Source organism: Rhinolophus hipposideros, assembly GCF_964194185.1.
Source record: "Rhinolophus hipposideros genome assembly, chromosome: 5".
NCBI classification, from domain to species: Eukaryota; Metazoa; Chordata; class Mammalia; order Chiroptera; family Rhinolophidae; genus Rhinolophus; species Rhinolophus hipposideros.
The window spans coordinates 11,161,608-11,233,696 of NC_138051.1; the positions used below are offsets into that span (position 1 = coordinate 11,161,608).

At 36.3% G+C, this 72,089-nt stretch overlaps 1 protein-coding gene and 1 pseudogene across 2 annotated transcripts; one reads left to right on the top strand and one right to left on the bottom strand.

Annotated features, from left to right (window-relative positions):
• Window positions 1–22,956: 22,956 nt before the first annotated feature.
• LOC308497381 (phosphorylated adapter RNA export protein-like) lies at window positions 22,957–24,154 on the top strand (the record flags this gene model as incomplete). The annotated part of the gene is given in 3 exon segments (XM_081048023.1): window positions 22,957–23,128; window positions 23,131–23,171; window positions 23,175–24,154. Coding segments are annotated over 3 exon segments (1,179 nt in total). The 3' UTR covers window positions 24,141–24,154.
• Window positions 24,155–32,129: 7,975 nt separating this feature from the next.
• LOC308497526 (fatty acid-binding protein 5-like) lies at window positions 32,130–32,537 on the bottom strand (annotated as a pseudogene). The gene has a single exon. The product of its transcript is annotated as a fatty acid-binding protein 5-like (transcript).
• Between the last annotated feature and the right edge of the window lie 39,552 nt (window positions 32,538–72,089).

Here is a 72,089-nt window from a genome sequence, read left to right on the forward strand (position 1 = left end):
TGAAGAGTTTGACAAGGATTGGTATCTATTCTTTAAATGTTTGGTAGAATTCACCAGTGAAACCACCAGTCCTCGGTTTATCTTTGTTCAGTGTTTTTACTTTTTATTTTTATTTTATTGGATATATTTAAAATGCAGCATTGTGTAAATTTAAGGTGTACAACATGTTACTTTGATACTTTTACATATTGTGATATAATTGCTATTGTAGTGATATCTATCACATTGCATAAACATATCACATTGCAGAACACTTCACGAATTTGCCTGTCATTGCGGTGCAGGGGCCTGGTGAATCTTCTCTGTATCATTCCAATTTTAGTATATGTGCTGCTGAAGCGAGCACAAGGAAGTTTTTGTTACAGCTTCAATATCCTTTGTTGTTTTGCTCAGTTTAGATTTTCCATTTCTTCATAATTCAGTCTTGGAAGGTTGTATATTTCTAGGAATTTATCCATTTCCTCAAGGTTATCCAATTTGTTGGCCTATAATTATTCATAGTAGTAGTCTCTTATGATCCTTGATATTTCTAGGTATTAGTTGTGATATCTCCTCTTTGATTTATGATATTATTTGGATTTTCTCTCTCTTTCCTTAGTCTAGCTAAAGGTTTGTTAATTTTTTTTTTATCTTTTAAAGAAAGCCAGCTCTTGCTTTTGTTACTCTCTTCTATTGTTTTTCTCATCTCTGTTTCATTTATTTCTATTTGGATCTTTATTTCCTTCCTTCTGCTAACGTTGGGATTAGTTTGTTCTTTTTGTAGTTTTCTGAGGTATAAAGTTAGATTGTTTATTTGAACTATTTCTTTTTCATAAATGTAGGTGTTAATTGCTAAAACTTCCCTCCTAGAACTGTTTTTGCTGCATCTCATAAGTTTTGGTATGTTGTGTTTCCATTTTTGCATGTTTCAAGATTTTTTTTGTATTTTGATTTCTTCTTTGATCCATTGGTTGTGTTCAGGAGTATATTCTTTAAATTTGCATATTTTTGAATTGTCTAGTTTTCTTCCTGTTATTATTTCTACTTTCATACTGTTATGATTAGAAAAGGTATTTGACATGATTTCAGTCTTTTTATATTTGCCAAGACTTGTTTTGTGACCTAAGATATGATCTATTTTGGATAATGTTCCACATGCACTTGAGAAAAATGTGTATGTATTCTTTTGCTGTTGATTGGAATGTTCTGTATATATCCGTTAGGTCCATTTGGTGTCAAGTGTACTTCACATCTAATTTTTCCTTATTGATTTTTCTGGCTGAATAATTTATCTATTGTTGAAAGTGAGGTATTGAAGTTGCTACTATTATTATATTGTTGTCTATTTCTCTCTTAGATTTGTTAGTGTTTGTTTAATATGTTTAGGTGCTCCAACGTTGGGTGCATATGTATTTACAATTGTTATATTCTTTTGATGACTTGATCCTTGTATTATTATATAATCATTTTCTTTGTCTCTTATTATAGTTTTGGACTGAAAGTCTATTTTGTCTGATTATAATTATAGCTACTCCCATTTTCTTTTGACTTCCATTGGCATGGAATATCTTTTTTATCCTTCACTTTGAGCTTATGGATATTCATCAAGCTGAATGAGTCACTTATAGGCAGCATATAGTTGGATTTTTTTTTTTATCCATTCAATAAGCTACTCTATGTCATTCAATGTAAAAATTTAATCCATTTACATTTAAAGTAATTATTGATAGGCAATGAAACTGAAGGTTCTTATGACTTTGACTAAATTTCATTTTAAATCCTATCTCTAGAAATCCTCTCTCTCATATGTATATATATATATATATATATATATATATATATATATATATATATATATATATATATATATATACATCCTGCAGAGACCCAGTCTTTCTCCCAGATAATCAGCAGCCCCCAAGGTAGCAGAAGACAGTAGCCCATACCTGACTTATGGTAACAAGGTCTGGACCTTTGGCAGGCAAAAGATAATATCTTGATGTAAGTTATGTTTCAGCTTCTGAGCCCTAAGTTGGAATGACCCCCTGGCTACTTTCCCATTACACCAGACAGAGGGATGCCAGAACAGACCTCAAAACTGTCCTCAAGATCTGAATAAATGATGTATAACCCTTACCTCCCATTATACCAATCAGATCCCAGTATTACCCTGAACCCCATAACCCGCAGTGTCTTGTGATTTTGTCCTGTGTAATCTATAACCTACATGACACATGGGAGTAGAGTCTTAAGCATTAACTCCCTGTCTCTGGATTGGCCAATTCAATATTAAAATATTTTTCTTTTTTTTTATGGTTGCGTTATATTTTATTGTATATATGTACAACATCTTCTTTATACAATCATCTATTTTTTAAAAATTTATTGGGGTGACAATTGTTAGTAAAATTACATGTAGATTTCAGGTGTACAATTCTGTATTACATCATCTGTAAATCCCATTGTGTGTTCACCACCCAGAGTCAGTTCTCCTTCCATCACCATGTATTTGATCCCCCTTACCCTCATCCCTGTTACTTTTTTTCTTTCTATACTGCAAAGTCTTGCTCATACATTTCTTTGGGCCTGTGCATACAGGCAGACAAAACCTTGGTAATAGTCAGGACTTACGAATACCACGTTATTAATTGTTTTCTGGCCATTTTGTAGTTCCCTTGTTCCTTTCACCCTCTCTTTCTGTATTCCTTTGTGAATTGATGATTTTCTTTAGTAGTATTCTTTGATTTCCTTCTCTTTATCTTTTGTGTATCTACTGTGTGTTTGTGCTTGTGGTTGCTGTGAGGTTTACATAAAACACAAATAACAGTCCATTTTTAAGTTGATAACAACCTAGATTGCATACAACTCTACTCCTCCCTCCCTCATTTATGTGCTGATGTAATAATGTACATCTTTTTATATTGTTATATTATTAACAAATTATTGTAGCTCTAGTTTTTTTTTTTTTTTAGCTCTAGTTATTTTTAATACTTTTGTCCTTTAACCTGTATACTAGCAGTAAGTGTTTAACATACCATCATATTACACTATTTGGGTATTCTGAATTTGACTATGTTCTTAACCTTTAGCAGTGTGTTTTATTTTCATATGTATTTATGTTACTAATCAGCTTCGTTTTATTTCAGCTAGAAGAACTTCTTTCAGCATTTCTTATAAGACGGGTCCAGTGGCGATTAACACCTTTAGCTGTGTTGATCTGGGAAAGTCTTGATCTCTCCTTTATTTCTGAAGGACAACGTTGCCAGATAAGTTATTAGTTGTCAGGTTTTTTCTTCTTTCAGCACTGTCTTTATATCTTATCATTCTCTCCCTGCCTGAAAGATTTACGCTGAGAATTCCACTTATAGCCTTATGAGAGTCCACTTGAATCTGAGAAAATTTTTTCTTCCCTTGCAGCTTTAAAAATTTTTTCTTTGATTTTAGAGTTTTATTGTAATGTGTCTCAGAGAGACTCTCTTTAAGTTTGTTTGGTGAGGTATGAGATTTATGAATTTGGATATCCAAATTTCTTCTCAGATATAGGAAGTTCTCAGCCATTATTTCTTTAAATAATCTTTCTGCCCTATTTCTCCCTCTCTTCTCTTTTTGGGACTCCAATAATTCATATATGGGTTCTGTTAATGGTCCCACATAGCTCACATAGGCTTTCATAATTCTTTCTTTCTTTTTTTTTTTTTTAGTTTTTAAATGTGTTTTTTTTAATTTATTGGGGTGACAATTTTTAGTGAAATTACATAGATTTCAAGTGTACAATTCTGTATTACATAACCTATAAATCCCATGTGTGTTCACCACCCAGAGTCAGTTCTCCTTCCATCACCATATATTTGATCCCCCTTACCCTCATCTCCCACCCCCCAACCCCCTTACCCTCAGGTAACCACTAAACTATTGTCTGTGTCTATGAGTTTTTGTTTCTCATTTGTTTGTCTTGTTCTTTGGTGTTTCTGGTTTATATACTACATATCAGTGAAATCATAGGGTTCTCTGCTTTTTCTGTCTGACTTATTTCGCTTAGCATTATACTCTCAAGATCCATTCATGTTGTCACAAATGGTACTATATCATCTTTTCTTAGTGCCGAATAGTATTCCATTGTGTATATATACCGGCTATCATCAACAAGACAAATAGTAACAAGTGTTGGAGAGGCTGTGGAGAAAAAGGAACCCTCATACACTGTTGGTGGGAATGCAGACTAGTGCAGCAGATGTGGAAGGCAGTGTGGAGGTTCCTCAAAAAATTACGAATAGAATTACCATATGACCCAGCAATCCCTCTCCTGGGTATCTACCCCAAAAATTTGAAAACATTTATACATAAAGACATGTGTGCTCCAATGTTCATTACAGCTTTGTTTATGGTGGCCAAGACATGGAAACAACCAAAATGTCCTCCGATAGAATTCTTTCTTTTTATTCTTTTTAATTTGTTTTCCTCTGACTGGATAATTTCAAATGACCTGTCTTCCACTTCATAGATTCTTTCTTCTGTTTAGATGAAATTTGATGTTGATTGTCTTTATAGTAGTTTTCATTTCATTCATTGTATTCTTCACCTCCAATATTTGGTTTTCTTTTTAAAATGACTTTTATCTCTCTATTAAGTTTCTAACTTTATGTATTGTTTTCCTAATTTAGTTGAATTGTTTTCTGTGTTTTCTTGTAACTTATGTAGCTTCCTTAAAACAACTGTTTTGAATTCTTTATTTGGCAAATCACAGATCTACTTTTATTTGCAAAATTATATTTCTTTGGTGGTGTCATGTTTCTTTGATTTTTGTTATATTCCTTGAAGTCTTGTATTGCTGTCTTTGCATTTGAAGAAGTCACCTCATCTCGTTTTTACTGAACTCTTCAATGTGTTCAATCTCAGATTCTTTTTCTATTTGCTCCAACTTCTCTGCTTGACTCTTAGACTTCCACAAAGGTACTCTTATCCATAGGTGATTGTCAAAATCATTGTTCTTTATGGGGAAAATCATAGAAAACTCCAATTTTGCCATTTTGCTGACATCACTGTCTGAGGTGCTTTGTTTTAATATCCCATTTCTTGTGGATCTAGCTCTTGTCATAAGAAATCTGAAAAATATGCCTTCCAGAAATGCCAGTCCTTCCTTAATTGCAAGCATTCCCTAACTATCAGAAAGTAAAGTTTAATAATAAGCAGAGAGCATTATCTTATTCCATTAATGACAACTATCCATTTCTTCCCTTTAGTATCTATTCTGATCTTTTCTTACCTGTATCTCTGCTTCAGGTGATGCCTTTGGATTGCATAGGTCTCTCTTTTGCTGCTGCACTCAGCTTGTGTGTCCACTTTCTGTATTCACTGTTGTCTTCCGATGTGAAACACCTGTGTCCTAGTCTGTCCTCACCTAGATTCTCTGGCTTTTAATAGGAAGGCACCTATATTTTCTATTCTGTATTCACGTAGAAATATTTTAAGTATTTTTGCAGTGTTTTATAGATACATATATATGTATCTATATCTATATCTACATAAAACAGCACATATGAGTGCATAGCTCACTGAATTTACATAAATTAAATGTATCCATTTAACCAGTAGCTAGTTCAAAAAAACACATTATTACCAGCCCGCAGAAATGTCTCTTATCTTAGTGACTAATTATCCCAATCACTGTTGCCTAAACCGAAGGTAACCATATCCTACCTTCTAACAGCATGCTTTAGTTTTGCTGTGTTTTTGTACTTTATAAAAATGTAATTATACAGTATGTATTCTTTTAGGATTGCTGCTTTTGCTTATCAAGTTCGTGAGATTCATCTGTGTTGTTGAAATGTAGAGTGTTCATTCTTACTGCTCTTTGAATTCCTTTGTGTGACTATATTATTTTATTCATTCAGTGGTCATAGCAAATTTGGAATTTCCATATTATCACTATTTTGAATAATGCTGCTTATTTAAAAAAAGAATTTAAAGCTTTTGCTATTAAAGTTGGGAAGTATATTCAGAAAGTGACAAAGTTGCTATTATAAGTTGTCTTATTGGTAGAGTAGCCTCAGGAAACAAAACATTATTCACTGTTCCAGCTTCAAAGTATAATCCACCTACATGTAGTATTTTAATACTGTGGAAAATAGTGATTTGAACGTACCCTGTGCAAGATTTCCTTTGGATTTCTTGCCATTCACTATTACTCAGAGTGTTTACTGGTGTTCATCAGAAGATGGTTCTTGACAGGAAATCAATAATTTGTTATATGATATTACCAAGAACAGGGAGTGGACATTGGTTTCAAATGGGAGTCAGAACTTTAACTGGTTACACAAATGTCTTGACAAATTTCAATTGAGATAACATAAGAGATAAAGGGGAGCAAGGAAGATATTTTAATATTCAAAATCCATTTTTTAAAAACATCTGAAAATTTACTATTTAATTAATCTTTATTCTAAGTTCTTCCCATGGGCTCTGCTGAGGGTATTGTGATAGATCACACATAAAGGTTACACACGTTATAAGTTTTTGAAGAGAATTCTGCATTATTGAGCCATGTTCAAAGTCATGCATGTCTGCATGCTAAACACGAGTTATCAATGATTAATGGACAACATGCTTGAACAATGTTCTTCTACTTGAGCTAATAAACTAAATAGTTTATTTCATGCCTCGTTTCCACAAATAAATGGCTGTAATACACAAAGCAATAATTCTTGATTTCTTTACAGTGCATTTTCTTGTCTATAATGAATATATACATTTTAAAAAAATCAAATTTCATCAGGCATTGCATTGTGATTTTATATTTTGGATAGATTATGAAATGTTGCTGAATTCAAAATGTTTACACCGAAAAGAAAAGAGTTGCTAAGATTAAGCAACAACTTAAATGAACACAATGAAGAGCTTTAAAAAAACATAATTGGCTTTTCTTTTATTTTCATTTCAATTATCTTCTTGCGTAAAATTGTAATTATTCTATAGGCTTATACAAGCTTATTAACAAATATCATTATTTTCTTAAACATTTTGATATGTTTCTATATAGCAGAATTAAGATTTAGCTTCCTATATCTAATATGCACATCTTTACCTTGGTTTTGTTTGCTTATCTTTCATAAGTTCTTGTATAGCCTTTATGTTGAACAAGAATAATCTGTGTTTTGGAATCCTCAGGCCACTTTATTTCTGACTTCTTTTGTCTTAACTACTCTTTAAATCTAAACTATGAAGTTAATGTTCACCCTCCCCCCAGTGAAAACTGGGGCAGACCTTTGACATCTCTAGTCTCTTAGGTAATATGAAAATTTAACAGTCACTGAATGTCACAAATAGTCTCAATTTAGCATTGGTGATTTTCTGTTCCTCATAATAATTAAATATCTAAACTTGCTTTCAAATTGAGGCTTCTCCTGATTAGCATTTCTACTCCTCCTTCCTCATTTTACAAATTCAATTTGTGGTCCTTCAGGAAGGGTGAAAGAAGAGTAGGAGGGTTCTCTTTTGTTGGCATTGTTATCTTGGCCTGGTTCTCTTGGGCTCAATAGATGTTTAAAAGTGTGTCTGTTTCTTGTAGGTGCTAGGGGTATCTCACCTGAGATATATTCCTTAAAGAGGACAGTGCATCTAATTGACACCTCTTTATTTACTTCTTTTTCAGCCCCAAGTAATCTAGAAGTAACTGTAGATTCTTTCTTCTGTGATCTATTTTGCTCTCCAGGTGGTTTTTGAACAGGGTCAAAAATAACTGAAGTCTAGCTCCTTTTCCCTGGTTTGTAAAGAGAAATGGTTATGCATTCTCTGGGAGGGCAAGTCATATGCAACTCAAAAATAAAGGTCTTCCAATGGCCGAGGATACATATTAAGTCCTTTGAGTTACCTCAACTGAAATCATTTTATTTAAGATGAAAGCTCATTTCCTCCTTGCAGAGAGTTAGAATTCATACCACTGTTTCAGCTCTCTTCTTATTTTATTTTTGTATCTTTTCTTTTTAAGATTATTATCAAAATATAGCTAACATACAATGTTATATTAATTTCAGGTGTACACAATAGTTATTCAACATTTATGTACCTAAAGAAGTGATCACTATGATAAGTCCAGCAACCATCTGACACTGTACAACTCTATCAGAATATTATTGACTATACTCCCCATGCTGTACATTACATCACCGTGACTTACTTGTTTTGTACGTGGAAATTTGGACCTCTTATTACCCTTCACCTTACCCCTTTTTAATTTTTCAATTACAGTTGATATTCCATATTATTTTATATTAAGTTCTAGTGTAGAGCAGAGTGGTTAGATATTTATATAATTTAAGAAGTGATCCTCTTAACTTGTCTAGTACCCACCTGGCACTATACATAGCTATTACCATATTATTGACTATATTCCCTATGCTTTACATCCCCAAGACTATTTTGTAACTACCAATTTGTACTTCTTAATCCCTTCACCTTTTTCACCCTGCCCCCAACCCCACTCCCATCCCAATAAATCTAATACAGTATTATTGATTATCTTCCTTATGTTATACCCAACATCACCATGATTATTAACAACCAATTTGTACTTCTTAATCCCTTCCCCTTTTTCACTCACCACCCTTAATCCCCCTTTCATCTGGCAACCATCAAAGTGTTCACTGTATCTACGAGTTTGTTTCTGTTTTGTTTTTTAGTTTCCGCATATAAGGAAAGTCACATTGCATCTGTCTTTGTCTGACATACTCTACTTAGCACAATATCCTCCAGGTCCATGCATGCCACTGAAGATGGGAAGAACCCATTCCCTTCCATGGCTGAGCAATATTCCTTTGTGTATATGTATCACTTCCTCTTTATCCATTCATTCATCAACAGGCACCCTGGCTGCCTCCACATTTTGGCCATTGTAAACAATGCTGCAGTGCACATATGGATGGATGTACACTTCCCCTTGAAGTAGCATTTTGGGTTTCTTTATAAATACCCAGAAGTAGGATTACTGGGTCCTTCTTTGTCTTTCATTATAGCCTTTGTTTTAAAGTCTATTTGGTCTGGTATAAGTATTGCTACCCAGCTTTTTTGTTTGTTTGTTTGTTTCCATTTTCATAAAATTTCTTCTATCCCTTTAAATTTCAGTCTGTGTGTGTGTGTCTTTCAATCTGAAGTAAGTTTCCTGTTGGCAGCATATGTAAGAGTCTTGTTTTCTTATCTGTTTAGCCTCCCTATCTTTTAATTGCAGCATTTAATCCATTTACATTGAAAGTAATTGCTGATAGATGCTGATAGATGCCATTTTATTATTCATATTTTTTTATCTTTATCTTTTTTTTCTTTTCCTCTTAAAGAAGTCTTTCTAAGGTTCCTTGCAATACTGCTTTGTTGGTGATGAACTTCTTTATCTTTTTCTTATCTGGGAATCTCTTTAGCTCTCCTTTGATTCTAAATGATAGCTTTTCTGGGTACGGTGATCTTGGTTGTAGGTTCTTGCTTTTTACCACATTTGATATTTTCTGTCAATACCTTCTGGCCTCCTAAATTTCTATTGAGAAATCAGCTTACAATCTTATGGGTGCTCCTTTGTAGTTAACTAACTGCTTTTTTCTTGCTGCTCTTAGGATTCTTTCTTTGTCTTTAACCTTTGGCATTTTAATTATGGTGTGTTTTGGTGTGGGTTTCCTTGGGTTTATTTTGTTTGGGACTCTCTGTGCTTCCTAGGTTTGCTTGTCTATTTTCTTTGCCAGATTAGGAAAATTATCTGTCATTATTTCTTCAGTTAGGTTTTCAATTCCTTGTTCTCTCTCTTCTCCTTGTGGTACTCCTATGATGAAAATGTTGGTAACCTTGATGTTGTCCCAGAAGCCCCTTAAATTCTCCTCAGTTTTTTTTCTTTTTTCTGTTCTGTTTGGGCTGTTTTCTGCTACATTACCTTCTAAATCATTGATTCGTTCCTGTTTCATCTAATCTACTATTGATTACCTCTAATATATTCATCATTTAAGTTATTGCATTCTTTATTTCTGACTGGTTCTTTTTTATTTTTTCTAGCTCTTTTTTTGTGTGTGTTTCCAATCTCTTTATTGAAGTTTTCCCTGAGATTATCGAACATCCTTATAACAAGTGATTGAAATTCTGCATCTGGTAGATTGATTGTCTGCATTTTATTTAGTTCTTTTACTGGAGCTTTGTTCTGTTCTTTTATTTGGGACATGTTTCTTTATGTCCACATTTTGACCTGCCTCCCTGTGTTTGTTTCTATGTATTAGGTAGGGCTGCTATGTGTCCTGGTTTTAGTAGAATGGGCTTATGTAGTAGCTGTGCTGTGGGGCTCAGTGGCCATCTATCTGGTCACCAGAACCAGGTGCTGCAGGTGTGTTGCTTGTGTGGGTGGTGTGTGTCCTCCTGCTGTAGTTGAGCCTTGGTTGCTATTTGCACATCAATGGGAAGGATTGATCTTTGGGCTGACTTGTTGTGAGGACTGGCCACAACTACAGTAGAGGAGCTGGGCTGACCCTACAGAGCAGAATTTGCTTTAGCAGGGTTCTGATGCCTGCCCAGTTTTCCCTTTCATTATATTATCCTAGGAGGTGGCTGGGCGATGCTCTGGCTCAATCTGAAGCTGGCTTCCAGGCTTGCCAGTATCCAAGGCCTCCTGGGAGGGCCCTGTTGCAAGGCGAAATCAGCCATAGCCTGTGCCCTACCCGGGGACACCTGACATGAACTACCAAGCAATCCATTGATGGCCACCACCTGTGCTGGTCTTGAACATGTCTCAGGTAGCCGAGCTGTGAACCAAGACTGGCTGTGGCTACTGCCGGGCTTAGAGCTGCTTAGCAAGAATTACCGGGCATGCCAAAGCCAGATGCTGCTTGTTTGGGTTTTATGAACCTTTGGGAAATTTTGGGAAAGTCTTTAGCATGAGCCAAGACAGGCTATTTGTACAAAAAAAAGCCACTGAAAGTGTCTTGGGTGTACCTGAAAGTTGGATGGGGCAGGATCTCTGGGAATCACCTAGCGCAGGGCAAATTACTGCTGTTAGCCAGGTTGATGGAGACTCAGATATGTTGGCCACCTTTACCTGCATGCTGGAAAAGGGGGAGGGCTCAAAGAAACAATGGCTTCTGTTAGCTTCTCTGTTTGGGAGAAAGCTTCCCCTCTAGCCCTCTCCCTGAAGTCAGACAACTCCGTTCCTTCCTGCTGCCTTTCAAGCTGCCGCCCCAGTGCTGGGACTCAGAGCAAGTAAGTCCATGGACCATAATGGTTGTTGTGTAGTTTAGTTGTAATTTTGATATAGTTATATGAGGAGTGAGCACAGAGTTTACCTATTTTATCCTCTTGACCAGAATCCCTCTTTAGCTCTCTATAAAGAAATGCTTTCTTCCATATCCTTCAAGTCTAAATCCTTTTATACTCTTAATATGAATGAGGGTGTTGAGAGCAGTGAAATTGTTTGTAAATCGTGTATGATCCACCATCTCTTTGGGATGTTTCTTATTTCTTATTAGAAATAAAATATTTCTTATTTCTTATTAACTTAGCCAAAAATTCTTTTTAGTATATCTTGTTACACTTATTTTCATAACATCTTTGGTAAAGCATAGAAGGTACTAAACGTAAAGACGAAAACAATTAACATATTCCGTAACATAAGTTTGATTCAAAGTTGGTTAAGTTTTTCATCTGTAAGGGAGTAAGACTTCTGCTTCTGTCATGATGGAGTAACAGGTACCAGATTTACCATTTTGACATAAACAACAAAAAACCCAGATGAAATACATAAAACAATTGTTTTCAGACATTGAACAATAGGCAACATAGGACAGTGACTCCTGAGAGAAGGGAAAAAACAAGGTGAGCTCTACAGTGACATTTGTGTACTGTCTTGAGAGGTTTCCAGCATGCAGCAAAAGCTGAAATAATTTATCATGAGGACATGAGCATTACAAAAAATGTTAAGGGACGTCCTTCACGCAGGACAGTGATATCAGATAGAAATATGGATCTAAAGAGAGGACTAAAGGGCACCAGAAATTGTAAGTACAGCAGAATTGAAAGTCATTTCCAAAGTGTCCACTTAAACAGGGACATACTAATTAACAAAGAAGGAAGGAATTATATTAACAACTCTTTTGTAAAACTGCCAGATTGTATTGTGCCAAAGTGGCCACAAGATCCAAGCCAAACTGAATGTCTACAGTCTTTTAAGACTATCCACATCTACCTGGAAGAATAAGATCAAAAGTAATGAAGTCTTTGAATTGAGATATTAATTACTTTTCAGCTGTGTTCTACCTCTTAAAGAATAAAAAAACACAGGAAAAATATGCTTTTTACATACTTTGAATACTTTGGTCAAGCATAGTGAATATTGCAAAAGCACGTTAAATATTTTAAATGACACTCAGCTTTAGGTAAAGTGTCTTTCCTATAGGCAACTGGGAGACAAGTGGAGTCAACTGGTTTGTCTGTTTGTTCTGTTTGGAACAAACAGAAGGCAGATTGGAGAGATGGAGTTAATCTCTGTGGTCTGGGACTCAGTATTGCGTGGAGGGAGTCAAGGACTTAATGCAGATGGACATTAGAGTTGCTCCTCAGGGCTTCTGGGAGCCTTCCAGAAACATGTGTTCTCTTTCATAATGCAACAAAGCCAGTAACGTCATCCTTAAAACACTAAAATTTCAGATGATCATGTAAAGCAAGCAATTTTCTTTCCAGTATACTTTAAATTATATTTATATAGGAGGAAAATATAAACTCTTTAGATCTTATATACATTAATGAACTATGGCTGTTTTCTAATATACAAATTTTTCAGTTGTATGATATTTGATCATAACAACTTACAAGTTTCCTAGACACTAGAAAAAGGCTCAGGAATCCAGGAAAATACTTCATGGAACTTAAGTTCAAGCATCTTGCCTCCCGTGTGTTTAAAATTGTTCTAAACATTGCTTATGTTAGACTGTCAGACAGCACCATTGATAATATCTCACTAATATTGCTTTTGGAAAATTAGGAATTTCAAAACTAGAAATAGTTCAAAACTAAGCAGTAGGCATTACAAAGGAAAATTTGAAAACTTATTTGAATTGATGTTATTTTAAATTACTGAATTCTTATGCAATCACAACATTATGACAGCACCACTATTTGTTTCTTGCTATCACTAGTATGTAATAACCTGGACAGCAGGACACCTTACCCATCCTTGCATTTCTAGCATCTCTATATTGTTTTTTAGTGAATAACTTAAAAAAAAGATCTTTTGTAAAGACAAATTGTTTAGACTTTGATCTTATTATCTTTCATAGAGTCTCCATCAGTGGCATCATTTGGGAATGAGATGAATGATTGACAGTGACATATTTAGAAACTCTTATGACATAAATGTCATGGACTAACTGACATGTACAAAAAGCTGAGGTCCTGTGAATAATGTAGGAGGTTTTATTAAACAATATGAGGCTGAGGGAAGCAGCAGAATCAGTTCACCAAGCTGGTACAATATATAGACACTTAGTATTTAGATATAACTCCTTCCTTTGAAAGTATTGGAATAGACATATGAAACTGACATGTTGAAATACAAACTCAATATGCTTAAAGTCATTGACTGACTGATTTCTAGACGTTTCTATGATATTAATGATACAAGTAATAAATGAAAGTGTTTCCCCAATTATAGTGTGAAAATTTTTCCTAGTCATGACAATTTTACATGAAATGTTAAAATTGTTGAGCTTTTTTTATCACTGTAACTCTTATGCGATTAAAGAAAATTCTTCTTCACATAAATGTCTTATTTCAGCCATCATTCAATTTGAGAGTAAAATGACACATGTTTAAATGGTTATAAAGTGTATAATCTGTGACCATCTTTATTATATTGAGTAGACTAAGTATGCATTATTCAGAAAAGGGTAAGGACACCTGGGCATTAATTTTTTTGTCCCTGAAAAGAGCTTCACACAGTCCTCTCTCCTGCAGCTATAAAACTGAAAACATAAAGTTAGTATAGCCTTTCTAACAATGGGGATTTGTTTACTTGCCTGGATAAGACATCAGCAAATGATACACATGTCTCTGCCATTTTTTAAGTTCATTATTGATATTTTAATTAATTTCCAATGTTATTGTGTTGGATGTTCTGTCCTCTGGAGTCAGCATACTGCACCCTGATGAAAAGAAGGGATTTTTAGAGAATCATGGCATCACTGGTTTACCTACCTGAATTTTAATCACTGATCTGTGAACAATAGAAATATTTCTAATTATTGATAAATGTTTGTGTAGTAGACAAATATCCAAAAAGCAATACAATGAGTTGAGAAGAAATCCTTTGAACAAGACTTTTAGCAATAGAGCTTTTTTTTTTTTTTTTTTTTTTTAATTTGCAATTCTGTTTAGGGAAAAACTGGGCTTTTTTACATACCATGGAATTGGATTGGTTCTTTGGCTTTTGTGCTCATAAATTTACATCTCACCCACTTTGCTTGTCCATTCTCCCCAAATGTACTCATTTATGTTGGTTACCATAGAAACCAGAAGTGAAGTGCTCCATTTGTATGTAATTCTTTGCACATATTCCCTCCCCTTTTTTGCTTTTCAAGTCAGCTAAATTGCTTTATGTGGCATTTTATGTAGAATAACCTCTGTTTGCTTTAAGTTTTTCACAAAACAAAGCTTCATAACTTCAAATGTGTTACTTTTATATTAACTAAATCATAATTTTGACTTGTGAATTTTGTTGAAAAATGACTGACTAAATAAAACAGAGGTATTTTCTATATAAAAGAGCACAGACACTTTAGAGATGAAATTGAGTAGGCAAATGAAGACATCTGTAGATTGCTTTAGAAAAGCTTTAAATGCTACTCTGCAATACCAAAAAAGAAAAGTTTTTAAAGAATTTGCATATTCTAAGTGTGACTATTTTGGCAAGCATTACCATTAGCTACACAGGAAGCAGTTTTGAGTAACTATTCTATAACTAGCTTCGTGCTTGGTCAAGGGAATTCAGACTTGGAAGAGGGAGTCATTGTGTCAAGGTGTTTACAGATGAGTTTGAACACAGAGTCCCTAGGTAGAATGGGAGCAGTGGAATTTAAATTCTTTTAAGCCGAGTCACTTGAGAAATAATGCAGCATACGAGTGCTGCCAATGTAAGCACACAGTAGCAAGTTCATGAACTTAATTGTCTGATCTCCTATGTATGCATTTCATACGATTAAACACATGAATGAGCCACTATTGTCCCTTCTATGAGGTTAGTCACATAGCTCCTGTGAAAGATGTCCACCTCACCACTGTTTTGTTTTTTTCCTCTGTCAGTTTTTATTCCAGATTATTTACCTTTCCTGTATAATTCTCCCAATAATCTTAAGGGAGGGTAGAATATAGAGCTAAAAGAGAATGCTGGCCCTGTATCCAGGAAACAAGGATTTAGCCCTCTTTCACTAACTCGCTGTGCGTCTGTGTGCCCTTGAGCAAGTCACTTCATTCTGCTTCATTGTTCAAATCAGTGAAGTAGGAGAATAGATGTGGATACTTTGAAGAGTTGTGTTATGCTAGGAAATGAATTCTGATTCTGTTGTTCCAAAAAGTTATTTTCATATACTATTAAATTCTAAGCAGTCTGTACATGAAGAATATTTTGAAATTCCCCAGAAGTCCCTTGAAGTTGTGCCAGGGGTTTCGGCTGAGTAGGAGGGCAGTGGGCAGGCGTTCTTGGCATGAGTCACCTTGCAGCTTTAATGTATTGACAAGTGTGCAAAATGCCCCAAATGTCCATGTTTTAGGAGCTGTTTCCTAGTATGACAGCAAGTCACTTACAGGTCATGACAGGACCTCTATGAAGCAGCCTTGGATTCGGCCATCTGCTAAGGTAAGTGGTGGTTTAATCAGAATATTGCTCCATCAAAGAGGCTTTTTATTTAGATACGTATATCATCAGCTCAGAACCCATCTACAGTTTCACAAATATGATGCGAAAACATCTAAGTGTCTGTACTATATTCTCTCCAAGGCCTCAGTTTAGCTTTCTGTTGATATATTTATTCACTCTGTTAGCAATTGCCAAATATTTGGGAGTTATTGGACTATTACTATGTTTTCCTGTCTTCACTTTCATTGTGAATGTAGGTTGTCTGCCAGTTTCACAGTTTTATTATGAGCAACAAATAAGCACACATGTGAAAATATTTTGTAAACTGTATAGTGTTATAGAAATATATATTATTCCTCATAATCAGTGTTTTGGTGTTCTTCCTACCAGGAAACTATTATCATTATAATCATGGTATTTTTACTTTTTGTAAAAGTAAGGTAGTAAGTGGTAGATACCTCTTTCACACTTCTGTGCACGCTTTCTCCAAACTGTTCCCATTACCATCTGCTGCACAGTGTCCTGAGCCTCTTTTCTGAAGCTTTCAAGTTTTTAATCAAAGTTAAACTTGGCTCCCCCTTGAAGACTTGGCCTCCCTCAGATTTCTCAAGTGGTGGCTGCTTTCTCCTTTGTGTTCTTCATACTGTTGTAGGAAAAGAGGGCTCTTGGCTTCGCGTAGGAACGAATTCAAATGTTAGCCAGTGTAGACATTAAAGTAAAAGTAAGTTCATTTAGCAGAGAGTAAGTAAGAAAAGAAGGGTGATCTCTCAGACAGAGTGGTGGTCTCTAATCGCTAGTGGAAGAGAGATCCTGTCCATCCCAGGCTGGCGTTAATGTGTGTTTTCTGCTTCCATGGAAAATTCATTGCTATGGGGGAAAAGGAGGCTAGAAGAACACTGTAAGTTTATCTTTAACTTCAGTAAGATGCAAGAACAGGGGCAAGTTTGTCTTTAACTCTTGCAAAGCACAACCTGTGTTTTCTTTCCGGGGGCTTAACTACAGAGATGGTCATGATGGAATCTCTAGTTGTTCCATAGTTTGCTGTGTCACTGATTAGCGTGTGCGTGAGCTCTGTGTTGTGGAGCATGTAGGCAGCAGGCTTGGGAATCCGACCTCTTAGTTCCTTCCACAAAAACAGTCTTCCTTGCCCTTCCCTATAGTGAGTGATACCACTGGCCTGAAGATGAGGCAATTGTTTTCTTCGTTACTCATTGCTGATTCCATATCTTTTACCTCTTCTTTCATTTTAACTACCCCCCCCACTTTGCCCCAACTTAAGTTCTTTGTAGCCTTTGCCATTAAACTGTCACTCTTTAACAGTAAGACACTCTGTTCTAAGCACTTTATATATATCTACATATTCAATTTTTACAACAATCCCATAAGGTTGGTGTTTTTATTGTCATTAATACCTCCATTTGATAGAAAAAGCAACTGAAGTACAAAGAGTTTAAGTAACTAGCCCAACTGTAGAGCTTGTAGGAAGCAGAGCTGGGATTCAAACCCTGGCAGTAGGCTTCACTCTCCATGTTTTATCTATATTGCTCTGTCTATGCTGCCACTGGCCTTGTTTCTCTCCATCCCCTTACCCTGATTTAGTTTTCTGCAATGCACTTTTTACCACCTGAGTAAATGTTAAATATTTACTTGTCTGTTTATTATCTGTCTCCCCCCTACCAAAATGTCAGCTCCATCAAAGCAGCGGCTTTGTTCTTTTGCTCAGTGCTTACAAATGCCTGGAATACAGTTGGCATTTAAAAATACTTGGCGAATGAATGAATGGATGGATGGATGAACATTACACCCTGTGATGGTTATTTAGCAACAGCCTTTCAGCTGGAGCTGGGACATTGCACACCACCCTTCTGCTCTGTGGCATAACTGGCTCTTTGAGAGAATCTGCAAGTAGAAGCATCAGAGGGAGCCTGCTAGGCTGGAGAGGGAGGGGACACACTCACTCCTCCCTGTCAGTGCCTGCTCTTGCCAGCGTTTCCCTAGTGATGTTTCTTCTCTTCAGCAGCAGCAGTTCCATCCTGGAGCCACACTTGATACTAGATTGCAGGTTTTTTTATGCTTGCACAACCATCCCCATCCTGACCAGTCAGAGATACCAGCACCACCTGGGCTGTGTCACCTCCTCAGATATCTGAGTTTTAGGTCCATGGGTCCCTCTTCCAAGCATCACAGTCTTAGTCATTGTAACCTCTTTCCTTTGCTCCCCAGCTGTTGAGGGTGATAACTATTCCTTGCGATTACTGTCTCCATGATTCCTTGGTATTCACTTTTTGCCTTTTTAATTTTCTAATACATGGTTACTATTTTTTTTATTAGATTCTCTTTGACTTATAACTGGTATGGTTTCTGTCTCCTGGCTGTTTCCTGACCAATACAGAATTGGTAATCTCAGGAAATAGAACCTCATAAATGAGATTTGATGATTGTCCTGGTTGCACTTGAGCTTAAATATAGTGCTGAGTTCTGCACGAATGTTTAATGGGACATTAGTAATCCATGGTATGCAGTGTTATCAGGATGTCCAAACTGTCATTTGCTGTTGATTGTGTTGAAGTGTCTAGTAACCAAGTGTATTGGTAGCTTCTGGCTGTTATGGTAGTAATGATGGCTACAAGCATTATCGCACAGGGTGGCTTCCTTTGAAGGCAGGGGAGTACTTACAGAAGAAATTCAAAGTCAGATCTCTAAACTCTCAGCTGAAGTCATTAGTAGAGAACCTGAGAGCCTCTTAAAAGAATCTCTTATTTCTCATAGCTTATGAAAAATCAGGCACAAAATTTCGTTGTGTAAGTTTCAGAATTACAACACAACTTGCAGCCTTTCCCAGTCTTCTATATGACATGAAAGAGAAATGATTGAGCAGGAGTGAAACTTGAGACTTTCAGTAGGAATATCTGAGGGGATTCATACTGAATATGAGATCCTAGTCAATGGATAGTTCCATGAAAAGCAATAAAAATCAGAAGGAAAAAAATCATATCTTAATGATTGATAGTAAAAGTATAGTATAGTAGTAAAGTACTTTAATGTTCTTAGATATTAAAGAGATCTTTGTGGGACAGTCCAAATGTCACATTGTCTCTGCCCAAAGAGTCACTGGGAGCGGGAATGTTTGAGTCTATCAATACTGAAAAATGGTGTCAGTGGACTGTAGGAAGAACGGACTGAAAGCTCCGTTGTCATTCATGGAGTCTGATGTGCTGCCCCAGCTAATCTGCTTGTCATCGGCTACTGTCTGAATGTCTCCTTGCATCATTGCTCACAACTACATGTCTCAAGCTCCTAGCCTTGCTCCTACATTTTGTCACCATCCTACTGTTTTATACCATCTTCTCATTCATTCTGAGTTGCACTGGTGACAGTTTGTACCAATTGCTTTATGTGTTGATACAGATTAAGACCCTCGCGATGAAATCTTCTGTTGGAATAAATACCCGGTGAGGAGCTGGAATGTGGAGTTTATGGTCAACCTATGAGAGAAGAAGTATAGTGCAATCATTAAATGACTAGACTTCGGAAACAGAATAGCTTTGAATCCTGCTTCAGGTACCTGCTAGCTGGGTGAATTTGGGCAAGCTAAAATGAAGGTGTCGGCAGGGCTGTGTTTCTTTTAGAGGCGCTAGGGGATAACCTATTTCATTGCCTTTTCTAGCTTCTATAATTCATTGGCTCATAGCTCCTTCCTCCACTTTCAAAACCAGCACAGTAGTATCTTCAAATCTACTCTTTTGCCTTCCTTTTTCTCCCCTAAGGACCCTTGTAATTACATTTGGGCCACCTGGATAGTTTAGGATACTCTCCCCATCTCAAGGTCAACTGATGAACAAATGTAATTCCATCTGTAACCTTCATTCTCTTTTGCTGTGAAAGCTAACATTCACAGGTTCTGAATGTTAGGATGTGGATGTCTTTGGGAGGCCATTATCCTGCTTAAACTCAGTAAATATGTATTAAATAAATAATGCATATAAAGTGCTTAGCCCTGTGCCTGGCCATTAATATATTATTTTTTAGTACCATCCCAAGTTCTTCAATAGTTCTTTCTTTGAGGTTAATAAAAATTATGATTTTTAATATTATAAAATTATAATTAAAATATAGTTTAAAAAGAACACAAGTAATTTCAGCAAATGGTGGCTAGTATATGGATAAATCCATTCTTTGTTGGAAGAGGAGGGCGTTGGTCACCTACTGACTTTCACTGTTTCCCATCTTGTCCACTCTCCTCCTCCAAGTTGTTCACACGGGAAAGTGCCATATCTTTTGAAACTTCTTTTTGTCAGTCACCAAGGCTGTTGGCATTCTTTAGAATTCCACCAGCTCTTGTAATATCACTGATATTTACCAAGTGGAATATAAAAGCTAAACGTTGATTTTGTGACCTTGCAGAAAAATTGGCAATATTGCTAATTATTCAACTCAATGTCATTGAAGATAGCTGCTTAATGGAAATTTGCTTCCTGACAAAAACGTAAGTTCATCTGGCAATTATTTTTTTCCCTTTTATCTTTTGTTTTTATTGTGATATGTTAGAAACACACATGCTGGGTTGATAATTTTAATAATGTGCATAAACATAGATTATTAGAGGCAGGGCTCACTGAGTTAGTATATTTTTGTATAATTTTCTATGATGAGACTGAACCTTGACAAAATTATGAAATAGGCAAAGTTTATTTTTAGCATCCTTCATCCCTTTTTACCTTGTGTCACCTATTTCTTCCTTTTTAAAGATATTTAGGACCTACATGTTTTCTTCGTTCTCTCCATTATCAAGGTCTATTCTGAAAAAGAGAAAACCCACCAAAATCTCATTTATAAACTTACTGTAAAATTAAATCATCAATGTTTTTCTTCTCTGAAGGATATTTGCACATTCGCTTGCATTTCTTATTATAGAATGGCTTTGCCTTTTATTAAAAAAAACTTTCAGCAACAGAGTTAGGGGAAGGCATTTATATTTACAATCACATAGATATATGTGTAGAACTAACCCCTCCCCATACACGTATGTGCACTCTTTCTGATTTAAACAGTCTGAATCAAATCCCACTTTTAGAGATTTAGAAATTGCTGTTCTTGTTTTGATGTAACATCAGTATTCAGTTTGTATCAATATACTTAATTTCAGTTAATGTCTAGTTGGACTTCTGCTAGAGATCGAGCCTGTTTTGGTTTGATCTTTGTTAATTGATTTGGCATTCAGTGTAAAACTGCCGTTGGAAAGAATTGTTTTATATAGCGCTTTTAAGACAACAGAACACAAAACAGAAGAGTAGTTGTATATATATCTGCTTGTTTGTATAATTGAAGCAGAAAACTTATATCCAGTGTTGAGATGAGGATGCTTTCCAGTTTCTAAATGCAGCGTCAAATTTCTCTCTTGAACCCCGTGGGTTTCATGCTTAGTTAAAGAGATCTAGTCATGCCCTGAAAGCGAAATAGCGTAACGTCACGTCAAAATCCAGGAGAGTTGGGATCCCATTTCCTCTGCCTGCTTTTTATTGCCGTCAGCGTGACTCTTGGTGCCAAGCAGTTGAGGACAATGTTATCATCAGAGAACAGTGCTTGGGTTTTAATGCCTTGTAATGCCAGAGCTGACAAGTTATACTTTTACAATGAATCTCCAGAGTCATGTGCTACGCTCCATTTGTGTGTGCGGGGGCCTCTAGTCCACCGAGAGCTCTGACCTTACAGCACGAGCTGAGTCCAGTATGAGGCGTTACATTGTTCAGCTGAGTTAGAACTCTAGTTCCGTATGCATTCAATTTCTTAAAAAAAGGATTATTCTAAATGTCTTCATTTCATAAGGATGCATTTTTTTTCTCAACTGCTGTAATGCGCCTTTTGTTATGTGTTTATTAGGTCATACATTTTCAGGGATAGCAGATACCGAGATTGATTGATTGATTGATTGATAAACCAAATTAACAACCTGGGGCTATTTGAAGCAAGTTCTGGCAGTTACTTCGGAGGTAACTGCTGTTCCAGCAGGCAAAGCAATCAGCAAGCACTCAAGTTTGAGGGTCAGATGTAGTTTGGGTAAAAACACAACCACACTTTAGGTTTCATAGTCCTTCTGCAAAAACTCTGGTCCGAACTGGATCTCTTTCACCATCTCTTCAAGTGAACACTTTCGTAGGGCACAGAGCAGGTGGATTTATTCTGGATAGAGCAGCAGATATTACATAAGAAGAGTTTAACTCATTCCCTTTTTATAGAAACTTCTGGTGGGTATATTTATGGAAACAGTTGGCAGTCATCCTTGATCTAAAGTCACAATGGATAGAAGGGATACCCATATTCTTTTAAATTCTTTCTCAGCAAGATCATAATTTGTCCCTGGAGCATATTTCTAAGCATTTTTCTCTTAGTGTTGGAAAACACTTTGTTCTTTTTTTTAAATAAAGAATCTTTAATAGCCTTTCAAATTGCTGAATATTCATTTTTAATAGTTTTTTTTCTGCTTGAACATTTCTGCCTCTATAATTAGAACATTTCAAAGTAGAACTTATGTGTACTTTTTCCATATTTCTGTCAAAATAATACTTTACATAAATCAAAAAATTTACAAAGTAGTGACAGACTAAATAAAAACTTTCATTCAAAGGTTCATTCAAATTGCTATACATGGAACAATTAATTCTTTAAGCCAGTTTACATATATCGTTTGTCTAAGGAGAAACTGAAGTTAGGAGGAGCCCATTAATTACAGGTATGAAAATTTTCATTAATAGAATTTGATTAACTCTTACCTTCTCTAGATCTCGAGAGGTGATGTTTTAGATTTAGAGATAATCTGGAGAGGTAATATAACGTTTTATTATATTTCATTTTGTCATGTAGTTTTTCAAATGTTGGGTTTTAAATCTACATATGGGATTTTGTTAAGTTCTCTTCGTAGTTAACTGTCTCAGGAGAAGAGGAAAAGACACCAAATGTTAAGTCTGTGTAGGCATTGTAAGTCCTTAGATTAAAAAATGGAACATTAAGACCTTATATTGACCAGTAATTTCTTCCTTCAAGACATTTTTAATCCTTTGTGTTAGGAATTCTTTTCACTAAATAAAAAAAAAAAAAGTTGGCGGCGCCGTGGGAAGATGGAGCAGGAGGCCGGGGATATGGAAGATGGGCAGCTTTCCGATTCGGATTCCGACATGACGGTCACGCCTAGCGACACTCCACTGCAGGTGCTGAAAGCACTAGGTGGGGACAGTGCAGCGAGGTCCTTCCAGGGTACTACAGCAGCGTGTGCACCCGTGTCACATTATCGGCTGTTAAAGGTGTGGGTTCAAGTGAAGAGAGTTTTTCCAATTGAGATGATGATAGCTCTCTTTGGAAACACAAGCGGCAGAAATGTTTTAACCCCCCTCCCAAACCAGAGCCTTTTCAGTTTGGCCAGAGCAGCCAGAAATTGCCTCTTGCTGGAGGGAAGAAGGTTAACAACATATGGGGTGCGGTGCTGCAGGAGCAGAATCAAGATGCTGTGGCCTCTGAACTTGGTATCTTGGAAATGGAAGGCACTATTGACAAAAGCAGACAATCCGAGACCTATAATTATTTGCTTGCTAAGAAACATAAGAGAGAATCTGAAGAACATACAAAAGAATTAGACAAAGAGCTCGATGAATATATGCATGGTGGCAAGAAAACCTGCCCAAAGGAAGATGAAAATGGGCAAGGTCATCTCAAACGGAAACGACCTGTCAAAGACAGACTAGGGGACGGACTAGAAATGAACTATAAAGGCCGGTATGAGATCACAGAGGATGATTCTCAGGAGAAAATGGCTGATGAAATTTCTTTCAGGTTGCAGGAACCAAAGAAAGATCTGATAGCCCGAGTAGTCAGTATAATTGGGAACAAAAAGGCAATTGAACTTCTGATGGAAACTGCTGAAGTTGAACAAAATGGTGGCCTGTTTATCATGAATGGTAGTCGAAGAAGAACACGAGGTGGAGTTTTCCTGAATCTCCTGAAAAACACTTCTAGTATCAGTGAGGAACAAATTAAGGACATTTTCTACATTGAAAATCAAAAGGAATATGAAAATAAAAAAGCTGCTAGGAAGAGGAGAACACAAGTGTTGGGAAAAAAGATGAAACAAGCTATTAAAAGTCTAAATTTTCAAGAAGATGATGATACATCACGAGAAACTTTTGCAAGTGACACAAATGAGGCCCTGGCCTCTCTTGATGAATCACAGGAAGGACATGGAGAGACAAAGCTTGATGCAGATGAAGCCATTGAGGTTGATCATTCTCATGATTTGGACATTTTTTAGTACATTTTGAGGAATAAGCCTTTCTAAAATAACATTGTAAGAAAGCATTTCTACTGAGATTACTTCGTTTTACTTTGCACTGATAAACAAGGAAATTTGGAAAGAACTTGTTTTAAATAAAACTGAATATATAGGGAGATGAATGTGATTGATATAAACATTTAAAAATTTCTCATGTCTGACAAAATACTTAAAAGTATACATCAGAAGATTTAATTTCTCAATCTGTTGCATGTGCTAATTATTACTAATTGATAATCAGTTTTGTCCAGGTCAATTGATAACCATTATAGCATGCCATTCAAGTTTGTTTTCTTTTTCTGATTTATCTTTGCAGTGAATTATGACTGGTTTCAAAACATTCCATTAAAAGATCCTAATAAGACACATAAACTGTCAAGCTATTACAAAATACATTCAAATTTAGTTTGTGTTCTAAGAACTCTTAGGCTATTTTAAGGATAGCTATTAAAATTCAAATAGGTTTATACTGATGTATCTTCCTACTTATTTGTTTGTCTAGAAGTAAATAACAGAAGCTTTTCAAAGAGGTATTGATTCGTAACATTAACTTTGTTTTTGACCTCTTACTAACTCAGTCATACACTAAATCCTTACCTCTATAATTACCATGGACATTTAAAATTTTTCAATGGTGGCCTGCCTAAGACTATTTTACCTTACGTTAAGGAAGTTAGATATTAATAATGTTATATCTGGGTGGCCCTGTGGCTCAGGCAGTTGGAGTGCCATGTTCCTAATGCCGAAGGCCGTCGGTTCGATTCCCACATGGGCCAGTGAGCTACGTCCTCTACAGCTGAGACTGTGAACAACGGCTCTGGAGCTAGGCTGCTGTGAACAGCTGGAGCTAGGTGTGAGCTGCTGTGTGCTGCCATGGACTGCTGTGTGCTGCTGCAGGCTGCCGTGGGCTGCCGTGTGCTGCCGTGTGCCATCATGAGCGACCAGCAGCCAATGACAGTTACTGTGAGCATCCGATTAACAAGTGGAGCGCAAGGCTCGTAATACCAGCATGGGCCAGGGAGCTGAGCCCTACAACTAGACTGAGAAACAATGGCTTAAAAACTGGGGGTGTGGGAGTGGGTGGGAAGGGGGGCAGGGGCAAAAAAAAATGTCATATCTGCATGAATTCTCAAATTATTCATTTTTATTAAAAGAAGCCTTTCTAAAGGTAGGTCACTTGAGATGTTCCAAGATTTGACTATAGTTTACAAAGTAGATTAAGCAAAAATATGTAAGAAGCAATTACAAGCTATTTACAGACAATGTACTTGAACTTTTTCAGTAGTTCCTGAAATGCATGGTCATTGAAGTTGGATTTAAGGATCTAAGTGAGAAAAGGAAAATAGTTATTGGTTGCTTTTTATGAAAGAATGCAAAAATAAAATTAGAGATTTGGCATTCAAAAAAATAAGTAGTTTGAATTTTGTAAAAGAAAAAATTAATTTAATTCCCATTAAATTCCTATTCTGATGTAGTAACTTCTTGGGTTAGACCAAGAAACAGAACCCACTTCTGGTGAAGAAATTACTCTGTAGGAAGTTGAGTTCTGATTACAGGGCAGTAACATTACTTTCGCTAGTACCAATACCATCACTAGTAACATTACTATTGCTACTGTAGGCTCAAAGGGACAAAGGAAAGGTGGTGTAGTGAAGAGAGAAAGAGACAATGAGAAAAAGACAATGAGAGAGAGGATATTTGGGGGGTAAGGAGAGAGATGGAGATAGAGAGAGAGAGGAAGGATGGAGCTGTGTAGAGAGAGCTATGTGCACAGGATCTTACAGAAGCTGTGACCTTTGGCAGAGAGACTCAGCCAGCTTGAAGCAACTCTTCACTCTTCTGGTTTCTCAGATCTCCTGTCAAGTATACTCCATTTGCTGAATTCATCCAAAGTGAAACAACAAGGTTACCTGTTGCAATCCATTTGGGCCAGACTCCTGAGGTACAATATAGGGTAGAAAACACTAAAGAGAAGATCTAGAATGGCAAACAGAAAACATCAGAGTAAAATATAATTCAAAATTTGAAGATTCAGAAGACAATGAAATATTTCTGTTTGTGGATAATCAGCACGAGCATTGGTTCTTATATAATATTTTAGGAAATTATTCTGAATATGTAGTAGTTCACTGATATATTCTAGACCTAGTTTTATTAAATTTATCCTGGATCTCTCGATTATCTATCTATCTATCTATCTATCTATCTATCTATCTATCTATCTGGCTATCTATTTATCTATCTATCTAATCTATCATCATCCATCCATCTAATTGGTTGGCATTTTATTATAAAAGTACAGTGAAGAATTGCACAAGCATTGACAGAAAAAAACCAATACTCTTCTATCCCAATCTTCTAGTTATTTACATTGACAGTGTTTAGGTGTTTCCTCTAGTAGAATTCCAAAAATAATATTTTAAAAAACCAAACCCTGCCCTATATACAGTATGTCTTTTTACTGTAAACACTTAATAGGAAGAAGAGTGGGGCAAAAATAGTTCAATAGCCTCTAATTAAGCAAGGATTGCCAAAATAAGGCCTTGCAGTCTGCACCTACAGTGGAACACTCTTTAATCCAAGATATTTTGAGAACACTGTGGCCAGAATATCTCATAAGGCTTCACATCCTTGTTACTTTTGGCTACTATCCATACTGAACTCTCCCTGTATAATCTATTCTTTTACTCTGTCAAAGCAAATTATTGTACCGAACAAAATTAAACAGGTAAGAAAGACTCTATTCAAGGTATTGCAATAAAGGAGAGAGACCAAAATACAGTCTGAACTCAGTTCCTCTGAAACAAAGGGCAGGATAATTTTTAAGAGCTGGGGTGGGGCAAATTTTTAAGGCCTTCTGTGATTCTTAAACTTTCATGACATAAGGTAATTTTACAATGCCCAGCAAGGTGCCTGCTGCCCACCAAAGCTGGGCTACTATAACACCTTCCTACAAAAACTGAGATAGAGGATTATATTTTAAAAAGATGGCTCCCAGAGCCTTGAGAAGGACAGTCCTGAGTTGTAAAACTGGGTAAGAGGGTTTTAAAGATATTTACATTTCAAAGAGACAGGGAAAGAATTTAGGATTACAAAGATTTTTTTTAAAGAAAGTGCTCTAAGAAAATGGAGGTCAGTGGCTTAGAATCAGGACGAAGCCTGTCTAAAGTTTAGGCAAGCTGAAGGGAGCGTTAAGGCCATCTTGGTCATACACTTTTAACTTATCTCCTCTTCTAATCTTCCATTGATCTCACCCAATTAATCCTTTTACTTCATGCATTTCTCCAACTCTATAGAAGCTTCCATACATTGTCAATATATCAATAGCCTGATACATCCATCTCTTTGCTTTAACTGATGATTCAGGTTTCCCTGTAACCGTCTTTAATGGAAGCCCTCTGTTTCCTTAAACCACCAGTGCCTTGGCACGGGGAATAGTAGCCTGTGACCTCTTTAGTTCTTTCTTTAATCATTATATAAAATATGTGTATTTATTGAAGCTCATACTCACAGGCTATGGCAATATCTATTGCTTCTTGTTCCTGTATATGATCAACTTCCTGACTACTTCTGCAAAGTCACTGAAATCATTGGTTTCAGTCTTGGAGTCATTGTCATCATCCCCTGTCCTACATTAACTTGAATCACCTCAAATTTCCTTAAATTTAGAGACTTGCTCTTACTTATACCCCAATCATACCCTTGGCTTTATTGTAAGCCAACACTACTTTGCCTTTTTAATCTTAAATTATAACATCCTGCTTTTATATCCTGCTTCCCCTCCCCCCCATTTAATATTTTGTCATGGGCATTTTCTTGTATTATAATATATATTTTATTAACGTGATTTTTAATGGTAACATTACTTCAAAATAAAGATATACTATCTGTCTTTTTTTTTATTGTAGGTCATATCAAATTGCTATTTAATATGACAGTAAACAACCCTTTCCATAAACTATGTGCTGAAGCTTTTGGAAAGAGGTGTCTACTTGTACCTGTATCCATTTCCTCATCACCTGCCATATGGCTTTAACCTCACCATTCCAGTGAAAATGCTTTAGCTAAATTCACCAGTGGCATCCATTTTGACAAATGGAGTAGACAAATTTCAGTCCTAACCAGAATAGATTTATCAGCATCATTTGACATCAGTGACCACTCTGTCTTAAAACTCTTCTCTGAGCTTCCATGACTATACAGTTTCCTGGTTTTCTGATATTTCTAGCTGTTCATTTTCAGTAATATTTTGCCAACCCGTATCCCTCTACCTGATGTTTAAATTCTGAGTGTGCTCAGTCTTGGCCCTTTTTTCTTGTCCCTCTGGACCCTCTTCCTGAGTGATTATATTCAACCTCATGGCTCTTAGTATCATCTGTATCCAGCGATTCTCCAATTTATGTCTCTGGTGTTGACCACTCTTCTGAACTCTAGATCTTATATTCAGCTAACTACCTAACATCTCAAGCTGAGTGTGTCACAGACATCTAAAAATTAACATATCGAAACTCGAACTCTGGTTATTACCCTCACCAATTGCTCATCATTTCTTTTTCACCTGATTTCAACAAATGGTATATCCATTCACCCTGTTGCAAAAGCCAGTATCTAGGGATCATTCTTAGTGTTTTCTCTCCTTTTCTCCTTATATCCAATCCATCACCAATTTCTGTTGATCCCAGCTCCAACACGTACCTTTTCTGCCCTCTTTTGTGCATCTATAATGCCCTCAACCTAATACTCATTTTCAATCATTTTATTCCAGCTTCTCTTTCTCTACCTGATATTTAAATGCTTGATAACTTAGGGCTTTGTCTTGGGTTCTTTTTTCTTGTCAGCCTTCTAACTGATTTTCATGCTTCCTTTTTTACCTCCCAAGGTTGGTAAAATTTTAAGATGAGGCTTCCTGCCCCCTGATCTACCTGCTGTGTAAAATCTCTTCCCCTTGAATGTGGATGAGACCTCTGGATATCATGGGATAGTTGACATAGGATTGTTCATTAAGTTATGGTATATGAGAAAGGTGATGTGATTATTAGTTATGCTTGTAATAACTGTGCATTATGCAACATTCTGTTGTAGCACATGGAAAAGAAATTGTCCTACTGGCTTTGAAAAATGAAATCACCGTGTTGGGGGAAGGCCACATGGCTAGGACTTGAAGGCAGGCCCTAGGAGTTGAGAGCCAGCAAAAAAATTAATACTTCACTTGTACAGCCCCAGGGAACTAAATTATGTCAACATTCAGTTACCTTGGAAGACGACCCTGAGCATCAGATGTCACCTCATCCCCAGCATCTCATCTCACTGATTTAAGTGAGAAGCAGGTCAGAGGACCCAGCTAAACTGCATCTGAACTCCTGACTCACAAAAACTATAAGATAGCAAATTTGTATTGTTTTAAGCTGCTAAATCTGTAGTAATTTGTTATACAACGAAGAAATTAATATACCTCCTTCCTCCTTATTCCCACAATCATTCTAAACACAGAGAACAAGGACACTTAAAACCCTTGAATACTTTATATGACATTTAAAACAAAATAGCAATTCTTTTTTCCCCAGCATTATCGAGGTACAATTGACAATATAATTATAGTATAGAATGCAAAATATATTTAAAGTATACAATGATATAATTTGATATACATCTGCATTGTGAAAGTATTCCCACAATCAAGGTAATTAACATATCCATCATCACAGATACTTAAAAAATATTTTTTAGTGAGAATGATTCTCTTAGCAGATTTTAATTACATAATACAATATTATCAATTATAGTCACCATGCTATACCTTAGATCCTCAAACTTTATTCATTTTATACCTGAAAATGTGTGCCCTTTTACTAACCCCTCCTCATTTCCCCCTCCCTCCAGCCACTAGCAATCACCATTCTATTCTGTTTCTATTAGTTTGATTTTTTATGTTTTTAGATTCTCCGTAAAAGTGATAACAACCAGTATTTGTTTTTTCTGTCTGGCTCATTTTACTTAGCATTATGCACTCCAGACTTATTCAAGTTTTCACAAATGGCAGAATTTTCTTCTTTTTTAAGGCTGAATAATATACCATCCTATATACATATATAAATATATAAAATTGTTCCTTTGGTAGTTTCTGTTTTATTTTTTTTATTTTTATTTTTTTTTAATTTATTTATTAGTTTCAGGTGTACAAGACAAGGTAATACTTAGACGTTCATCATTTATATCCCTCACACTGTGAACCCCCCTCCCCCCATCCACTATCCCTCCGACCTCACACTGAACCATCACATTATATATATAAAATTATACTTGGCATTCATTAATGTTTAGCTTCTGGTGTACAATGCCATGATCAGGTATCCACAGTATCCCTGAGGTGGTCTCCCAAATAGGACGCATGTCCATCGGATACCCAACAAAATCTTTACAACATTATTGAATACCTTCCCCAAATTAATTTTCAAAAAAACCCTGAGGCCATCTTGTGGTTACCAGCTGCTTCCAAATCCCTTCACCTTTCCCCTTATCCCCAACCCCCCCCCCACACCCATCTAACAGGTAGTTTCTGTTTTATATCATACATATCAGTGAAATCATATGATTCTTGACTTCTTCTGTCTGATTTATTTCGCTTAGCATAATACTCTCAAGATTCATCCATGCTCTCACAAATGGCACTATTTCATCTTTTCTTATGGCAGAGTAGTATTCCATTGTGTACGTATACCACATCTTTACCCAATCATCCATTGATTGGTTTCCCTGTCTTGGCCACTGTAAATAAAGCTGCAGTGAACATAGGGATATGTGTATCTTTATGAATACATGTGTTTAAAATTTTCAGGTAGATACCCAGAAGAGGGATTGCTGGGTCATATAGTCGCTCTATTCTTATTTTTTTTTTGAGAAACTGTTTTCCATAGTGAGTGTACCAATTTAAATTCCTCTCAGTCCTGTATGAGGGTTCCTTTTTCTCCACAACCTCTCCAACATTGTTATTTCTTATCTTATTGCTAATAGCCACTCTAACAGACGTACGGTGTATCTCATTGTGGTTTCATTTGCATTTCCCTTATAGCTAGTGAAGTAGAATATCTTTTCATATATCTGTTGGCCACTTTTTATGTCTTGGGAAAAGTGTCTGTTCAGGTCCCTTGCCCATTTTTAAAAGTTGAACTGTTTTTCTGTTGTTGAGTTGTGTGAGTTCTTTACATATTGTGGATATTAGCCCCTTATCTGAATATTATTGCAAATATCTTCTCCCATTCAGTTGGTTGCTTTTTTTGTTTTGTTGATGGTTTCTTCTGCTGTGCAGAAAATTTTTAGTTTTATGTAGTCCCTTTCATTTATTTCAGTTTGTACTTCCCTTGCCTTTGTGGTTAAGTTCATAAAAACTTAACCTGGCCTCAATGTGTCATGACCACCCAGGCCCACTTATCACCTTTGCCCCCCTGGTTGGCCCAGAGTGGGGGCGGCAACCTGACCCTTCACTGCTATCATGTCCACGGGGGCTGTGGTGAGCCTGGACTATGTCTGTGGCTCCAGTGTCTTAGTTTTGTATTTGTTTTTTTAATAATAGACATCCTAACGTGTGAGATGATATCTCAATCTCATTGTAGTTTCAATTTACATTTTCCTGATGATTTGTGATGTTGAGCACCTTTTCATATACCCATTGACCATTTGTATGTCTTTCTTAGAGAAAATGTCTTTTCAGGTCCCTTGCCTATTTTTCTTTTTCTTTTTTTTTTTTTTTCTTCTTTTTTTTTTTTTTTTAGCATAAACACATTTATTCACTAACCAAAGGGACGATCTTAATTAAACCAACACTTGGAAATAGTTGCATGTAAAATGTTTATGATAAAGATAACTGAATACAGAGATGGAAAAAAAAAAAAAAGCACGGAGAGGTTTGCTCATTGAAGTGAGCCTGTTTACTCCAGCAGCTAATTCCTGTCCAGAAGGATGATGGAATTTTTACACTACTTTTTCGTAGACCCGAGTACAGTTGACATTGTTCATGACACATTCCACCATTAGTTTCCCATTTTCCACTCTTCTTGTTATTGTGCTTTCCTTGCCATCCCATTCCTGGTGTTGCACTAATGCACCGTTGACAAAATTGCACACAGTCTGAGTTTTTCTGCCATCAGCTGTAGTTTCTTCACACTTCTCTCCCAGGTTACATGAAAACTGCGTTGTTTACAACGTGCTCTCAGTTTTTATGGTGAGGTGTTTGCCGTCAGAGGTGATAACACAGTCTGGTTTGGCCATGGCACCCATTTTTCGCAGAGCCATCCCTACTCCTAGTTCCTTCATGTACTCATCAAAGCCTTCGCTCTCCACTAAGCGCCATCTTCCTACCAGCTGCTGAATGGAGGCCATGGTGGGCGCGGGCGGTGCGCGGGGCAAGAGGAGCGGGGTGCAGCGTGGAGAGCGTGGCTCGCCTATTTTTCTTTTTCTTCCTTCCTTCCTTCCTTCCTTCCTTCCTTCCTTCCTTCCTTCCTTCCTTCCTTCCTTCCTTCCTTCCTTCCTTCCTCTTCTTCTTCTTCTTTTTTTTTTTTTTTTTGCTATTGAGTTGTATGAGTTCTTTATACTCATATAATTTGGATTTTAATTATTTATTGGGTAAAGCATTTGCAAATATTTTCACCTATTCCATAGGTGGCCTTTTAATTTTGTTGATGGTTTCTTTTGCTGTGCAAAAGGTTTTTAATTTGATATAATCCCACTTTTTATTTTTGCTTTTTTTGCCTTTGCTTTTGGTATCAAACCCAAAAAACTCATTGCCAAACCAATGTCAAGGAGTTTATCCTCTATGTTTCTTTCTAGGCAGTTTTTATGGTTATGGGTCTAATGTTCATTTTTAATTCATTTTTAGTTAACTTCTGTGAGAGTAATTTTTATAAGAGACAGGTTTAATATAATTCTTTTGCATGTGACTATCCCATTTTAACATGGAGAGACAGTGTTTCCTCGTTTTTCATTCTTGGGACCTTAGTAAAAAATTAATTGATCATATATTTCTGGGCTTATTTGGGGGCTCTCTCATTGACTTATGCATCTGTTTTTATTCCAGCACTAAACTGTTTGATTACTATGGCTTTGTAGTATAGTTTGAAATCAGGAAGTGTGATGCCCCTATGTTCTTTATCTCCACATTGCTTTGGTTACTCAGGGTCTTTTGTGTTTTCCTATGAATTTTAGGATTGTTATTTCTTTCTATTCCTATAAGAAAAATGCCTTTGGAATTTGATAGGTATTGCATTGAATGTCTGGGGTTAGTATGGATTTTTTAACAAAAGGAATTCTTCCAATCCATGAGCATGGAATATCTTTCCATTTATTTGTGTCTTCTTCAATTTCTTCCATCAATGTCGTACAGTTTTCAGTGTACAACATTTTACTTCTTTGGTTGAAATTGTTTCCAAGTAATTTATTTTATTCTATTGTAAAAGGAATTGTTTTCTTAATTTCTCTTTCTCATAGTTAATTATTAGTGTATAGGAATGTGACTAATTTTTGTATGTTAATTTTATTGAATTTGTTTATTAGTTTTAACAGTTTTTTGTGGAGTCTTTAGGATTTTCTATATAAAATATTATGTCATCTGCAAAGACATTTTATTTCTTCCTATTCAATTGTTTCTTTTTCTTTTCTTTTTTTGTCTAATTTTTCTGGCTAGTACTTCTGGTAATATGTTCAGTACAAGTGGTGAGAGTGGGCCTTGTCTTTTTCCTGATCTTAGAAAAACAGTTTCAGCATTTCATTGTTGAGTATGTTTTAGCTGAGGGCTTGTCACACGTGGCCTTTATAATGTTGAAGTAGTTTCCATATATACTTAATTTGTTCTATATTTTTTTAATGAAAAAAATGCTTAATTTTGTCAAATACTTTTCTGAATCTATTGAGGTGATCCTATGATTTATCCTTCATTTTGTTCATGTAGTGCATCACATTTATTGAATTGCGTATGGTAAACCATCCTTGCCGCCCAGAGATAAATCCCACTTGATCATGGTGTATTATCCTTTTAATGTACGCTTGAATTCAGTTTACCAATATTTTGTTAATAATTTTTACATATATATTCATCAGGGATATTGGCCTGTTGTTATCATTTCCTGTAATATCTTTGTCAGGTTTTGGTGTCAGGGTGATGCTGGCCTCATAAAATAAATATGGAATTGATTGTTCTCTTAAATTTTTTGAAAGAGTTCAATAGAATTGGTACTAATTCTCATTTAATTATTTTGTAGAATTCACCAGTGAAGATTTCAGGTCCTAGGGTTTTCTCTTTTGGGAGGTTTTGATTATGATTCAATCTCCTTACTTGTTATTGGTGTGTTTAGATTTTCTGTTTCTTCATGATTCAGTCTTGGTAGGTTGTATTTTACTAAAAAATTATTCATTTCATCTACATTATCCAATTTATTGGTATATAATTGTTCACAATAGTCTCCTATGATAAGTTGTGTTTCCATTCATTGGCCTCAAGTTATTTTATATTTCCCTTTTGATTTCTTATTAGATCCATAGGTTGTTCAGCAGTATGTTTGTTAACATTCAAATATTTGTGTATTTCTCCATTTTCTTTTTGTAATTGATTTCTAATTTTATATCACTGTGGTCACAAAAGATACTTGATGTTATTTCAATCTTCTTAAATTTTTAAAACTTGTTTTGTCAGATAATGTGTGCTGTATCATGGAGAATGTTTCATTTGCACATGGTAAGAATGTTTATTTTGCTGCTGTTGGAAGGAATGTTTATATGTGTCTCTTAGGTCCTAAAGTATAGTTCAAGTCCAGTATTTCCTTATTAATTTTCTATCTGGATTATCTGTCCATTAATGAAGGTAGTATAATCAAGCCCACTACTATTCTTATATTGCTGTCTACTTGTCCCTTCAAATGTCTTAATATTTGCTTTATATAGTTAGGTCCTCTGATTCTGGGTACATAACTATTTACAATTGTTATATCTAAAATAGCAATACATCTATTGCTATTTTGACTCACAAGAGTGTGAGTCAATACAGGATCAGGCTCCTACCTACTTTTGCTATTACATCTCATGAGTGCTTTTCTTTTCTCACTTGGCCTTTCTTCCTGCCACAGAAGATGTCTTAAAAGTTTCTAGAATATGGCATTTTCTTGCTGTTACTCCTCTAGATGATTTCTCATTTGGATGCCTCATAGACCCTGTCTGGTCCTATTACCCTGGATAAAATATATTCCCTCTATACTACTTAACAGTATTTTTTATAATTTTTATACTTGTTTATTTAGTTTCTTCCACTAGACTGTGAGACTCACAAGGGCAGGAAACAATATCTTTTTATATTTTGTTGTTTCCCCAACACCAAATAATTCTTCCTTGTATATATAGGTGCTCAATAAATAATTTCTTGAGGGAATAATCATTTCCAAAAATAAGTTTCTTGGAAGTAGAATTGTTGGCAAATGGTATGCATATTTTAGAAATTTTTGATATTTACTTTCAAATTATCCAGCATAAAAAGATTGAATCAATTTGCATATAGTCACAAAAATGGTGGCATGAAGAGTGCTTCTTGAAATCTCCCCTGGAAGTTACAGCAAATTGAATAGCTATAATTCAACAAAGGATAACCTAAGCAACACACAAACATGTCTGAGAGATCCACGCATCGAATCATCTGAAGGTGGGCAAATCAGGTGAGCAAGAGAGGAGGAAAAGGGGAGGAGCAGAGACACAGGCTGTGACTGCAGGATACAGTCTGGAACTCACTGAAGTCTTGGGAGAGGGAAGAATTCAGGCTGCAGGCACACATGTCCCTGTAGCCCACAGTCCTGCCTGAAGGATTAGCATATAATACGGCTGAACTCAGCATTCAGGGCAGAGACCTCAGAGCAAAGGCTGAATACGGAAGGGTGAGAACTGTAGTTTAAGCTCAAACTGCCAGGCAGAAAACAGAAAACAAAGACATGGAGGCTGGCTTACTCCCCCCACCTTCCCAAAGCCTGCCCCCACACCCCGACCCTCCCAGTGTTAGAAGTAGGCTCCAGAAGAAACTGTAGCAGTGTCACATAAATAATAGAATATCTACAGCACTGGGAACTAGAGAGATAGTTCCACAGCTGCAGATACACAGTGCAACTAATTCCTGTGACAAGGAAAGAACTAAGGGTGAGACAGCTGTGGGCTGGAAGTCACCATTGTTCAGAGCCACAAACACACCAGCCACCTCTTACAGTCCACCCCACCCCCACCATTCTGGGCAATCCCAGTGGGGGCAACCAGAGCTGCTGAGACATATAGACTCTGCACTGAACAGTAGGAGCAGCATTGGGGTTTCAGCCTAAATGTCAGTGGATTGAAATCACCAAGAAAAAGACACAGAGTAGCAGATTGGATCAAAAACAAATAACCAACCAACCAACCAACCAACGAAACAAACAAACAAACAAACAAACAAAAGAACCCAACCATATGCTGCTTCCAAGAGACACATCTCAGCTACAAGGACAAATACATACTCAAAGTGAAAGGATAGAAAATGATACTTTAAGCAAATGGCATCCAGAGAAAAGTCGGTGTATTCATACTTATAGCAGATGAAACAGACTTCAGGATAGAAAAGGTAACAAGACAAAGATGGACATTTTATGATGATAAATAGGACAATACAACAAGAACACATAACACTTATCAATATATATACCCTCAATCAGGGAGCACCAAAATACAGAAAGCAACTACTAACAGAACTAAAGGGAGAAACTAAAAAAAACACAATTATAGTAGGGGACCTAAATATTAGGTTGGTACAAAAGTAATTGTGGTTTTTGCAATTATTTTTAACCTTTTAAACTGCAATTACTTTTGCACCAACCTAATACGTCATTGACAGCTATGGATAGATCATCCAAAAGTATATCAGTAAGGAACTATCAGCCTTAAAAGTCACATTAGACCAAATGGACATACTTGACATTTATAGAGCATTTCATCCTAGAGCACCAGACTATACATTCTTTTCTAGTGTACATGAAACACTCTCAAGGATAGACCATATGTTGGGACACAAAACTAGTGTACATGAAACACTCTCAAGGATAGACCATATGTTGGGACACAAAACTAGCTTCAGCAAATGTAAGAAGATTGAAATCATACCAAGCATATTCTCTTGATTACAAGGCTTTGAAATTGGATATCAACTGCAAAAAGAAAGCAGAAAAACCCACAAATATGTGGACATTGAGCAAGATGTTATTAAAGAATGGCTGGGTCAGAGAAGTAATAAAAAAGAAAGATCAAAAGATATATAGAAACAAATGAGAATGAAAATACATCCTATCAAAATTATTGGGATGCAGCAAAGGCAGTAATAAGAGGGAAGTTTATATAATTATAGGCCTATCTCAAGAAACAGGAAAAATCCCAAATAAACAGTCTAAAGAACTGAAAAAGAAGAACACATTACAGAAGTAGAAAAAGGAAAACAAATAAAAGCCAAAGTCAGCATAAGGAAGGAAATAATAAAAATTAGGGCAGAACTAAATGAAATAGAAAACAAAGAGACAATTGAAAAAATAATGCAATAAAGAGCTGGTTCTTTGAATAAAATCAACAATCACTTGGCTAGATTTACTACGATAAAAGAAAAAAGACACAAATAAGATCAGAAATGAAAGAAGTTACCACAGAAATACAAAGGATCATACAAGAATACTATGAAGGATTGTATGTTACCAAATTCAATAACCTAGAAGAAATGGACAAGTTCTTAGAACATATGTCCTTCCTAGACTGAATCATACAGAACTGGAAAATCTAAATAGACAGATCAACAATAAGGAAATTGAGACAGTCATCCAAAACCTTCCCAAAAGCGAAAGTCCAGGACCAGATGGCTTTAATAGTGAATTCTACCAAACATTCAAAGAGGATCTAACACCTGTCTTCCTCAAACTCCTCCAAAAACTTGAAGAGGCAATACTTCCTAACTCATTTTATAAGGTCAACATCAACCTGATACTAAAACCTGGTAAGGATAACATAAAGAAAGAAAACTACAGACCAGTATCTCTAATGAATGCATGTGTAAAAATCCTAAACAAAATTCTACCAAATCAAATACAACAATACATTAAAAAGATTATACATCATGATCAAGTGGGGTTCATCCCAGGGGTAAAAGGATGGTTCAACATATGCAAATTGATCAATGTGATACACTACAGAAACAAAATAAAGGATAAAAATCATATGATTATATCAATAGATGCAGAAAAAGGATTTGACAAGATACAGCATCCATTTATGATTAAAACACTTAGTAAGATGGGTGTAGAGGAAAATACTTTAACATAATACATGCCATATAGGAATAACCCTCAGCTAATATCATAGTTAATGGTGAAAAACTGAAGCCTTTTGCACTACATTGAAGAACAAGACAGGTTTGTCTCCTATCACCACTGTAATTCAACATAAGAGCTTTGACAGTTAAGGTCACAAACTCAACCTACAAAAAGTGCTACATACCTCATTAGTGGATATAACTATGGTCACCTGTGAGTACTTCCCTTGGGAAGCTATGCACCATTCAAAGCAATTTTGAACTCTTTTTCTGGAATGGCCTTCAGCATTGAATGTCATCAAAATGTCTTCCTTTTAATATTTCCTTTATCTTCAGGTAAAGTAGGGGGCCAGATCAGGTGAGTAAGGAGGGTGTTCTTGTACAGTTATTTGTTTAGTGACTAAAATCTCCCTTACAGGTGCCGTGTGAGCTGGTGCATTGTTATGATGCAAGAACCATGAATTGTTGGTGAAAAGTTCAGGCCATTTTTGTATAATTTTTTGATATAGACTTTTCAGCACTTCCAAAGAGTAAACTTTGTTAACTGTCCGTTGGTACACATTTATAATGACTAACCCCTCTGATATCATGAAAGGTTAGCAACATCTTTGCAACAAGTTCACAAACTTACTTTTTATACCTCATAGTACTGGAGTCTTAGCCAGAGCAATAAAGCAGAGCATCCAAATTGAGAATGAAGAAGTTACATTGTCACTTTTTTGCAGATGATATGATTCTTTGTATAGACAATCCTAAAGACACCACCAAAAAGGTAGTAGAAACAGTCAACAAATACAGTAATGTTTCTAGCTAAAAATCAATGTACAAAAATCCATTGCATTCTTATAAACTAACAAAGAAATTTAAGGAAAAGAAATGAAAAAAATTCCTTTGCAGTCGCAACAGAAAGAATAAAATATCTAGGAATAAAGTTAACGAAAGATGGGAAGGACCTGTACACTATAAACTATAAGATGTATTTAAAAGAAATTGAAGTGACGTCATCAAAATGGAAGCGTGAGGTGAGCCTCTGGAAATCTCTGCTGGATTTTACAACAAATTGAACAACTATAACTCCACAAAGGACTCCCTGCACAGCAGACAGGCAAGACGAAGAGGCTCACTACTGAATTCAACTAAAGGTGGATAAATTGCACGAGCTAGGGAGGAAGGAAGAGAGAAGTGAGGAGACGGGGCTGCACAGGCGCAGGACACAGACCTAGCTCAGTGCTCCAAGCTTGCTGCGTCCCAGAACTACCGCAGCTGCGGGAGAGGGAAGAATTCGGACTGCTAGGGCTCTGTTTATGGCCCACAGGGCTGAGGGGACACCATATAACACAGCTGAACCCAACGCTCATGGCAGAGACCTCGGAGCAAAGACTGAAGGAAGAAGGAATGAAAACGGTGGTTTAAGCCCTCACTGCCACAGAGAACAGAAATCTTAGGTACTGAGACTGGCTGCCCCTCCTTCTCCTCCCAGAGCTCTCCCTGCCCCCACCTGCCCAGTGCTAGAAGCGGAACAGTACCTGTGTCAGATCAAAAGATGAGAATGTTTGCTGTTCTGAGAACTGTTGTCCTCAGACACAGATTCCCAGCCCAGCTAGTTCCAGCAAAGGGGAGGGAGCTGTGGAAGCAGGACTGGCTCTGGTGGTGGTCCCTGCCAATGCTCTGGGCCACATCTCAAAATCCACCCTGCTCCTACCCCACCTATGTGGGCAGATCCCTGTAGGAGTAAACAGAACGACTGAAACACATGGGCTCTGAATCTAGTGCAGGAAAAGCTTTGGAAATTCAAAAGTTCTCCGCATCCCCACACGGACGCCGTGCCCTATGACCCAGGCGAATTTTTAACAGAGGAGAAGCCCACCTACCAGGGAATCCCCCCATTGTGTGAGAAACTGGTATAGTGCAGAGAAAACATCACACTACAGTGTGAGAAAGAAAAAAAGGCTGCAGCCAGAGAGAAAATAAAACATTCTACCAAAATGTACTGAAAAACAAAAGAAAGACCTCTTCCTATCAACCTGTTGCAGAAACCACTCCTGTAGATGTCTAGGAAGAGAAATAATAAATCAGTAAATGCTATGGATTAGCAAGGCAACAAGACAGCTCAGAAACAAAATGAAAAGTCTCCAGAAAAGGAACATAAACATATAGAAATATGTGACTTAAATGACAGAGAATTCAAGATTGCAGTTCTGAAAAAACTCAACGAGATACAAGAAAACACAGAAAGGCAGTTTAATGAACTCAGAAACACAATCAAAGAACAACACGAACATTTTACCAAAGAGATTGAAATTCTAAAATTAACCAAATAGAATTTCTGGAGATTAAGAACTCAATAGAAGAAATGAAGAATGAAATAGTCAGTTAGTACAGTTGACCAGATGGAGGAAAGAATCAGTGACATTGAAGATAGAATTCTGGAAATGACATGGATGGAAGAAGAAAGAGACTTGAGACTTAAAAGAAATGAAGGAACTTTCTGACTCCATCAGAAAGAGCAATATAAGAATAATGGGCATACTAGAAGGAGAAGAAAGAGAGAAGGGAACAGAGAGTGTATTCAAACAGTCAATAAGAACTTCCCAAACTTGTGGACAGAACTGGATCCTCGAATCCAAGAAGCAAATAGAACACCTATATACCTCAACCCCAATAGGCCTTCTCCAAGGCACACTGTATTGAAGCTGTGAAAAATCAATGACAAAGAAAGAATCCTCAAGGCAGCCAGGGAAAAGAAGATGGTACCTTACAAAGGAAAGCCCATTAGATTATCATCAGATTTTTCAGCAGAAACTCTACAAGCCAGGAGGGAGTGGAACCAAATATTCAAACTATTGAAAGAGAGATTATAAGCCAAAAATAATATACCCAGCAAAGATATCCTTTAGATATGAAGGAGGAATAAAGACCTTTCTAGACATACAGAAGCTGAGGAAATTTTCTAATACATGACCTGCACTACAAGAAATACTAAAGGAGGCTATTCGACCACCATAAACAGGGACAATTTGTGGCAACCAAAACATAAAAAGGGGGAGAGTAAAGGCCTTAATAGTAATATGGGAATGGGGAAAGTAAGCATGCTGAAGAAAATGGAATACTCTAAATATCAAACTTTCTTTTACATAAACTTGGTTACCCTTTTGAGGGTAACCACTCAAAAAAAAAAATCCAGAACTGAAATATATACTGTAATAAAAGAAGAAACAGAAGGAAAAATCATAGAATACCACCAACACAGAAATAATAGATAACAACAAAAAGGCAAAGAAACAATGGAGATACAGCCTTACCAGAAAACTAAAGATAGAATGACAGGAAATCCTCACATATTAATAATCACCCTAAATGTAAATGGACTGAACTCACCAATAAAAAGGCCAGAGTAGCAGATTGGATCCAAAAACTAAACCCAACCATATGCTGTCTCCAAGAGACACATCTCAGCTACAAGGACAAGCATAGACTCAAAGTGAAAGGGTGGAAATTGACACTCCAAGTAAATGGTATCCAGAGAAAATACAGTGTAGCCATACTGATATCAGATAAAACAGATATCAGGGTGAAAAAGGTAACAAGAGACAAAGATGGAGATTTTGTAATGGTAAAAGGGGCTATATTACAAGAACACATAACAGTTGTCAATATTTACTCCCCCAATCAGGGAACACAAATATATACTGAGCAACTACTAACAGAACTAAAGGGAGAAATTGACCAAAACACAACTATAGTAGGGGACCTAAATATATCATTGACAGCTATGATAGGTCATCTAAACAGAAAATAAGTAACAAAATAGCAGCCCTGAATGACACATTACATGAAATGGACATAATTGACATTTATAGAGCACTTCATTCTAAAACATCAGAGTACACATATTTTTCCAGTGTACATGGAACATTCTCAAGGATAGACCATATATTGGGACACAAAACTAGCCTCAGCAAATTTAAGAAGATTGAAATCATGCCAAGCACATTTTCTGATCACAAAGCTTTGAAATTGGGTATCAACTGCAAAAGGTAAGCAGGAAAAACCACTAATACATGGAGATTAAACAACATACTTTTAAAGAACTACAGGTCAAAGAAGAAATTAGAGGAGAGATCAAAGGATACATAGAAAAAAATGAAAATGAATACATGCTACCAAAATTTTGGGATGTAGGGAAGGCAATTTTAAGAGGGAAATTTATATCATTACAGGCCGATCTCAAGAAACAAGAAAAATCCCAAATAAATAACCTCACGTTACACCTTAAATAACTAGAAAAAGAAGAACAAATGAAACCCAATTTCAGCAGAAGAAAGGAAATAATAAAAATTAGAGCAAAACTAAATGAAATAGAGAACAAAAAAACAATAGAAACAATTAATGGGACAAAGAGCTGGTTCTTCGAAAAGATTAACAAAATTGACAAACCCTTTGCTAGACTCACTAAGATAAAAAGAGAGAAGACACTAATAAACAAAATCAGAAATGAAAAAGGGGAAGTTATCATGGACACCACAGACATACAAAGGATCATCCAAGAATACTATGAAGGACTATATGCCACCAAATTCAATAACCTAGAAGAAATGGACAAGTTCTTAGAAATATATAGCCTTCCTAGGTTGAACCGTGAAGAACTGGAAAATCTGAACAGACTGATCACCAGTAACCAAATTGAATCAGTCATCCAAAACCTATACAGAGGCAAAAGTCTGGGACCAGATGGCTTCACTAGTGAATTCTACCAAACCTACAAAGAGGGTCTAATACCAATCCTGCTCACACTCTTCCAAAAAATTGAAGATGAGACACTACTCCTTACTCATTTCATGAGACCAACATTACTATGATACCAAAACCTGGTAAGGACAACACAAAAAAATAAAACTGCAGACCAATATCTCTGATAAATACAGATGCAAAAGTCCTTACCAAAATTCTAGCAAATTGAGTGCAACAATGCATTAAAAAGATTATTCATCAAGACCAAGGGGGGTTCAGCCCAGGGACACAAGGATGGTTCAACATACGCAAATCCATCAATGTGATACATTATATAAACAAAATAAAGGACAAAAATCATATAATTATATAAACTGATACAGAAAAAGCATTTGACAAGGTACAACATCCATTTATGATTGAAACACTTAATAAAATAAGTATAGAAGGAAATACCTTTACATAATAAGGCAATATATGACAAACCCTCAGCTAATCTCATAATTAGCAATGAAAAACTGAAGCCCTTTACTCTACACGACAGGGCTGTTCCCTATCACCTCTGCTTTTCAACATAGTGTTAGAAGCCCTTGCCAGAGCAATCAGGCAAGAGAAAGAAATAAAAAGCATTCAAATTGGGAATGAAGAAGTTAAATTGTCACTCTTTGCACGTTATATGATGCACATATAGAAAACTCTAAAGACTCCACTAAAAAGCTATTAGAAACAATCAATGAATACAGTAAAGTTGCTGGCTACAAAATCAACGTGCAAAAGTCCATTGCATTCCTATATACTAACAATGAAATCTCAGAAAAAGAAATTCAAAAAACAATTCCCTTTGCAATTGCAGCAAAAAGAATAAAATACCTAGGCATAAACTTAACCAAGGATGTGAAAGACCTATATGCTGAAAACTATAAGACACTTTTAAAAGAAATTGAAGAAGACACAAAGAAATGGAAAGACATTTTGTGTTTGTGGACTGGAAGACTCAACATAGTTAAAATGGCCATATTACCCAAAGCAATATACAGATTTAATGCCATCCCCATCAAAATCCCAATGGCATGTTTTAAAAAAATAGAACAAAAAAATCATCAGATTTGTTTGGAACCACAAAAAACCCTGAATAGCCAAAGCAATCTTAAGTAAAAAGAACAATGCTGGAGGTATCACACTCCCTGACTTTAGCTTGTACTAAAGACCTACAATAATCAAAACAGCATGGTACTGGCAGAAAAAACAGACACACAGACCAATGGAATAGAATTGAGAAGCCAGAAATAAAACCACATAAATATGGACAGACAATTTTTGACAAAGAAGCTAAAAACATACAATGGAGAAAAGACAGCCTCTTCAATAAATGATGCTGGCAGAATTGGAAAGCCACAAGCAAAAGAATGAAACTGGACTGCTATCTGTCACCATGTACCAAAATTAATTCAAAGTGGATCAAAGACTTAAGCATAAGACTGAAACAATAAACTGCATAGAAGAAAACATAGGTACTAGACTTATGGACCTTCGGTTCAAGGAACATTTTATGAATTTGACTCCAAAGGCAAGGGAAGTAAAAGCTAAAATAAATGAGTGGGACTATATCAAACTTAAAAGCTTCTGCACAGCAAAAGAAACCATGAACAAAATAAAGAGGCAACCAACTGAATGGGAGAAGTTTTTTGTAAGCAATGCCTCTGATAAGGGGCAAATATCCAAAATATAGAAGGAACTCATGCAACTCAACAACAGAAAAACAAACAACCCAATTGAAAAATGGGCAGAGCACCTAAAGAGACATTTCTCCAAAGAAAACATACAAATGGCAAATAGACATATGAAAAAATGCTCAAAATCACTAATCATCAGAGAAATGCAAATGAAACCACAATGAGATATCACCTCACCTCAGTTAGAATGGCTATCATCAACAAGACAAATAGTAACAAGTGTTAGAGAGGCTGTGGAGAAAAAGGAACCCTCATACACTGTTGGTGGGAATGTAGAGTGGTACGGCTGCTGTGGTAGGCAGTGTGGAGGTTCCTCAAAAAATTAGGAACAGAATTACCATATGACTCAGCAGTCCTTCTCCTGAGTATCTACCCAAAAAATCTGAAATCATTTTTGCATAAAGACACGTGTGCTCCAATGTTCATTGTGGCTTTATTTACAGTGACTAAGACATGGAAACGACCATAGTATCCTTCAATAGTTGAATGGATAAATAATTTTTGGTATATATACACAATGGAATACTATTTGGTGGTAACAAAAGATGTACTAGTACCATTTGTTACAACATGGATGGATCTTGAGAGTATAATGCTAAGCAATATAAAGCAGACAGAAAAAGCAGAGAACCATATGATTTCACTGATATGTGGTATATAAACCAAAACAAGAAAAGAAGAAGAGAAACCAATTAGAGACAAAATCACATAGACACAGAAAACAGTTTAGTGTTCACCAGAAGGTAAAGGGGGAGATGGGTGGTAGATGAGGTTAAAGAGCATCAAATATGTGGTGATGGAAGGAGAACTGACCCTGGGTGGTGAACACACAATGTGAGATATAATAATGTATTGCAGAATTGTACACCTGAAATCTATGTAACTTAACTAACAATTGCCACCCCAATAAGCTTTATTGTATATAAAAAGAAGTTGAATAAAACTCAAAGAAATGGAAAGACATTCTGTGTTCATGGATTGGAAGACTCAACATGGTTAAAATGGTCATGTTACCCAAAGCAATATACAGATTTAATGCAATCCCCATCAAAATCCCAATGGCATGTATTAAAGACACAAACACAAAATCATCAGAAATGTGTGGAATCACAAAAGAGCTCAGATAGCCAAAGAAATCCTAAGGAAAAAAAAGAAGGCTGGAAGTATCACACGTCCTGACTTCAGCATGTACTACAAAGTGACAATAACAAAACAGTATGTTATTGGCAGAAAAGCAGACACAGAGACCAATGGAATGGAGTTGAGAACCCAGAAATAAACCCACATAAACATGGGCAGATAATTCTTGACAAAGGAGCCAAAAGCATACATTGGAGTAAAGAAAGCCTCTTCAATAAATGATGTTGGGAAATTGGATGCCATGTGCAAATGGATGAAACTACACTGTTGTTACCATATGAGGCCTGACAATTAAGTTATAGAACTTGTTGCAACAATGTATATCAGAGGGATATACATTGATGTCAGAGGGATTAGGCATTATGAATTTGTACCAACTGAACAGGTAACCACGTTTACTATTTGGAAGTGCTGAAAAGGCTGCGTCAAAAAGTTAGATGACATGAACTTTTTGCCAACAATTCATGGCTCTTGCATTACAACAATGCATCAGCTCACACAGCACTGTTTGTGAGGGAGTTTTTGGCCAGTAAAAAAATCACTGTATTGAAATACCCTCCCTACTTACCTGACCTGGCCCCCAATGACTTCTTTCTTTACCTTAAGATAAAGGAAATATTGAAAGGAAGACATTTTGATAATGTTCAGGACATCAGGGGTAATATGACAACAGCTCTAATGGCCATTCCAGAAAAAGAATTACAAAATTACTTTGAAGTGTGGACTAGGGTCTGGCATCAGTGTATAGCTTCTCAAAGGTAGTACTTCAAAGGTGACCATAGTGATATTCAGCATTGAGGTATGCAGCACTTTTTCTAGGTTGAAGTCGCAAACACAATTGTCAGACTTCGTAAATGAAAATTAACTCAGAAATGGATCAAAGATCTAAACATAAGACTTGAAACTGAATAGAACAAAACAGGCACTAAACTTTTGGACCTTGGGTTCAAAGGAGATTTTATGAATTTGACCTCAAAGGTAAGGGAAGTAAAAGCTAAAATAAATGAATGGGAGTATATCAAATTTAAAAGCTTCTACACAGCAGAAGAAACCATCAACAAAACCAAGAGTCAACCAACTGAATGGGAGAAGATATTTGCAAATAACACCTCCATTGAGGGGCTAATATTCAAAATATATAAGGAATTCATACAACTCAACAACAACAAAAAACAGACAATTCAATTAAAAACTGGGCAGAGAACCTGAACAGACATTTCTCCCAAGAAGACATACAAATGACAAACAGATATATGATAAAATGCTCAACTTCACCAGCTATTTGGGAAATGCAAATCAAAACCACAATGAGATATCACACCAGTTAGAATGGCTATCATCAACAAGACAAATAATAAGTGTTGGAGAGGCTGTGGAGAAAAAGGAACCCTAATGCATTGCAGATTGTTGCAGCCGCTATGGAAGGCAGTGTGGAGGTTCCTCGAAAAATTAAGAATAGAATTACCATATGACCCAACAATCCCTCTCTTGTGTATCTACCCAAGAAGTTTGAAAACATTTATCTGTAAAGATATATATGCTCTGATGTTCATTGCAGCTTTATTTACGGTGGGCAAGACATGGAAACAACCAAAGTTCCTTCAATAGATGATTGGATCAAGAATATGCTGTATATATACACAATGGAATACTACTCGGCCATAAGAAAAGATGAAATATTGCCATTAGCAACAGCATAGATGGATTTTGAGATTATTGTGCTAAGGAAAATAAGTCAGTCAAAAAAAGTTGAGAACCATATGACTTCACTGATATGTGGGATATAAAACTGAAAGCAACAGGAAAAAGACAAAGAAACAAAAACTCATAGACACAGATAACAGTTTAGTGGTTACCAGAGCCTAAGGGGGGAGAGGGGTGGTAATGAGGGTAAAGGGCAGAAGGAAAAGATTATATCAGTTCAAACTCTTGTCAGTATGTTGGAGATCACTTGTTTAATAATACTTTCTGTTTCTTGGGGGTAATGTATTATCTTTAAAATAAATCTTTGATAATTTTATATCGATATTATTTTAATTTTTAATTTAGGTGTGAATTTGATCTTTTATATATTTATTGGTCACTTATTTTCTTCTATAAATTTCTAGTTATGTCCTTTCTTAATTTTTCTATTGTGTTATATTTATATTGCTTTCTAAGATCTTTTAGTATATTAATTATCTATGTAATATTTTGTACTTATTTTTCCTAATTTTTATTGCATTTTAATTTTATTTTTTTATTTTATTTTATTTTTTTAATTTTATTTTTAAGTCACCGAAATTTCAGAATTTTATGGCTATTGTCTCCACCCTTTCACTGAAGTTTCTCTTACTAAAATTACCAATGCCTTTGTAGTTGGTATATTTAATAGTGTATATATGTTCACTTCATCTTATCAGATATACTTAGTTAAGAACAAAGAAATATAGGTCAGTTTAGATATTTGGTCTATATTGATTTGAAACATCTCTGCCATCTCTAAATCATAGGTTTCACAGTCATTAAAATTATCAATACAATTAAGTGCCTTTCAGCATATTTGCTTTTGGTAAAATTAAATGCAAATTATCAGGTCGAGGCCTTTCAGTAAATCTCTGGTTTTATGGTTTTGGAAATGAGCCCAATATTGTACAAAACTAAGTGCGAATGCTGAGTCAGAGATAAACAAACTAGCCCTAAAGAGTGAGGAAGAGTCGGAAGTGCAACATTCCAGATAGGAGTAAAACATAGGAGGCTCTGAAAAGATGTGTTAGTTTCCTAGGTTTGCCATACCACAAACAGGGTTAAAACAACAGAAATTTATTCTCTCACAGTTCTAGAGGCCTGAAGTCCCAAATCTAGGTGTTGGCAGGGCCATAGTCCCTCTTGGGGACGATCCTTCATTGCTTCTCACAGCTTCTGGTGTTCTTTGTTTTATGGCGGCATCACTCCAGTTTCTGCCCTCAGCTTTACCTGGCCATCTTCCCTCTGTGTCATTTTGTGTTCAATTTTTTGTTTTTCTTTTCTTTTCTTTTCTTTTCTTTTCTTTCTTTCTTTCTTTCTTTCTTTCTTTCTTTCTTTCTTTCTTTCTTTCTTTCTTTCTTTCTTTCTCTCTCTCTCTCTCTCTCTCTCTCTCTCTCTCTCTCTCTCTCTCTCTCCTTTCTTTCTCTCTCTCTCTTTCTTTCTTTCTTTCTTTCTTTCTTTCTTTCTTTCTTTCTTTCTTTCTTTCTTTCTTTCTTTCTTTCTTTCTCTCTCTCTCTCTCTCTCTCTCTCTCTCTCTCTCTCTTCTTTCTTTCTTTCTCTCTTTCTTTCTTTCTAATAAGGATACCATTTTAACCTGATTACATTCACAAAGACTCTGTTTCTACATAAGGTCACCGTTACAGGTACTGGGGATACACAATTCAACCCATAACAGATGTGAACCAAGTGAAGTGGAGTGAGCTGAATTATGGGAGATTGCAGAATAAATGGGAAAATACCAAAACCTCAATTGTTAGCATAGATTGAATAATAATTAGCTGGCTAGGTAGATCATCAGGGCAAAAGGAGCATTTGTGGATGTTAAGAAATATGAGAAACTGCTACAAGAAATCCTTCATAGTTCTACTTGGAATCTAAGTAAATTTTAATCAATTATTTAGGCATACTAATTTGCTTTTATGAATAAGCTAGTGTAAAAGGCAGTTTACTATAATAGCTTGGGGTGTAAAGAAGTTTTTTGTTATTTCCTGGAAGAAAATATATAAATATCAAAGAATGGGAAATTGCTAATTTAATTTAACTGAAATTGAAAATTTAAATTTGTTTATAGAAAAATTTGGTAAAATTTTATTTAAGTTAAGACAGCAAAATTAATCCAATACATGCAATGTTATATTAACCCAATTAGCACAATGTTGTTTTTGACACTTATTTCTTGTTGTGAATTTACCCAAATAGACTTGGAAGGTAGTACATAAAATGTCATAAATTTAATTATAAAATAAACATGGAATATTTAACAGATGCAATTGAGAGGAACATCACAAAGAGGTGATGTTTTCAACTGATGATTGATGATTGATGTTTTCAACCCAGTTTTCAAACTGCAGAAGGTATTATTATATCCTATGTCAATTCATGTGGAAAATGACTATTGTTTTACTTCACTTTATTGAATCTTAGAATAACACAGTACAGCAGAACAAACAAAAATGATAGCAGAACAAGTTGAGATGTAGGACAAGCAGCACGATTTCTAATCATATGCCTCTAATTCTGCTCCAGACATTCTCTGATCCCTGCCAAGAGACAGAGGCTGTTTTAGGGGATGGGTCAAAGAATGTGGAAAGTGTTCATTTATTTGGCTAAGATGACTTAGCTACAGTTATGACCAATGCATGTCAAACATGGGGAATTATTCAATGAAATTTTTATATTCTAGGGGCAATGTAGGGGCAAATGTAGGGGCAAAACATTTAAAAAGTATCCCCAGGTTAATGAAGTCATAGTGATTGTTTAGATATGTTTATTATTTTTTCTCTTATAACTATACTGTATTCGTAAAATCTGCTTTCTCCTCTTTAACTTTCCTTGTACTAAAGGAATATGTTTTTTGCATATCTTTTGACCAATCGCCATCTTTCTAGTAAAACTTCTGTGTCATGTATAAGTTAAAGTTTTATTTGTATTCCAAATCTAATAGAGTTCCATTTATAATTTGCTTAATGGGGTTCCTGTTTTTCAAAGCTTCAATTTAATGTTTTTATTTTCATTGGGGAATTCATTCCCATGTAGTTATTCGGTAGAGTGTATAGTGACTATATAAAAAATGCTTTTTATTTCACTTGATGTATCTTCAGACTTAACATTCTTTTATTTGTCAAACTTTGAATAGAACTGTTTTCTGAAATAGTTGAAAGTAAAATATCTAGCATGGCAAACATGTGATAGATAGACAGACAGACAAACAGACAGACAGATAGTAGTCTCTTGTGGTTACTGGGCGTTAAGTACACAAGAGAGGACCGAACATGGATACATACCTCAGAGCTCCAGTTTTTAAAACAATATTCACTTTCTTTCAAATCACATAAACATACATTGATAAAACATTGCCACACATATGTTAGCAGTTGTTTTTTCCAACAATTGAAAATAGGCTATGACATTCTGAGTTCTGCAATACAACTGTCTTTGACAGTAGGATGAAAAGAACAGAATTGAAAGTTCAAAAGCATCAACTTTAACTATTAGAAAGCAGCATTACCAGAGTTTACTTGCTGTTCCTCTGATAGACAAATTCTCTTTTCAACTTGATGTTTCAAAGAGTAGATATCTCACTTTCAGCCATTGTCCACGAGTGTTTATCAAGTTAAAAAAAGTGCTGGAGATACCACTGATGGAACATTGTAGTTAGAATTGGCTGTGATGTCATAGACCCTTGAAAGAAACTTCTAGAAGTGAGATTTAGTTATACCAGAGACTAAACAAGAAAGATGCTTACTGAGTAAGGTGGGGTCCAATAAGAGTATAATACAGAATGCAGTCATGTATGAATTACTTTTTTTCTGAGAGAGCTCAACAGAACAACATTTAATAAAGGAAGGTAAAGGCTTAACCATCTGGTACATTTCTGATCCTGATGATTAATAAATTTGAAATTCACCAGTTTTTGAGATGGAAGAAAGTGAAGAACCTGATCAGCCTATCTCAGCAGGGAGGCAAGAAATGCGAAAGAGAAGAAGAACCAGCCAACCAATGGTAGACAAATCCCAGCAGACTGAAGTGACAGACAAAAAGAAACACTTGCCCATACAACAGTTGTCTAGCCCCAAAGCTACCCTTAGTATCGGTAATATTCCTGGAAGCCAAGTCAACTATGAGTCTTTTAAAATATCTTCTCAACTTCAGCAAACTTGGACAAAGAGAAAGCGTGTACAAGATATGAATGATAAATCTATGATGACAGACACTACTGAAGAAGAGAAAAAAGAAGAAATCAGGTCAGTTGGTGCAACGATGGCACCTGAAGAAAAGCCAGCTGCTGTTAGGGAAGCAGCTCCTGAGTTTCCAGAGAGTGTTGAGGAAGTGGAAATTCCACCAAGCAGATACTCAACTCAACTCAAGAGAGACAGATCTCAGCAGACCAGTTGCACTGGAGACTGGACAGTGATTATCATTCCTCAAATACAAAAGGTGGACAAGGAACAGCAGACTTACTTTAGTGAATCAGAAATAGTTATTGGAAAGCCAAGTAGTTCTTTTTCAAAGTCAAAGGAGGGTGTGCAGAAACGTAAATCCTCCGGGAAGATTTTCATTAGTGAGCATTCTGAATTTCAACCCACAACAAGCAGCAAAGAAGAAATTATCAGCCTATCTTCATTTAGTCAACAAATGAGAAAAGTGACACCAGTACTTTTAGATGAGCAAGATGTTCCAGTTGAAGTACAGCCTCCCAGGGCAGAAGAGGCCCCTGATGAACTAGCTGAGGAGGATTATGCAGAAAAGGCCCCTGCTAGAGTACAGCCTCTCCGTGCTGAAGAGTTTCCTTCAGAAAAGCCTTCTGCTGAAGTTCAGTCTCTGCCAGCTGAAGAGACCCCTGAAGAAGAAGCCTTTGCTAATGTAGAACCTACCCTTGCTGAAGAGGCCCTTCCAGAAGAGCCTTCTGCTGAAATTAAACCTCCATCAGCTGAAGAGGCCCCTGCACAAGAGGCCACAGAACTGCAATCTCCATCACCTGTAGAGGCTCCTTCAGAGAAGGCCCCTGCTGAACTTCAGCCTCTCCCAGATAAAAAGACCATGGCGGGAGAGGCCCCTGTCAAAGCTCAGCCTCCAGAAATGGAGGAGGCCTCTGAGGAAGAGGCCCCAGCTGAAGTACAGCCTCCGCCAGCTGAGGAGGTGTCTGCAGAAGGGGCATTAACTGAACTTCTGTCTCCACCAGCTGAGGAAGGCCCTGAAGAAGACGCCCAAGCTGCAGTTCATTCTCTACCAGCTGGGGAAGCCCCTGAAGAAGACACCCCAGTTGAAGTTCATTTTCTACCAGCTGAGGGGGTCCTTGAAGAAGAGGCCCCACCTGAAGTTCATTTTCTACCAGTTGACCAGGTCCCTGAAGAAGAGGCCCCACCTGAAGTTCATTTTCTACCAGTTGACGAGGTCCCTGAAGAAGAGGCCCCAACTGAAGTTCATTTTCTACCAGTTGACGAGGTCCCTGAAGAAGAGGCCCCACCTGAAGTTCATTTTCTACCAGCTGACAAGGTCCCTGAAGAAGAGACCCCACCTGAAGTTCATTTTCTACCAGTTGACGGGGTCCCTGAAGAAGAGGCCCCACCTGAAGTTCATTTTCTACCAGTTGAGGAGGTCCCTGAAGAAGAGGCCCCACCTGAAGTTTATTTTCTACCAGCTGAGGAGGTCCCTGAAGAAGAGGCCCCACCTGAAGTTCATTTTCTACCAGCTGAGGGGGTCCCTGAAGAAGAGGCCCCACCTGAAGTTCATATTCTACCAGCTGATGGGGTCCCTGAAGAAGAGGCCCCACCTGAAGTTCATTTTCTACCAGCTGAGGGGGTCCCTGAAGAACAGGCCCCACCTGAAGTTCATTTTCTACCAGTTGACGGGGTCCCTGAAGAAGAGGCCCCACCTGAAGATCGTTCTCTACCAGCTGAGGGGGTGCCTGAAGAAGAGGCCCCACCTGAAGATCGTTCTCTACCAGCTGAGGGGGTGCCTGAAGAAGAGGCCCCACCTGAAGTTCATTCTCTACCAGCTGAGGGGGTGCCTGAAGAAGAGGCCCCACCTGAAGTTCATTCTCTACCAGCTGAGGGGGTCCCTGAAGAAGAGGCCCCACCTGAAGTTCATTCTCTACCAGCTGAGGGGGTCCCTGAAGAAGAGGCCCCACCTGAAGTTCATTCTCTACCAGCTGAGGGGGTGCCTGAAGAAGAGGCCCCACCTGAAATTCAGTCTCCATCATATGAAGTAATGGTCCTTGATGACAAACAGCCTCCACCATATGAAGAGGCCTCTATTACACAAATCTCTACATAGATAGCCCTTATGAAGTTCAGCTTCACCATCTGAACAAACCCATTCTCTGGTAGAGAATGTGTCTACTGAATATCAATCTCCCCAGATGACAGACTTCCCAGTGGTTAAATTAGAATCAGTGACTTCAGAAAGTGAACCAAAATATGAAAAGCTTGTAGATCTGGGTCCTGTTTCTGAAGATTTGTCTAATATCAAGAAAGAACAGGTTTCTACTATTTAAATAGAAGGTGTCATCTATGTAGAACTAAAAGAAGGACCCCTGCTACAGTTGTAGTGAAGTCTTAACTAAACTAGCTATCCTAGGCTAGGGACTTCTGGAAGTATATACTTTAGAAAAGGGTAGTCATTGGAAGTAGCTTTGTGAACAGGGAAATGAAAGGAAACCCCAAGATGTGGACTGCAGGTTGAAAAGTGAACAATAAAAATGAATGGTTTAAAATTACTTTATTTTCATTCAATCTAGAGTGCATAAAATACCTATTTTGAAATGAAGTAAGCTTAAGATTGAAATAGTTACATAAAATATCCTTTTACATTAAACCCTGTTGACAAGGGTAAAGTATACAGCCATATTTTCTTTTCTCTACATGTAGCTTGTAGTAAAAAAGGCATTTTTTTCTTCAGTTCTCTCATCTGCTTTAAATTCTTTGAGTTTTAGTCATACATCTAAAGTTATGTGGTGTTTTCGTCTTATAATTCATATCTCTTATTTTCTTTACATTTGATTCCTTCTGAGATGGGAATGTCTTCCTGTTTCCATCCTTCTTGCGTATTTTATGTTTCAATATCTAGAAAAGGAAATTTATTTCCTCGGTAAAAAATCTTCATTTCAACAAAGATAATCATGGATGAAGTATTTAAAAAGGTGTAAGCATAAAGAAAAATATACTTAGATGATCTTGAGGGCATATTCCTATTTTTTATTTCATTTCAACTTAGATATGATGAGTCCTTTTGAAGCTTGGCTTATGTTTTTTGCACTCTGAACTTGTGATGGAGAGAAACTTAGAATAAACTTGAATTATTATAGTATAAGCTACTGGTATTTTATTTTTGGGGTTTTGACCTTTTATTGAATATATCCATTTTTGTTTTTAATTTTATTTTTCGATTACAGTTGACATACAATATTATCTTCGTTTCAGGTGTGCAACATAGTGATTAGACACTTATATACCTTATGAAGTCATCACCCCAGTAAGTCCAGTATCTATCTGACACCATAATAACTAACTTTAAATGAACATTTACTCTAAGCTGATCCCTTCTTTTCATGTAATTTCACTAAACTCTTACAACACAGAGTAAAATTTTAATCCCAATTATAAATGAGGATTTGAGACACCAAGTGGTTTATGTAATCTGCTGAAGCTAATACTAGTTAAGTGGTATCCATTTCAATTGTACATTTGGCAATCAGAATATGTCCACCAGGAGCTCTGTAGGCCTACTGAATGTACTCTGAACCAGACTTGATTACAGACTTAACATTCTACTTAGCCATCCACACTCACTCAACAGAAATCTACAAAATGCTGTGGATCCTCCAGTATCAATACTAATTTGGACTCTGTCAGTCCTCAAATATTTTGACATTCCTCTATTCTAAGATATGAATATGAAAGTAAAAGGCCATATATCCCTTTGGAAAGCATTCAGAACTCATTATCAAATGTCCTCAACACAGTGTTGGATGATTTTTGTATCTAGGAACCAAGCCTCTCATGCATTTAGATTACAGGCCTGAAAACTGGCTTAGGTCCAGAAACTGGAAAAAGATAAAGAGTTTTTATTTGGAGTGGCTGGTCATAGTGTTATACATTGATTATACATCCTTGAGATTTCTCTCTCTCTCTCTCTCTGCCTCTTTCTATTTTTTTTTTATTAAAGTTTATTGGGGTGACAATTGTTAGTAAAGTTAGATAGATTTCAGGTGTACAATTCTATATTACATCATCTATAAATCCCATTGTGTGTTCACCACCCAGAGTCAGTTCTCCTTCCATCACCATATATTTGATCCCCTTTACCCTCATCTACCGCCCCCCTGCCCCATTACCCTCTGGTAACCACAAAACTATTGTCTGTGTCCATGAGTTTTTGTTTCTCATTTATTTGTCTTGTTCTTTTCTTGTTTTGGTTTATATACCACATATCAGTGAAATCATATGGTTCTTTGCTTTTTCTGTCTGCCTTATTTCGCTTAGCATTATAATCTCAAGATCCATCCATGTTGTCACAAATGGTCCTATTTCATCTTTTGTTACCACCGAATAGTATTCCATTGTGTATATATACCAAAAATTATTTATCCATTCATCTATTGAAGGATACTTTGGTTGTTTCCATGTCTTGGCCACGTAAATAAAGCTGCAATGAACATTGGAGCACACTTGTCTTTACGGATAAATTTTTCAGATTTTTTTGGTAGATACCCAGGAGAGGGATTGCTGGGTCATATGGTAATTCTATTCATAATTTTTTGAGGAACCTCCACACTGCCTACCACAGCAGCCGTACCACTCTACATTCCCACCAACAGTGTATGAGGGTTCCTTTTTCTCCACAGCCTCTCCAACACTTGTTACTATTTGTCTTGTTGATGATAGACATTCTAACTGAGGTGAGGTGATACTTCATTGTGGTTTCATTTGCATTTCTCTGATGATTAGTAATGTTGAGTATTTTTTCATATGTCTATTTGCCATTTGTATGTCTTCTTTGGAGAAATGTCTCTTGAGGTCCTCTGCCCATTTTTCAATTGGGTTGTTTGTTTTTCTGTTGTTGAGTTGCATGAGTTCCTTCTATATTTTGGATATTAGCCCCTTATCAGAGGCACTGCTTGCAAATATCTTCTCCCATTCAGTTGGTTGCCTATTTATTTTGTTGATGGTTTCTTTTGCTGTGCAGAAGCTTTTAAGTTTGATATAGTCCCACTCATTTATTTTAGCTTTACTTCCCTTGCCTTTGGAGTCAAATTCATAAAATGTTCCTTGAACCGAAGGTCCATAAGTTTAGTGCCTATGTTTTCTTCAATGCAGTTTATTGCTTCAGGTCTTATGCTTAAGTCTTTGATCCACTTTGAATTAATTTTGGTACATGATGACAGATAGCAGTCCAGTTTCATTCTTTTGCTTGTGGCTTTCCAATTCTGCCAGCATCATTTATTGAAGAGGCTGTCTTTTCTCCATTGTATGTTTTTTGCTTCTTTGTCAAAAATTGTGTGTCCATATTTACGTGGTTTTATTTCTGGTTTCTCAATTCTATTCCATTGGTCTGTGTGTCTGTTTTTTCTGCCAATACCATGCTGTTTTGATTATTGTAGCCCTGTAGTACAAGCTAAAGTCAGGGAGTGTGATACCTCCAGCATTGTTCTTTTTACTTAAGATTGCTTTGGCTATTCAGGGTTTTTTGTGGTTCCAAACAAATCTGATGATTTTTTTGTTCTATTTTTTTAAAACATGCCATTGGGATTTTGATGGGGATGGCATTAAATCTGTATATTGCTTTGGGTAACATGGCCATTTTAACTATGTTGAGTCTTCCAGTCCATAAACACAAAATGTCTTTCCATTTCTTTGTGTCTTCTTCAATTTCTTTTAAAAGTGTCTTATAGTTTTCAGCATATAGGTCTTTCACATCCTTGGTTAAGTTCATTCTTAGGTATTTTATTCTTTTTGCTGCAATTGCAAAAGGAGTTGTTTTTTTCATTCTTTTTTTTTTCTGAGATTTCATTGTTACTATACAGGAATGCAGTGGACTTTTGTATGCTGATTTTGAAGCCAGCAACTTTACTGCATTCGTTGATTGTTTCTAATAGCTTTTTTGGTGGAGTCTTTGGGGTTTTCTATATATAGCATCATGTAATGTGCAAAGAGTGATGATTTAACTTCTTCATTCCCAATTTGAATGCTTTTTATTTCTTTCTCTTGCCTGATTTCTCTGGCAAGGACTTCGAACACTATGTTGAAAAGCAGAGGAGATGGGGGACAGCCCTATCGTGTTCCTGAACATAGAGCAAAGGGCTTCAGTTTTTCACCGTTAATAATGAGATTAGCTGAGGGTTTATCATATATGGCCTATATTATGTTAAGGTATTTTCCTTCTATATCTATTTTATTAAGTGTTTTAAGCATAAATGGATGTTGTATCTTGTCAAATGCTTTTTCTTCACCAATTGATATAATCACATGATTTTTGTTCTTTATTTTGTTTATATATCACATTGATGGATTTGCATACGTTGAACCATCCTTGTGCCCCTGGGATGAACCCCACTTGGTCGTGATGAATAATCTTTTTAATACATTGTTGCATTCAATTTGCTAGAATCTTGTTTAGGATATTTGCATCTGTATTCATCAGAGATATTGGTCTATAGTTCTCTTTTTTAGGGGTTGTCCTTTCCATGTTTTGGTATCAGGGTAATGTTGGCCTCATAAAATGAGTTAGGGAGTACTGTCTCTTCTTCAATTTTTTGGAAGAGCTTGAGCAGGATTGGTATGAGATCCTCTTTGAAGGTTTGGTAGAATTCACTAGTGAAGCCATCTGGTCCCAGACTTTTGCTTTTGGGAAGGTTTTGTATGACTGATTCAATTTGGTTTCTGGTGATAGGTCTGTTTAGATTTTCCAGTTCTTCATGGTTCTGCCTTGGAAGGCTATATGTTTCTAAGAACCTGTCCATTTCTTCTAGGTTATTGAATTTGGTGGCATATAGTCCTTCATAGTATTCTTGGATGATCCTTTGTATTTCTGTGGTGTCCGTGATAACTTCTCCTTTTTCATTTCTGATTTTGTTAATTAGTGTCTTCTCTCTTTTTATCTTAGTGAGTCTAGCCAAGGGTTTGTCAATTTTGTTGATCTTTTCAAAGAACCAGCTCTTTGTCACATTAATTTTTTCTGTTGTCTTTTGTTCTCTATTTCATTTAGTTCTGCTCTGAATTTTATTTCCTTTCTTCTGCTGATCTTGGGTTTCATTCTTCTTTTTCTAGTTCTTTAAGGTGTAATGTGAGGTTATTTATTTGGTATTTTTCTTGTTTCTTGAGATAGGGCTGTAATGATATAAATTTCCCTCTTAAAATTGCTTTTGCTGCATCCCAAAAATTTTGGTAGGTTGTGTTTTCGTTTTCATTCTCATTGAACCATCTCATTTGTTTAGCTAGTGATATTTTTAAAGAGTAATTTTGGATTATTCTAAAATATCTGTTATAAAGGATAGATTGATTTCTATGGTTATGGTAACTCTTCAAAAAATATTTTGTCTAGCTACAATTCACTTGCAATATGCTAAAATGATGAAATGGTTCTACTAAATTTTTGTTTTAATCTGGTAAGTGTATTTCTCTGTTTAGTGAAAATTCAATATTGATAATTCCTAACCTGTTAAAGTTTTGGTGCCCTATAATTATTAGATTTTTCTCACATTCTTCATTACCTCTGTAACCAAGAACATGTGATATTATAAAGTGAATTTTTCAGAATTTTATAAAATTTTTGGTAAATATAGTCATTCCTCAGTATCCATGGGGGATTGGTTTTGAGACCCACAGATACTAAAATCAATGAATGCTCAAGTCCCTTATGTAAAATGTTGTAGTACAAAGCATACAGCAGGCCCTCCATATTTGTGGATTCCAAACGATGGATCCATAATACTGTTTTCCAACACTGTTGATGAAATTTGCAGATGTAGCACTCACAGATACAGAGGGGAGACTACATTCTGTTTTTTCCATATGTGACAGATTTGAGGCTAACAAATACCATTCTAGACTTGAATGGGGGCTACTTTTTTAACATTCTAAATCCTTTTTATTTTGTTTTCTGAGATATTTAAAATCCACTTGGGTGTATTTTTCTAAATTTGAAGAGTTTATTTTTATTTTTAGATATTTTATTGTGGCATCTTTTCTGTTTTTAAAACATTGTTTTGCATTTGCTTCTTTTCCTCCAGCTTTATTGAGATATAATTGACTTGTAACATTGTGTAAGTTTAAGGTGTACACAATGTAATGATTTGATTCATGTAACATTGTGAAATAATTACCATAATGAAGTCAGTTAACACATTCTTCACCTCACATAATTACAGTGTTTTTTTTTTTTTTGGCGGGGGGATGATGAGACAATTTAAGATCTACTCTCTTAGCAACTTTCAAATATATAATACAGTATTGTTAACTACCAACTCTCCAGTTGGTACATTACATGCCCAGAACTTATCATCTTATAACTGGAAGTTGTACCCTTTAAGAAACAGTTCCTATTTCTTCCACCTTCTCCTGTCTAGGAACTACCATTCTATTCTTTGTTTCTATGAGTTTGTAGATTCCACATATAAATGATACCATACAATGCGTATTTGTTTTTCTTTGTCTGACTCGTTTCATTTAGCATAATGCCCTGAAAGTCCGTCTGTGTTGTCACCAATGGCAGGATTTCCTTTTCTTAAATTATGGCTAGATAATATACCGTGTGTGTGTGTGTGTGTGTGTGTGTGTGTGTGTGTGTGTAACATCTTTATCCACTCATCCATTGATAGTCACTTAGGTTGTTTTCATACCTTGGCTATTGCAAGTAACACTGTAATGAACATGGAAGTACAGATATCTCTTCGAGATAATAATTTCGTTTCGTTTGGATATATACCCAGAAGTGAGATTGCTGGATCATAAAGTAGTTCCATTTTAAAATCTTGATGAACTTTTATACTATTTTCATAATGGCTGTACCAGTTACATTCCCTCTGACAGTGTATAAGCGTTCCTGTTTCTTCACTCCCTCTCCAGGATTTGTTATTGTTTGTCTTTTTGATAGTAAACATCCTAACATGAGTGAGATGACATCTCATTGTGGTTTTGATTTGCATTTTGCTGGTGAATAGTCATGTTGAGCAACTTTTCATGTACCTGTTGGCCGTTTGTATATCTTTGGGAAAATGTCTATGCAGGTCCTTTGTCCACTTAAATTGGGTTATTGGTTTTCTTTCTATTGAGTTGTATGAATTCCTTTTACATTTTGGATATTAACTCATTATCAGATATGGGCTTTGCAAATATTTTCTTCCATTGCACAGGTTGCTTTTTAATTTTGTTGGTGGTTTCTTTTGTTGTGCAGAAGCTTAATGTGATGTAGTTCCACTTGTTTATTTTTGTTATCTTTGCTTTTGGTGTCAAATCCAAAAAAAAATAATTATTGCCAAACCAATGTCAAGAAGTTCACCCCCTATTTTTTTTCTAGGAGTTTTATACTTTCAGATCTATGTTCAAGTCTTCAATCTATTTTGAGTTGATTTTTGTGTATGGTATACAATATGGTTTTGTTTCAATGTTTTGGATATAGCTATCCAATTTCTTAGCACCATTTATTGAATAGATTATGTTTTTCTTACTGTGTATTTTTGGTATGTTTGTTAAAAATTAGTTTACCATATATGCATGGGTTTATTTCTGGGCTCTCTGGTCCATTGATCTATATATCCATTTTAATGTCAATAGCATATTGTTTTGATTGTTATGGCTTTGGTTTATAGTTGGAAATCAGGAGGTATGGTGCTTCCACTTTTGTTCTTCTTTGTTGACAGTGCTTTGGCTATTTATGGTCTTTCATGGTATCATATACATTTTTTTTAAATTAAAATTTTTATTTTTCAATTACAGTTAAGATACAATATTATATTGCTTTCAGGTGTACAACATAGTGACTAGACATTTATATAGCTTATAAAGCAATCACCCTAGTAAATCTAGTAACTTCCTGGCACCGTTTATAGTTTTTACAATATTATTGTATTATATTATATTTCCTATGCTATAATTTATATCCCGATGAGTATTTTATAACTACCAACTTGTACTTCTTAATCTTTTCCACTTTTTATTCTATCTCCCCCACACGACTCCCATCTGGCAACCATCAGAATGTTCTCTGTATCTGTAACTTTGTTTCTGTTCTATTTGTTTGTTTACTTTGTTTTCTAGATTCCACATATAAGTAAAACCATATAGCATTTGTCTTTCTCTGTTTGACTTATTTCAGTTAGCATAATATCCTCTAGATCCATCAATGTAGTTGCAAATGGCAACATTTGATGCTTTTTTATGGCTGAAAATATTCCATTGTATATGTGTACCACCTCCTCTTTATCCATTCATCCATTGATGGACACCCAGGTTGCCTCCATATCTTGGCTATTGTAAACAATGCTGCAATGAACATGTAGATGAATATGCTTTTTCAAATTAATGTTTTAAGTTACTTCAGATAAATACCCAGAATTACTGGGTCCTTCTTTTCTTGTTATAGACTCAGTTTTAAATTCTATTTTGTCTGATGTAAGTGTTGTACCTCAGCTTTTTTCTTCTTCCATTTTTGTTATCATGTAATATCTTTTCCCATCCCTTTCCTCTAAGTCTGTGTGTGTATTTTGATTTGAAGTGAGTGTTTTGCAGGCAGCATATGTAAGTGTCTTGTTTTCTTATCCATTTAGCCACCCTGTATGTTTTAATTGGAGCATTTAATACATTTACATTTTGAGTAATTGTTTATAGATACGTAGATATTGCCTTTTTATTATGCATATATTTTATTTTTTTTCTCCTCCTTCTCCTTCTAGAAATCCCTTTAACATTTCTTGTAATATGCTTTAGTAGTGATGAACTCCTTTAGCTTTTCCTTGTCTGGGAAGCTCTTTTTCCGTCCTTTGATTCTAAATGACAGCTTTGGTGGGTAGAGTAGTCTTGGTTGTAGGTCCTTACTTTTCATCACTTTGAATATTTCACCCCAGTCTCTTCTGGATGCAAAGTTTCTGTTGAGAAGATAGCTGACAGTCTAGTGGGAGTTACCTTGGAGGTAACTAACTGCCTTTCTCTTGCTGCTTTTAAGATTTTTTGTGTCTTTAACCTTTGGCATTTTAATTATGATGTGTTTTGGTGTGGGTCTATTTGGGTTCACCTTGTTTGGGACTGTCTGTGCTTTTTGGACTTCAATGTCTATTTCCTTACACAGTTTAGGAAAATTTTCCATCATTCCTTCTTCAAATAGATTTTCAATTCCTTGCTCTCTCGCTTCTACTTCTGGTACCCCTGTGATATGAATGTTGGTATGCATGATATTGTCCCAGAGACCACTTACAGTTTCTCATTTTTCTGGATTATTTTTTTCTTTTTGCTGTTATGATTGGGTATTTTCTGCTACTTTATCTTATCAATCATTTGCTTCATCTAATGTACTGTTGATTCCCTCTAATGTATATTTCATTTCAGTTATTGTATTCTTTATTTCTGACTGGTTCTTCTCTTTTCTATCTCTGTTTTTATTTTTCTTATCTCTTTGATGAAGTTCTCACTGAGATCATTGAACATCTTTATAACCGGTGTTTTGAACTCTGCCTCTGGTAGATTGCTTGTCTCCATTTGCTTCGTTCTTTGTCTGGAGCTTTATTCTGTTCTTTCATTTGGGACATGTTTCTTTTTCTTTTAATATTGGCTGCCTCCCTGTGTTTGTTTCCATTTGTGAGGTACAGCTGCTATGTCTCCTGGTCTTGGTAGAGTGGCATATGTAGTAGTTGTCCTTTGGAACCTAGTGATACAGTTATCACTCAAGCTGGGTGCTACAGATGTGTCCCTTGTGTGGGTTGTTTGTGGCCTCCTGTTGTAGTTGAGCCTTTATTGCTGTTGGAACATCAATGGGAGGGATTGGTCCTCAGGCTGATTTGTTGTGAGAACTTGCCATGACTACAGTAGCAGAGCTGTTGTGCAGAAATTGACCTTATGGAGCAGGATTTGCTTTTAGTGGGGCTCTAGTACCTGCCAAATATGCCCTTTGGGTGTATTATTTTTGGAGGTGGTTGAGTGGTACTGTGGTGTGGTGTGTAGCTGGCCATCTGGTATGTTGCTTTTCGGTTCTTTTGGGAAGGATGGGGTGCAGGTCAAGGTCATCAGCTGCCTGTGCCTTTCTCAGTGCCACTTGGTATGAGTTAGAAAGTGATCTGCAGATGATTGCCAATTATGCTGGGCTTGTAGGTGTGTGGGAGAAACTAAGCTGCAAACTGAGGCTGGCTGCCACTACTGCCAGGCTTGGGGCTATTTGGCAACTGGTATAGGGTATGCTGAAGCCAGGTGCTGCTTGGTTGAGTTTTGTGAACCTTTGAGAGATTTTAGGAAAGTCCAAAGCATGAGCCAAGACAGACCATTTGTATGGAAAAGCCACTGGAAGTGACTTGGGTGGGAACTCAAGTTAGGGGGGGCGGGGCCTCAGAGAATCACCAGCGTGGGTGAACAGTGTTAACCAGGCTGATGGAGGCTCAGATATGGCACCTACCTGCGTCTGCATACCAGCAGTAGGGAGGGCTCAACAAATAAACCATGGATTCTGACAACACTCTGACTGAGAGAAAGCTTCCCCTCTCGCACTTGCCTTGAAGACAGATAGTTCCGTTCCTCCCTGTATGTCTCTGGCACTTTTCCAGCTGCTTCCCTAGCCCTGGAGCACAGGCCAGTGAGTCCGTTGGTGAGTAGGTCCATGTGTGGGCCCTTTAGGAGGATCGTCTGGGACTCCAGCCACCCTCCATCTCATTCAGCCACAGTCTCCTCTGAATGTCACAGGCAAAAGTTATGGGGACTTCTCTTCATGGCACTGGAACTCTGACTAGGGAGACAGTTTTACTTTTTCCATTCCAATTTGGGAGACAGTTTTACTTTTTCCATTCCAATTTGGGAGACAGTTTTACTTTTTCCATTCCAATTTGAAAGCCTTTTATATCTTTTTATTGATTAATTGATTTGGCTGGGACTTCAAGTACTGTATTAAATACTAGTGGTGAGAGTAGGGATCTCTATCTTAGTTTTGCTCTTAAAGAAAAAGCTTCCAGTTTTTCACCTTTGAGTATGATGTTAGCTGTGGGTTTGTCATATATGGCCTTTATTATGAGAAATGTTCCATCTACATAAGTTGCTGAGATATATATATCTGCATCTCAGTAGTATATTAGATGTTCATCTAATATAGATGAATTTGATTTTGTCAAATGCTTTTTCTGCATCTACTGAGATAATCATATGATGAACAACTGCTTCTTATAGTCCTCTGAGATGCATGAATGCAAACATTATTGGCTTTCAGAGCTAGGCAATGGTGGCTCAACCTTCAAGTGGCAGCCTTAAAAGTTCAGACACTAAATGTGTGATCCAAACCCTTCACTCCTCAGGAATAAGCTGGGAGTTTGGAGTTCATCTCCCGATTGTATAATGCTGTTTCTGGTGGTAGGATTTATGGCAAACATGTATCTCAGACTTCCCTACCTGTTTCAAGTATTTTCTTATTCACCTGAAATGTAGGAGTCATTCATCTAGTTTCTGAATTTCTCTCAGAAGGAATTGCTCTATATGTAGCTGTATCCTTGGTACATCTATGGGAAGAGGAATCAGGAACTTCCTATGTCACTATCTTGGTCTGGACTTCTGCTGAGGAAAATTCCTATGGGAAAGTTTTTAACTAAAATTTCTGTTTTTAAATAGGTATAGGTTTTAAATAGGTATATGTTGTCTGCTGTAACATTTCTTTTTATTTTTTTATGTCTGTAGGATCTGTAATGATATTCTTTCTCTAATTATTGTATAATTTTTGGTACCTTATACTAATACTGGTAACTGGTGTCTTCTCTCTGTCTCTCTTTCTTTTTCCCCACATGGCTTGAAGTTTATCAGTTCTCTTGATATTCTCAAAGAATCAGCTTTTAGTTTCATTGCTTTTCCTACTTTTTTTCTTATTCCATTGATGTCTGCTCTCTTTATTATTTCTGTTTTTCTACTTCTACTTCCTTATGTACTCTTTTTCTAGTTTTTTTCAGATAAAATCTGATGTCACTGATTTTGTCTTTACCTCTTTTCTAATATGACCCTTTAGTGCTGTACATTCCTTTATGAACATCATTTTAGTGTATTGATAAATTCCAATATCTTATGCTTCCATTGTCATTAGTTCAAATATTTTGTAATTTTGTTCTTTTATTTTTGACACATGAGTTACTAAACAGTGTGTTATTTGATTTCCAAATATTTGGGGATTTTTCAAGATTTCTTTGCTATTGATTTTTTGTTTAATTACTTTTTTGTTATAAAACATACTTTGTCTAATTTTACATTTTAAATTATTGTGACTTGTTTTATGGCCCAGCATATCACCTCTCTTGGTAAGTGCTCTGCCTTGTAAAATATTCTATTCTTTTTGGTTAGAGGGCTCTATAAATGTCAGTTTTAGAATCAATAGTTGCTTAAAAAGTGTTGTTCAGTTCTTCCATATAATTATTGATTTTCTATCTACCTATTCTAGAGATTATTGAGAGTGGCATGTTGAAATCCATGAATGTAATTGTGGATTTGACTATTTCTCATTGAAGTTTTATCAGTTTTAGCTTCATGTATCTTGAAGCTTTGTTATGAACTGTAAAAATGTTTAGAGTTATTGTCTTCTTAACAAAGACCCCTTTTTATTCCTGGTAATAGTCTCTCCTCAGTAACATTGTCACTTGTCTAGTTTAGGTCCTCAATATCTTTTTCTTTGCTTATTGTGGCCATTATCTGCTTTTCCTATTTTAGTCTGCCTTCTCCTAAATAACCTTTCCTATAATTTCCAGAGTTATTTTTAAAAACACAAATCTGCTCATACAGTTACTTGCTTATAGAATAATAGCTATATTTCTTAAAATGACAGTGATGGCCCTTTACAATCTGTAACCTGCTTTACATCATCCTCATTAAACATAGGGTGGTGGTATATTGGTAAAATGCAGGTTAAGATCATGATTGCCGATTTGCAAATCCTGACTCCACCATTTATGAGCTATTTGGCTAGTTCAAGTTAATTAAACTCCCTGTGCCTTAGTTTACTCATCTGAAAAACAGACATAATAGGAACAATACCTAATCAACAGGATTTTTTTGAGTAACAAAATAGTTAATTCATATTAAGTTCTTTGAACAGTACCTAGTACACAGGATGTAAGAAATGTTGGTTCTGGCTCTCATTATTGTTACCTGCATACTTGCTTTCTTGTGACTTTTTTTTTTTTAATTTTTTAATTTAAGTTCTTGCCTTTCTTGGCAATGATTATTATACTGTAATGCCTCTCTTTTATTTTAGCAGGCAGTAACCCTGCTTCGGTTTAGCATGTAGGTCCTGGCCTACTTTTGTGGGCTGGGGTTCCAATAGAAATTCAATTTTCAATGACTTTGCGGTGCTATTTTGTGTGCTATTTACCCTGGAACTTCCACTATTTCCTGCTGGTGTCACCTGAGGGAGCAAAAGGAGATCCCTGTGGCCAGGCTGGTGCCTGGTGCCTCTAGGTGGGGGAAGGGAGTTTCTTTCCCACCAAGAAGAGGCTTCCCTGACAGACAGTTATGTGACAGACTCCCCTTTGCTTGTGCCCCAAACCACCCTGTGTCTCTTTTTGAAGAATGGGGAATCTTAGGCTTCCAGGTGAGGCATTATTTTGACGGGATTTCCTTTTGCCGTTGCTACTGGTGTCTCCAGGTGAAGAAATATGAGGAGGTCTCAGGTCTGGCTGGGAAGGAGAGCATTTCCTGGCTCTATGTTATCAGTGGGGCTCCTGAGTGATCTCCCTTGTGGGTGCTCACTGGGCTTGCCTCGTTTTAATGGCAGAGCTCCCTTCTGATCGGCGAAGAAAGGATTCTCCCTGTGCTGCCTTCTGTTGATAGGTTGGGCGTTGGCGAACAGTGGGCCTGAGTTGTCATCTTCAGTTGGGTGAGGGGCCATAAGATACCCTATCAATATGCTGGTCCTCTCATTCTGGGGTCTCTATCCAGTTCATCTTCCACTTTTCATCTTTCAGTGTTCTCCTCTGATTGCCTCTTGCATTATTTCCAGAGTTTATAGTTGTACTTAGCAGAGTGGAACAGGGAGAAATTAAATGAGTATATTCTGTCTTGTCAGGACCGGAAGTCTCTTTTCCCTCATTTGGCATGCTCCTTATCAGCATGAATCACCCCAATTTATGAGATCTTATTCATTCTTCAAGTCATAGTTCAGCCTGTCTCTTCTCCATGAGAACATTCTTGCACCTAGTGCTCATTCTCTTCCCTATCTACTCAGTGACAAGCTTCTGTCCCTGTAGAGGATACATTCTTTACTGCCACTGTCAATAAATTCTTGATCCAATCAAAGGCCAGTCCCTGCCCCTGGGTGCCAGATTCTGTCCCTTCCTGCCTACTTGGCAGGATACAGACTTGGCAAATCTCTTCTTTCCCTCCTGCATCATCAATGTTTCAGCAAACTTCAGCCAAGTTTCTCTTTCTACTCATTCTTGTTAGCTGTCAAACACACTTTTTAAAATTTTTACCAATCTTAAATACACAAACAAATAAATAGACATCCTCTTCATATTTTGTCTTTCAGCTACTGCTCCATTTGTCGGCTTTCCTTGACAGCAAAACTTGAAGTAATTTGCTCATTAGATTTAATGCTTCTCTGTCCAATCTCTCTTAAACCTGTTCTAGTCAGGCTGGTGATCATTACCAAATTCAATAGCTAATCATCCTCATCTTATGTAGCCCAATATCATCATTGAACAGTGGATTGACACTCTCTCTTTCTTGATATATTTTCCCTCTTTGCTTCCCCCTACCTTATTGACTGATTATTCTCAATCTTCTTTGCTGATCCCTGTCCCACACCCCATCTCCCAGCTTCCTAATGCTGCAGAACCCCAGAGTTCTGTTCATGAATTTCTTCTTTTCTCTTTCTCCCCTCTATCTACATTCACTTCCTTGGTAAGCTCATTTAATCTTGTGGCTCAAATATCATCTTTATCCCCTGATGGTTTACATCATCTCAGTCAGACCTCTCACATATCCTACTCAAAACTTTCCCTTGTATGACTGATAGACATCTTTTCACTCCAAAGGTGCTACAATTTTGAAATAGCCAGAATGTTATTTTTTGTCTCCACTAGTATCTTTTTATTTGTACCTGAGACAACAAAACCAATTTTCAGAAAATAACTGGGTACAAAAAAAAAGAATACTGATGGTGGCACATTGCATCCTGAGAAGTCCAGTTTACAAGAAAAGACAGGAGAAAAGGAAGAAAAGGAGTGAGAAGAAGGCTTCTGCTTTGAGCATATTTTGATATTATAATATCAAAACATGCTCCATTATTTTAGAGTGTCATGTAGCTAAGTGAGGGAAGGAGGTTGGATAGAGTTTCCGTCTCCTTCAGCAGGACTCTGAGAACCAGTCTTGAAAAAGATAACTTGAAGTTATTTTTCAGGTCATAAGAGATATTTCTAAGACCACCAACTAGATATAATTCCCAGATCATCCCAAGGTTTCTTTGTGAAGCCAACTACACAAATTGAATTGGCAAAACTAAACAGAGCTCTAAGAAGGTGAAAGGGTTGGTATCTCCCTTCACAATAGTATAGGAATGAAAGTTTTAAAATTTAATTACAAAGTCTTGGTTATTGCAATGACCCTTTAATTTAACACAAGAAATTTCTTTTGTAATGCTTTTCTTTCTGTTAGGTTTTATCACTCAGATGTGCAGTCTCACTTATGCCTAGAAAAAAGACTGAAGGAACTGTTATATGGTTGTGATGGCTAATATTATTATTTGGTTAGGCTATAGTATCCAGTTATTTAATGAAATTCTTACCTAAGTGTTGCTGTGATGGTATTTTGTAGATATAGATAATTGCTATAGTAAGTTGACTTTAAGTAAAGAAAATTACACTTGATAATGTGGGTGAACCTCATCCAATTAGGTGAAGTACTTAAAATCAAAAATAGAGGTTTCCTAGTGAGGAAATTCTGCTTCAAGACTGAAATCTCAATGCCTGCCTGAGTTTCTAAACTGTTAGTCAAATCTATGGATTTTTGATCTGCCAGCCCCCTCAATCATGGGAGCCAGTATTTTAAAGTAAGTCTCTCTCTCTATGTATATATATATATATATGTATATATATATGAAGATATGTATATATACATGTACATATATATTACATATATGATGCATATATATTTATAACAAAAGATATTTTATATATAAAATATATAGATACATATATACATATATATATCACACATATGATGTACATATATTTATGACAAAATATATTTTATTACATACATATATAAAATATATATATACACACACATATATACATATACATATAAATATGTATAAGTATATATATTTTGTTGGTTCTATTAGTCTGGAGAACCCTCACAAATGGTTTTCTTTGAGTTTGGGATTTTTGGGGTTTTTTTCTTGTTATTGTTGTTTTATTTACCACATTATCCTTAATGAACACATATTCTGTTTAAGTAACAGAACATGAACTGTGTTTGATATAGCTGTCATTATTTAGTAACTGTTAAAGGTCTGAAAATGAGACTCCAAAATTAAAGGGACAACATGAAAAATTGTAACTTTTGTCTCTGCTAGAGAAATTTTTGCATGTAAATTTGGACCAGTCCAAATTACGCATTTGGAGTTTGAAACAAATCTTGATATTTTCCTCCTGAAGCTTGTTTAAAACTGTCACCATGAGAATTGAAGATCAGAAAGACTCTACGGCTCTGGGTAAGAACTGCCATAGAGACAAACAAGAACAACAGAAACAAAAACAAAATGACCACAAGTTATGCAGTATCCAAGTAACATCACAGAGTAAATCTTATTCCATATTACTGGCTCATTTCCTTTACTGATGAGGTTTCTGAACTAGCAGATTAGGAAAATATGTTAGACTTAGTGTATCCTGACTTTGGGAGTTGATGAGATTTCTTTTGATGACTGGAAAATATGGAGAACTGTGGATGGGTATGACTGAATTTAGGTGTTGAGTTATTGAAACTACATGATAAAGTCTGTAATTAATGCACTGTTATTGGGGCTGAAAGAGGAGTGGATTTGAGATTTATTACAGAAACACAAATAATGGTACTCACTGACTGACTTGATGTCAATCTCAGTGGGAGAAGGAACATTTCACATAATTCCCAGTAAGGACATCTGGGTATATGTATATTCCAATTACTAAAATGGGAAAATAGACACAGAAACACATGTTGGGGAAGAGAAGTTAGAGACATCAATTTTAGGTTTGGATATTCTGAGTCTTTGGCATTTATGGGACACCTAGATGGAGATATTCAGTAGGCAGCAAAAAGTGTCTTCTATAGCTCAGGAAATACCCAAATATCACATGTGATGGTTAACAATCACATTTAGGTCTAAACAAGCATCACTGATTTATAGTAAAGAAAGGGGAAATTAGATATCTCTGGGATAATAAATTACTGAGGAACAGTGTTGAAATGTGCAAGAATGAGTATATTTAGTATATGGTAAGGGGAAGATGCTGGCAGGTAGAAATGAGTGAAAGCTTTGTCTGAGGGCATAATGAAAAAGAAGAGCTGAGAGAATAATATTCAGAGCACCTGATTAATGTAAAGGAGGACTTCTTCGTCTAAGTAAGAAATAGCAATGGATGTTGGAGAGGAAGGAGTTAAAGCAGCAGGCCTGTGAGATTCATTCTGCCTGATTGCCCAGGTGATGCTTCTGAGGGGAAGAAAAGAAGGCAGATGACTGGGGCTCATCTCCTTGTGAAATATGGTAACTGCTCCTTTGGGTAAATAGACTAATGATACTTGTCAGCAGGAGAGTCCTTACGTCCTTTATAAGCTGTCCTTGGCTTAGAATTGTTTATGGAAATGCATCTAGGATTTATGGATTTATGAGGCACAGCTCACAAAAAATGTCATATAAATTCTGTAATTCTCTGGGCTGTAAAATGGAGATATTTCATAATTGAACCCTCTGATTATGAGACCTCACTTAGAGACCTCATCTGTTCTTCTGGGTCGATGGCCCTGTCCAATGTGGAGAAAAGGACTTGTGGAGCCATACAGAATGTTCCAGACTTCTTTCTCTTTGTGCCTCTTTGTTGCTTATGTGTTTGAC